At 36.0% G+C, this 52,500-nt stretch overlaps 1 protein-coding gene across 1 annotated transcript; it reads right to left on the bottom strand.

Annotated features, from left to right (window-relative positions):
* Positions 1-9,595: 9,595 nt before the first annotated feature.
* On the bottom strand, positions 9,596-44,641 carry LOC137622908 (uncharacterized). The gene is made up of 9 exons (XM_068353457.1): positions 44,564-44,641; positions 41,658-41,818; positions 28,639-28,696; positions 17,330-17,526; positions 15,003-15,098; positions 14,773-14,848; positions 12,948-13,147; positions 11,832-11,960; positions 9,596-10,200 (listed from the first exon to the last, which is right to left on the bottom strand). The coding sequence occupies exons 2-9, from the start codon at positions 41,808-41,810 to the stop codon at positions 10,195-10,197; spliced, it is 915 nt and encodes a 304-aa protein (XP_068209558.1). The 5' UTR covers positions 41,811-41,818; positions 44,564-44,641; the 3' UTR covers positions 9,596-10,194.
* Between the last annotated feature and the right edge of the window lie 7,859 nt (positions 44,642-52,500).

Here is a 52,500-nt window from a genome sequence, read left to right on the forward strand (position 1 = left end):
AAACACCGAAGGAGGGTTGGGGGAACCTCTGCGTCACAGTTACGTGATTAAGTAACACTTCTTCGAAACGCTCTGAAGGAAGGGAAGAAGTTCCTCTTTTTTTCTAAGAGTAAACTGGTTAATTAAGCACATCTGTCAATTCATTGTACCACCAAAAATTACGCCAATGTTTGAAACATTCATTGCTGTAGTTTCATGGAAATTCATAAGCCAGTTTGTTAGATATTTGGGAAAAACACTATCACATGGCCACTGGAAACGATTATAGTTCCTTTCCATAGTCACTTAACCAATAACCAATTAACTCTTCTAAACTCCAAAAAATTCATTCCTGAAATTCTCGAACAAACTAGCAATTAAATTAGGGTTAGTTTAGATGTAGAATCGTTGTTTATAAACGTTCCCCTTCAATTTCAATAGTCGATATTCATTTTGTTTTTAATACCAAGTCATTCAAACAGGTTGATGGTAAGGCAGTAGGGTCGCGTGTGGGTCCTATATCGCCTATATAATCATGTACCACTTGGAAGAAATATACCTCAGACAATGTCCTGAAGCATTTCGTCCCCATTTTTATAGGAAAAACGTTAACGACAAATTTTTTATATTTAGGAAAAATCACATGCTGACAAATTTTTAGAATATGTGAATAAAATTCACTCAAATATGGAGATAGAAAATAATATCACCAGTTACTGTTTCTTGCTATAAATATTTCACGCTTAAATAAGAGATTTCTTACAGGTATTTGGAAAAAAAAAAGAGACACATAAGTTTGGACTTTGGGCCATAATTGTTTTAGCAGTTGTTCGAAATCATTTTAGATTAACTTCTTTCAAACACTTTCAATTAGAGCAGACTCATTTTGTACCAACTGACATAAGTTCCATGAAGAAAAAAACATTTTAAACACAATTGTTATCCTTTATACCTTTCTGACCAAATTTTTAATATTTTTTCAGCCTAAATTTAAATGTCCTGAGAATCATTCCGTGTGTAAAAAAGGCTACTTTCAGACACTAGCTCACCACAGCCCTCAGGCTCAGCACTTTGTGCTTTTTTTTAAAGATGTTTAGTTTATATTAAAAATTGCATTAAATATTGACAAACGTTTCAGGTTCAAAGACCCTCCCGGAACTGATGCCTGCCATCGTGGTTTACAAATTTACTTGCCCAAAATATAATTTTGGAAACTACATCGGGTCTACCCGACGATTACTGAAGGTCTGCATCGATTCCCATAAGGGTGTCAGTCATTGCACTGTCTCCATATAAAATCCAAAGAACTGTCATTCATATGAAATCATTTAATCTCATGTAAAACTCTTATCCAGTGAAACCATTTCGAGAGTCTCTCCCAAACATCCCACTGTCTTCTGCTCCTTCTCATAGAGTATCTTTACACCGAGACACTGTCACCTTCCTTGAACAATGAAACCACCTCCACACCATTACGTATTGCCTCGCTGCTTAATACCAATACCTATCACTCCCTTGTTGGTATATTTATATTTCCATCCATAGGACGGAAATAAATTGCTTTCCCTGATGTTTCTTCTTCTTTTTCCCTCCTGTCAAATCTTCAAATCAATTCATCTTAATCATTTTTTAACCAAATGATCTGAAATTTGGCACAAAGGTCGAGTGAGAAATTGCCCAGCTGAGTTTTAAAGATTTTTTTCTTTAGTATAATTCTATCGCTTTTTTGGGTCCATTTTCTGACAAAAAGGTATATTTTTGTCTCCTGTGCCCCGGTATTATAACCGAATGACCCGAAATTTGGTAAGGAGGTGTCTCAGAGAAATACCACTAGGAAGTCATCAACATTTTCGGCATAAGTTTGTTCAAAATTGTTAATTTTGCCTTTTTTTTTAGACAAAACATGTACATTTCCGGATCCTTTGACCTCATATTTACTCCAAATGGCCCTAAATTTCATATGAAGTTACCTCGAGTATATGTCCACAGTATGCAAGAAACGTTTTTCGTATACATCACTTCATAATAATTAATTTTAGTGATTTTCGTCTATTTTTTTGTTTAACAAAAATCAATCATTTTCAGCTTCTGTGCCCTGGTATTTAAAACATATAACCTGAATTTTGGTATGGAAGTTATTCAAATTTTTGCATACACCACTTCAGAATTATTTCTTGTAAATCTATTGGGGATCCATTTCTGAAAACGATTAATAATGGGCCAGTCCATGGTCGCATGGGGAGGGATAATATGCTCTATTTGCTTGGCAAATGTTGCCTTTCTAGTCTATTTTGTTCATTCTAGAGCTTATAGCATTTACTTCGATTTTTTTCAAATATTTTTACAGTTTTCAGAAACATATTTTGACACTTAGTTTGACTACTCATAACTATGTTTATATATATATATATATATATATATATATATATATATATATATATATATATGCGTGTGTGTCTGCATAATTTTTTTTTTACTATTCTACTTTAATCAAAAGTGTTTTTAATGTCACAATTATAAAGGACCTCAGTTAGTCACATGTTTCTAAATATCGACTGAGTTTATTCTATTAAGCGATTTTATTTTCTTCTTTGCCATAAGCATTTTAAGTAAAAACTGTAATATCATTAATTTTTTATGTGAACTTAATATCGTGTTTTATGTAGCCCTGATGATGGGAATGGATTCTCGAAATGTTGGTTCATAGAATAAAGATGAGACTTGATCCGGAGTTTTTTTTTGTTGCTGTGATGATCATCTATTAATACTAAGGTGTCATGAGTAGGATTATTTCATTAATTAAGAGAGTTATATAGATAAATTATAGTTATTTCATGCGTGAACAAGTACAAAAACACGCTAACAGAGAGTCAAATCGGATTGACTAGGAAGTTGAGTCTATATGGTTTCGTGAATTATGCATCACAAGCACTTTGGCCGGGAACAACTGGAGATCGTTAAAGCAGTTATGTGACACAACTGTCATAAATATCAAATTCCTTTGGAATGGAAGTGCAGCCGGAAGTCCAAGCACGAGATCAGTGTCGCCGGAAGTTTATACGTCACGGGCAGCCATATTGGTCGTCACACCTTGAAATCTACCATATAAAGGTAGGAAGGTCTCCACAAGAGGCAGTCCTGTCCAGCCATACTCATCCTTGGGATCGAACGCTAGCCCCTTCTAATGAAAGGCCAGGTGGGTCGGGGAAAATCGGATAAAACTCGCTGGTAAGAGACTGATGTCTCGCCAGGTAAATCCTCGGACAGCTAGTTAGCGTCAGGTTCCGATTTCCTATTATGACCTCTCATGGAATGGTTGGTTTCGACCTGGCCTTTCATTAGAAGGGGCTAGCGTTCGATCCCAAGTATGAGGTAGAAATTTATTTCTATTTTAACACGATGTTGTGTTGATATATATATATATATATATATATATATATATATATATATATATATATATATATATATATATATATATATTTAAATCTCACGTTTGAAAAAGGAAATGTTATAAAAATACAATAAACTGAAGGACTGACTATTTTCACACCAAAGATGCACTAGTCTGAATTAATGCTTCATAACCTATTCCTATTTTTTACTTCCTGAAAAAGGTAGTTATTACTTTTCCCCAAAAGTCTTTCTAACTTTGAACTAATTCCTTTTGTGAGTTCATTCCAAGTTCTGTAATCAAAGGAAAATTTTTCAATACTAACCCATCTTCTCTCAAAGGACTTTGATCATTCAAAGGACGGGTATAATAAAAAAAGCTAATATATCACAATCAAGTAACTATTAATTAATAGTAGTAGTCTTTATATTTGAATTAAAATTATCAACCAATTTTGAGGTTTCAATCCTTATTGAATACCCTTCATTTCACAACTCGTTGATTATCCTAGGTTACGAAAGTAATATGTATATATATATATTTATGTGTATATATATATATATATATATATATATATATATATATATATATATATATATATATATATATGTTTGTCTACGTGTATATATATATATATATATAATTATATATATATAGTTATATATACATATATATATATATATATATATATATATATATATATATATATATATATATATATATATATATATAATACATGTATTTTTGCTACTGCTACCATTATAACATTATCATCATTGTCCTTATTTATTTTTCCTATAATTCCTATTACTGATTATGGCTATTAATATCGATAATATTATTTCAACCATCAGTGTGTTTAATCAATATTATTATATAACTATTAGTATGTTCGTACCTATTCATAAATACGGTTATCGTTTTTAATGACATGACCTACTTCTTGGTCTCTCTCTCTCTCTCTCTCCTCTTTGGTGACTCTTACTCCTTTACTTGGAAATGAGATCCTCTGCTGTTGAGTCTCAAATCTGACAGATAATTAATTCGCTCAGACTCTGTTTGACTTTAAATCAAGAAGGGAGAGTGAATTCTTAAGCTACAAATGAATTAATGATGAAGGAAGATATTTGAGATTTCCGAATCTTTTAATATCTTTTTTTTTTTTTTTTGTAATGGAAGAAATATTGAGATATCGGGGATTTTTGTAAATATTAGAAACCATATATATTAAAGTGTTCATGTTATCTAAATTTCAAATATAGTATTGCAGCAGCAACTGATTGGATTGATTGTGAATCTACCCATGCAAGTGTTCAATAATAATAACAACAACAACAACAACAACAACAACAACAACAACAACAACAATAATGATAATAATAATAATAATAATAATAATAATAATAATAGTTAGAATAAAGTTATGTTGCAAACACTAATTTCTTAAGCGATATCGAAAATGCAAAATAGAAAGTCCAAGAACTGGTTGTAGTAAACGAGACTCATTTGGAATTAGTTCAAAAGTTGGTCTCTCGAAAATAAGAAAACAAACAAAAGAACTTTCATTTGGACTCGAAGTAGAATTACAATCGAGGGTTTCTCGAAGCTAAAGCCTATTTGTTTCTCTTCCTTCTCATGTAAATACGAAATACACATCATGTAAGCATAGGAAAAGAGATTCTATGAAATTACCAAGAATTCATTTCGGCTTTTTGTTAGAAGTTTTGTATACTGGTAATTTTGAAAATGAATTTGTCGATAATAAGGCTAAAGATATTGGCATGGAATGATTATTTGCTTTCATTTCGTCTTGAGACCAAATCTATGTTGAAGCAGAGACCTGGTTTTCATAATGGTCATTCAAGAACTCACCCGAATATCCCTTTCTGAGAAAACGTGTATTGTTTTTGTTTTTCTCTTTCAAGAAAAAGCAGCACAACAATGAATAGGCCAAGTATACACAATTTATCTCTCTATTCAGATGAAAGACATTATTCATTCAGTGGTAGGGGTGTCCTCCCTGTATGTTCTCCCTATTAGCGGTAGACCTATTCTCTCTGTGGCATGGGGTTTAAGATTACTACCACCTTTTAGTCGTAGAAAGCGACTGAAAGGACAGGTGCTGCCTTATAAACATCCTTTTAGCAAAAGACTAGGCCTACTACAAATAACTGTTGTGGTGGTCTGTTGGTAACGTCCTTGCTTGGTTATTTCCAGATTGGGGTTCAAGTCTCGCTCCAACTTGTTAGTTCCTTCAATCGCTGAAACCTCACTATCCTTGTGAACTAAGGATGAGGGTTTTGGGGGAGCCTAAAGGTCTATCTCCTGAGTCATCAGCAGCCATTGCCTGGCCCTCTCTGGTCCCAGCTTGGATGTAGAGGGGCTTAGCCGCTGATCATATGTGTATATGGTCAGTCTCTGGGGCAGTGTCCTGCTTGATAGGATAATGTCAGTTTCCCTTGGCTCTGCCATTCATGAGGGGCCTTTAAACCTTTCAACTGCTGACAGAAAGGAAGATCACAGCAGGTACGTGGAATATCGGTACTCTAACGGGAAGATTGAGGGAGATAGTGAATGTGATGGAGAGGAGAGAGATAGAATAAAAGGAAGGGAAATTGAACTAGAGAAATAGGGAAACGGGGTATAATCTGTATTGAAGCCGGTCACGAGAACAAAGAAATGGAGTTGGGGTTATAATAGGTAATAACTTGAAAGAAAAGGTGGTAGAAGTAAAGAGAATGAAGGATAGACGTTTGAAGATGCCAATGATGATAGGTAATTGAATAGTAAATACTGTATGATTTTAGCATATGCCGCTCAGATGGGTTGTCAAAAAAAAAAAAAAAAAATCTAGACAAGAGTTTGAGGCAGATATTAGACAAAACAGTAAAAGAGGAGGAGAAGATAATCATACTCGTAAGGGCCTGCAGGACTAGAAGATAAAGAATGAATATGAGGGGGCTCATGCAGGACATGGGTTTGGCCTTAGTAATGACGATAAAGACTATAGATTACATACATGATAATTCAAAACTGTGAACCATCGTTCACAGTTGTGAATTATCATGTATGAGCACCAGTTTTCAGAAGTTGGATTAGCACCTGATAACCTGTGAAAGTGGAGGAGTGGAAATCCCAATAGATTACATCATGGTTAGAGGAGTTGATGAAAACAGTGTGAAGAACTCTAAAGGGATTTTAGGGGAAGTGGTGGATTTTACAATGAGAGGTAGAAAACCCAAGAAGAGAAAGAGATCTATAAATAATATTTTGGACTTTAAAGGAGTAAAGGGTGAGCAGTGTAGGGAGATTGCGGGAGAGGGAGACAACTGGAAAGTTTTAACTTCAGATTGGACAGAGTAACAGAGTGGAAACTATCTGGGTGAGTATGAAACAAATATGTAGAGAAAACAAAGGAATTAGTGGGAAGAACCAGCTAATATGGTGTGTTGAAAGGAGGAATATGGTGGTGGGACAGAGATTGGCAAGAGTCAGTTTAAAGCAAATGAAAAGCATTCACGGACTGGAAAGTAAGGCATACAAAGGGAGCAGAGGAACGGTAAAGAGAAAAAGAAAAAGACGCTATGAAGCAAGTAGTTATAGTTATTGTATGAGTGGATGAGCAATTGAATGAAAGACTTGTAACAGGGAAAGTAGAAAATGATATCTATAAGATTTCAAACTTGAAGAAAAGGCAAAGACAAGATTTGGAATAAATGTCAGTTTAAATATTTAAAGGTCGCTCATGAATGGCAGAGGCAAGGGACAGTGACATTGCCATAGCAAGCAGGACAATGCCCTAGAGACTGACCATATAGTATATGATCAGTGCCCAAGCCTCCTCTCCACCCAAGCTAGAACCAGGGAGGGCCAGGCAGTGGCTGCTGATGACTCAGCAGATAGACCTATAGGCTCCCCCAAACCCCCCAACCTTAGCTCACAAGGATGGTAAGGTTGCAGACACCAATGGCACTAACGAGTTTGAGCGGGACTCGAATTCCCGATTGATGGAAATATGTTCCATAGTGATGAAGACATCAAGGGGTTTATGGCGAAAATATTTTAAACTACAATTGAACACTGAAACTGAGAGAGGAGCTTGGAGAAGCATAAATGGTGGAGGGCCAGTAATTGAGATATGGAATACAAAAGCGAAGTGGCCATTTAGTGAAAGGAAAAAAGGTAAAGCAGCAGGTCCATCAGAATTTCAGATATTAGCTGCAGGGGGTTGGGTGAAGAGTCTGGATTTATTAAGTGCGATATGGGAAGATGAAATAATGCCTAAAGACTGGGAAGAGTCTAATGGTATCTATATATAAGCAGAAATGTAAATCATGAACTGTTGTAACTACATTGGAATTATACTAACAGAGCATGGATTGACAGTTTTTGAGAGGGCACTAGATAAGAGATTGAGAGAGATTGTAAAGATTGAGAAACAGCAGTAGGGATTCATGAAGGGGAGAGGGACTGTGGATGACATGTTTATAGTAAGTCAGCTAAAAGCAAAATGGCTAACGGGATGCCTGAAGCTCATATTATGTGCTCTTGTAGATCTAGAGAAGGCTTATGATAGAATACCAAGAGAAGTGTTTTTGCTGTCATGCATCATAACAATCGAAGATGATTTTTCTAACTTTAGTTTTATTTGACAAATAAGTTTGGCGTTACACTATGTGCTAGTATCTATCTGTCAACCAAAAGCAGATTGCAAATTTCATGAAATATGATAATTTAAGTTATCGTGAAATCTCACAGTCAAGGTATCGATGGCTGATAAATCGTCGCTAAAAGGCGACCTTCTGGTCAAGCCAAAAGGAAGAAGAGTTAAGTATTGCTTCTATGTAGTAGGTTGGACACGGCACCAGCCACCCGTTGAGATACTACCACTAGAGAGTTACTGGGTTTTTTGACTGGGCACACAATACTGCATTGGATCCTTCTGTCTGATTACGGTTCATTTTCCATTTTCCTACACATACTGCGAATAGTCTGGCTGACAACTCTGAGATTACTAAACAATCTTCTTTGCTCATGGGGTTAACTACTGCACTGTAATTGGTCAGTGGCTACTTTGCTCTTAGCAAGGGTAGAAGAGACTCTTTAGCTATGATAAGCCGCTCTTCTAGGAGAATGACACTCGAAAATCAAACCATTGTTCTCTAGTCTTGGGTAGTGCCATTGCCTCTGTACCATGGCCTTCCAATGTCTTGGGTTAGAGTTCTCTTACTTAAGGGTACACTCGGGCAAACTATTCTATTATATCATATCTTTCGTCTTCTTGTTTTGTTAAAGTTTTTATATTGTATATAGGAAATATTTAATTCAATGTTACTGTATGTAAAATATTTCATTTTTCCTTGTTTCCTTTCCTCACTGGCTATTTTCCTTGTTGGAGCCCTTGGGCTTATAGCATCCTCCTTTCTAACTAGGGTTGTAGCTTAGCAATAATAATAATAATAATAATAATAATAATAATAATAATAATAATAATAATAATAATAATGATTAGCCATCGTGGAAATTATTGGTAGCGCTTTTCGGTTGACGTTCCCCTAATATTGGTTAAGTGTACAGCGGTGTTTCCTTTCCAGGTGCTATTTCCCTCTTAGTTAATGCTGCTATATAATATATATATATATATATATATATATATATATATATATATATATATATATATATATACATATATATATATGTATAAATATATATTTATATATATATTTATATATATATATTTACATATATATATATATATATATATATATATATATATATATATATATATATATATATATATTTACATATATATATACATATATAGATATATAAATATATATATATATATATATATATATATATATACATATATATATTTACATATATATATATATATATATATATATATGTATGTATATATATATACATATATATATATATATTTATATATATATATATATATATATATATATATGTCTGTGTGAGTGATTACTATGTTAATTTTTCATAGAGTGCAACTCGATCACGCACTATTTAGGGGTACTATCAGTCAAGAGAAACACGTTGGCTCATGTTTGGTAAGTTGTGCAACAGTAGGCTACTGGTTTACCTCAGACTGATTCTCCTATAACCAAGTGAATAGAGGAAAAAGACTCAATAAGGGAAAACTCAGGAAAGGCTGCAATAAGGTTTATTGTCTTCTTAATCGAGTTTTCAATAAAATTGATTTTGCATCTATCTACCAAATATTAGTGAGACAGTTTGTTTACGAATATCTTATGCGGGACTCACTATAGCGGAAAATGTGTCGACACATAATGGAGTCTATAAAAACATTACTATAAAGGTCATCTATTCTCTGGTGTGATGAATTTGTACCGCTCGTACATTGACTTTTTATCTTATCATCCGTTCTTCCCTGCACATTAATAGACCAACATGTGTTATGCTAGTTCATGCCTTATCATGTTTGAATTTTTGTGACGTTCTTCCTCGCAAGTCGCAGTATATAAACTCGATGATTGTTTAATAAAATTCAGTTGCATTCAGATAGCCTCTCAATTACAAGCTAACTGCTTGCTCGCTTTGGTGCTAGAGGTGCGAAAAGGTTCGCATTTGTTGCTGAGGTCAGAAGCACTTGAGACAGACTGTCAATGCAGAAGATTCTTTCAGGAGTTGATTATCACTGCTTCAGGAGTTGACTGTCACTCATCCAGTAATAAATTAAAAGTTCTGTTGTAGAGAATTCAATGAATCTTGAAACGTCTTATGGAGGTCCGGTCATCTTCAGAGAGAGAAGGCTAGAGAACATTCTTCATAGATTTTTATTCCTGAAATAGAAAGAAAAGGGATTAATATACTTACAGAAGGTCCTCAACTTACAAACGTTCGACTTAAAAACATTTGGAGTAACAAAACGAATCCAAAGTTCATGATGAAATATTATAATAAACAATATATAATTCAAAGGAATAAGTAAGATGACATTTGCAATTTGAAACGGGACTATTTGGTGACTATCACAGCTGAAAAGCGTAGGCCTGTGAGTTATGTGAAGCCTATCCTAGGCCTATATTTAACAAAATTTGACTTCCAAACAGCTTCTTGGAACCTGATAAGTTTGTAGCTTACGAACTTTCTGTATCATCATATCTACTATCAATAATACTATCACTGTTATTACTGTTATCAAGTCAAAATTTTATAATTCTTTAAACTGATTCCAACAGGTTTTTTTAAATAGTTTTTTTTTTTTTTATCTCCAGGTGTTCTTTATGGCAGGTCTCGTTTAACCCATTAACACTATTGCCATAAGTGAGACATTATATGTCTTAGCGTTTGATTTGTATTTCAAACTAAAGAAAATTTTCAGGTAAGAGAATCAAAGTAACTAATAATAGAAAAAAAGCTAAATCTGATGCCATATATATTATATTTGAGAAGACTTGTGACCTTTAAAGACATAAAAATATCTTATATCACGATGTCTCCTCTACTTTGCCTTGTTAGAAACTATCATATTTTCACAGTTATTATTATTATTATTATTATTATTATTATTATTATTATTATTATTATTATTATTACAAGCTAAGCTAGTTGGAAAAGGAGGATGCTATAAGCCCAAGGAAAAATAACCCAGTGAGGAAATGAAATAAAGAAATAAAAATCTATAGGAGAAGTAATGAACAAATAAAGTAAGATATCTTAATAATATTAACAACATTACAATAGATCTTGCATATACAAACTATAAAAAAATTCAAAATTAAACAAGAGGAAGAGAAATAATGTAATGAAATATAGGTAACTGTTGAAAGCGATTCTCTAAAACGAAGAGATGGTAGTGTTATCGTATTGAATATTCGACTTGACCCAAAGTAGGAAAAGTTAGTGTTCTTACCTGTATGTAGACAGCAGTATTTGAGAAGAAAAGTTAGTGTTCTTACCTGTACGTAAACAGCAGTGTTTGAGAAGGAAAGTTAGCGTTCTTATCTGTACATAAACAGCAGTATTTAAGAAGAAAAAAAGCGTTCTTTACCCCTACGTAAACAGCAGTATTTGAGAAGAAAAGATAGTGTTCTTTACCTCTACGTAAACAGCAGTGTTTGAGAAGAAAAGATAGTGTTCTTTACCTCTACGTGAACAGCAGTGTTTGAAAAGAAAGGATTGTGTTCTTACCTGTACGTAAACAGCAGTGTTTGAGAAGGAAAGTTAGCGTTCTTATCTGTACATAAACAGCAGTATTCAAGAAGAAAAGATAGTGTTCTTTACCCCTACGTAAACAGCAGTGTTTGAGAAGAAAAGATAGTGTTCTTTACCTCTACGTAAACAGCAGTATTTGAGAAGAAAAGATAGTGTTCTTTACCTCTACGTAAACAGCAGTATTTGAGAAGAAAAGATAGTGTTCTTTACCTCTACGTATACAGCAGTGTTTTAGAAGAAAAGATTGTGTTCTTACCTGTACGTAAACAGCAGTGTTTACACGATCATGCAGATTTGCATAAGCTGTACTCCATACCAAGCAAGTGTAATGGGTAGTTTCTGACGCACTTGTCTGGCGAATCATTAGGTCACCACCTGGCATTGTCTGCAAAATAACACAATCATTAAAACAACCATCAAAAAAGTCATAGGCAATACTTAACTAAATTATTTTCTCTTCATTCCAGTGGAGAAACGGTTTTTATGTTCTCGTTATTCTAAACTTTGGAAAAGGAGTTATTATTATTATTATTATTATTATTATTATTGTTGTTGTTGTTGTTGTTGTTGTTGTTGTTGTTGTTGTTGTTGTTAGCTAAGCTACAACTCTAGTTCGAAGAGTAAGATGCTATAATCCCATGGGCTCCAACAGGGAAAAATATCCGTGTGAAGAGGAAATACGGTAATAAACAAATGATATGAGAAATATTGAACAATTAAATAAAATGTTTTAAAAAGAGTAACAGCATCAAAACAGATATTTCTTATACACCATAAGGAAAAAGACTTATAGTATGTCAGCCTGTTGAACATAAAAACATTTGCTGCAAGTCTGAACTTTTGAAGTTTTACCGATTCAACTACCCGATTAGGAAGATCATTCCACAATGAACATTACAGGAGAGATTTAACAACAACAAGTTCAAAAAAAGATCATTCAATAAGCTATGGTAAGCAACTCTTTTAGGAGAAGGACACTCCAAAATTAAACCATTGTTCTCTGGTCTTGGATATTGCTATAGCTTCTGTACCATGGTCTTCCACTGCCTTGGATTAGAGTTCTCTTATTTCTCTTCTTCTTTTGTTTTTTTGTAAAGTTTTAATGGTTTATATGTGAAGCATCTAAGGTTGTTACTGTTCTTGAAATATTTTATCATGATTGCTTATTCCTCTCCTATAGTTTATTTATTCCTCGTTTCCTTTCCTCACTGGGCTATTTTTCGTTGTTGGAGCCTTTGGGCTTATATCATCTTGCTTTTCCAACTAGGTTTATAGCTTAGCTTTTAATAATAATAATAATAATAATAATAATAATAATAATAATAATAATAATAATAATAATAATACCTTTTGCAATAACCTTTATACATACCTCGTGTTGTTGGTCAGAGGAGATCCGTGTGTTGTTAACATACCAAGCCATGTCTGCTAGGAGCCCTTTGAAGCCACAGGGCAAGACAATGCTTTCCCCCACGGAGACATAGGCCCGCTTAGCATATTGGTAAATACGAGGAATGTGGGCCATCTCATTGGCTGAGAATCTGCAGGATACTCCGGGAATACCGCTCCTACCTACAAGAGATTTTCGTGTCCTTATAATTTGATAGTCATTTCATCCATATTATTCCCTATTCTTTCTCTTCCTTCATCCCCGTTTTTAATCCTGTTCTTTCTCTTCCTCCATTCTCCTTTAAAACCTCTTCTTTTTTTTCCTTCATTCTCCTTTTAAACCACTTCTTTTTCTTCCTTCATTCTCCTTGAATTCATTTAACAGTTACTCACTCATCATTCATAGTTACGAGGTTTGTATTAAAACGAGAACTTCGGAAAAAAAGGAATTCAAGTCTAAATTACAATCAGAAATTACAGAAATAAAAATACAGGAAAATATAGATAACGACACCTGTTGTAAAGTTAATTATAAAAATTAAATAATGAAACTAAATCAATCATATATAAAAAACTGAAGATATATATATATATATATATAAATATATCTATACATATATATATATATATATATATATATATATATATATATATATATATATATAAATATATATATATATATATATATATAATATATATATATATATATATATATATATATATATATATATATATATATATATATATATATATAAATATATATATATATATATATATATATATATATATATATATATATATATATATATATATAAATAAGCCATCAAAGCAACTTTTTGATAAATTTGGCTTTTAATAAAAGCCTATATATATATATATATATATATATATATATATATATATATATATATATATATATATTATATATATATATATATATATATATATATATATATATATCTATATAATATATATATATAAATATATATATATATATATATATATATTTATATATCTAAATAAATAAATATATATATATATATATATATATATATATATATATATGTGTGTGTGTGTATTTATATATATACATATATGTATTTATTTATATATATATATATATATATATATATATATATATATATATATATATATTTCATTATATTTTTTGTCCCTTATTATTATTATTATTATTATTATTATTATTATTATTATTATTAGCATTATTATTATTATTATTATTATTATTATTATTATTATTATTACTTGCTAAGCTACAACCCTTGTTGTAAAAGCAGGAGGCTATAAGCCCAAGTAGCTCCAACAGGGAATATAGTTCAGTGAGGAAAAGAAACAAGGAAAATTAGATATTTTAAGAACAGAAATAATATCAAAATAAATATTTCCTATATAAACTATAAAAACTTGAACGAAACAAGAGGAAGAGAAATGAAATAGAATAGTGTGCCCGAGTGTACTTTCAAGCAAGAGAACTCTAACCCAAGACAGTGGTAGACCTTGGTACAGAAGCTATGGCACTAGAGTGTAGGCAAAAGGGAGAAAATAAATAGATGCTGTAGCGGCAAATGGAATTATGTAAAGAAGCCTATTTCGTTATGCATTACATTGTTAGATCTGAAAACATTTCTTTGCATGTGTATTGCTGGGAGGAAACTCGACTTACCTCTCTATCTCATTCTTCAGTTTCATTATTAAATAATGTCTTCAAACGATAGACACTATTAACTATTAATCTCCTCCAAATAGGAATGAATTTTCATTATCAAGAGAGTTATCAAATCACTTACCAACAATAATGACGGTGTAGTTACGATGCCAGTTATAACTCCTATTAGGTATATCCAACTGCAGTGTGTAATTTCCCTAATGAAAAATGAATAAAGTGTACATGTGAAATTTATTAACATTATATCAGTGATAGTAAAATATATGTGAATTTGTATATTTTCACTCTGAATAATATGATGAAAGCTTACATTTCTATTTTGCTTGATATCAAAGAGTTTAGATAACTTACTCCATCACTGATTTTAGCACAGTCGATATAGACCTTGGTTGATACCACAAGACGAGATGAGTTGAGCGACGACCTGGCCAAGTTGTTATTAACATTCTGAAAAGCAGCAAAGGTAACAAATTACTTCAAGATTACTTCAAAAGGTAACAAAATAATTCAAGATAACTTCAAAAGGTAACAAATTTATTCAAGATTACTTCAAAAGGTAACAAATTAATTCAAGATTACTTCAAAAGGTAACAAATTTGGGGTTAATAATAATTACCATTCTGTATCTGCAGAAAAGAAGTTCTTATCTACTACAGTCAAATTAACGGTACAATCTTGTCCAGTGATTCCCTCCCTCTCTTGGACCAAGCTAAGACAGATACTCGCCACCCAGGAAGATCCTATCCAGGTCTCAACCCCACCCCCCACCCCCACCCCCTTCGCCACCCCAACGTCGACCAACTTGTTCCCTCCACGTTACAAATGAGCTCATTATCCTTGTGAGCTAAGGATAGGGGTTTGGGGGAGCCTATACATCTACCTGCTGAGTCATCGGCAGCCATTGCCTTGTCATCCTTAGTCCTAGCTTGGAAGGATATTGGCTACAGCGTTGGTCATATATATATATATATATATATATATATATATATATATATATATATATATATATATATATATATATATTATATATATATATGTGTGTGTGTGTGTGTGTGTGGCCAGTCTCTAGGGCCATTGTTCTCCTGATAGGGGAATATCATTATCCCTTGTTTCTGCCATTCACGAGCGACCTTTAAACCTTAAACCAAATGACAAGGTACTAGGTGTTTTTAATTTGTAACTAACATGAAACTGGAGGTGGTTTTTAACTGGTAACTGACCTGAACCTAAAGGTGGTTTTTAACTTGTAACTGACCTGAAACTAGAGATGTTTTTAACTAGTAACTGACCGGAAACTAGAGATGTTTTTTTTTACTAGTAACTGACCTGAAACTAGAGGTGGTTTTAACTTTTAGCTGACCTGAAACTAAAGTTTTTTTTTTTTTTTTTTTTTTTTTTTTTTTAACTAGTAACTGGCCTGAAACTAGAGATGGTTTATAACTTATAACTGGCCTGAAACTAGAGGTGTTTTTACCTAGGAACTGGCCTGAAACTAGAGGTGGATTTTAACTTGCAACTGACCTTAAACTACAGGTGATTTTTTAACTAGCAACTCGCCTGAAACTACAGGTGGATTTTAACTTGTAACTGACCTGAGACTAGAGGTGGTTTTTTAACTAGTAACTGGCCTGAAACTAGAGGTGGATTTTAACTTGTAACTGCCCTGAAACTAGAGGTGGGTTTTAACTAGTAACTGGCCTGGAACTAGAGGTGGATTTTAACTTGTAACTAACGTGAAACTAGAGGGGGTTTTTAACTTGTAACTGACCTGAAACTAGAGTTGGTTTTTAACTTTTAACTGACGTGAAACTGGAGGTAATTTTCAGCTTTTAACTACCCTGAAACTAGAGGTGGTTTCTAACTTGTAACTGACCTTAAACTAAAGGTGGTTATTAACTTGTACCTAACCAGAAACTAGAGGTGGTTTTTAACTTGTAACTCCCTAAAACTAACTAGAGGTGGTTTCTAACTTGAAACTGACCTGAAACTAGAGGTGGTTTTTAACTTGAAACTAACCTGAAACTAGAGGTGGTTTTTAATTTGTAACTGACCTGAAACTAGAGGTTTTTATTCAACTAGTAATTGGCCTGAAACTAGAGATGGTTTTTAACTTGCAACTGACCTGAAACTAGAGATGGTTTTTAACTTGAAACTGACCTGAAACCAGAGGTGGTTTTTAACTCGTAACAGACCTAAACTAGAGGTGTTTTTTTAACTAGTAACAGACCTGAAACTAGAGGTGGTTTTTTAACTAGTAACTGACTTGAGACTAGAGTTTTTTTCTAATTTGTAACTAACCTGAAACTATAGGAGGTTTTTAACTAGTAACTGACCTGAAACTATAGGTGGATTTTTAACTAGTAACTGACCTTAAACTAGAGGTGGTTTTTTAACTAGTAACTGGCCTGAAACTAGAGGTGTTTTTTAACTTGCAACTGACCTGAATCTAGAGGTGGTTTTTAATTGTAAGACCTGAAACTAGAGGTGGTTTTTAACTTTTAAGACCTGAAACTAAAGGTGGTTTTTAACTTGTAACTGACCTGAAACTAGAGGTTATTTTTAACTTTTAAGGCTTGAAACTAGAGGTAGTTTCTTACTTGTAACTAACCTTAAACTAAGAGGTGGTTTTAACTTGTAACTGACCTGAAACTAGAGGTGGTTTTTAACCTGTAACTGACCTGGTGAATGGTAACGTTGTTCTTGTACCAGGTGATTCTGGTCCCTGAAGGGACGTTGATTTCTTCCCCGAGGAGGTAATCTGCATTGATGCCCACAAGCCTTCGCTGTTGGTGGACTGGGTTAACCCAAGGGGCTTCTCCCTCAACATCTAATGCCGCAGCAGGAGCCTGTGATGGCACTAGGGTTGTAGAGGGATCTACGGATTATGAAATGGAAAAAGTTCTACTTTATCTTTATTCTATCTTTTTTTTCTGTAAACTTTGATGTTTTTTTTTTCTTTTTGATATTTTGAAAATTTGAAATTTGGAAATGTTTTATTAAATTTTTTTAAAGCTTTGAAGATTTAAAATTTGATTTTTATTTCAAATCTTTTGAAATTTTTCAAAATCCTAAATGTGATTTTTTTTCAAATTTTTGGACATTTTTTCTAATCTATTGAAATTAGAATATCTTTCCTCGGTTCTTCTCCTTAAGGGAACACTTTGGCACACTCTTCTATCTTATCTCTCTCACTCTTCTTTTTTGTAGTTTTATTGTTTATATATAAAAGATTTATTGGAAAACTTTATTTAATTTTCGTTTAAAATGTTGCTATGAAATTATGTTTTCTATTACCACTTTTCTTGCTTGAGGGTACACTCGGGCACACTATTTTATCTTATCTCTCTTCCTCTTGTTTTTTTTTTTTTTTTTTTAAGTTTTATATTTTCTATACGAAAGATTTATTTTAATGTTTTACTCTTCTTAAAATAGTTTGCTTTGATTGTTCATTAATTTTATTTTTCCCTGTTGGAGGCCTTAGGCTTATAGAATATTGCTTTTCAAACTAGGGTCGTAACTTAGCAAATAATAATAATAATAATAATAAAAATAATAATAATAATAATAATAATAATAATAATAATAATAATAATTTGACAGACATTACTTAAAGTAATTTTACATCTTAATTAAGCCTTTTGGACAAATATGCTTTAATTTTGTTTAATCTTATTTGTTATACAGAGTAAACATTTACTTATAAAGAAGTTGTCACACTAAGCCCAAAATTGCCTTTTGAAAACAAGAGGTCAAAGAGTTTAAATAATACAAATATTGAAAAGAGCATACTTAATAATATATATATATATATATATATATATATATATATATATATATATATATATATATATATATTTATATATATGTATATATATATATATATATATATATATATATATATATATATATATATATATATATATATGTATATATATATATATATATATATATATATATATATATATATATATATACATATATACACACATATATATATGCATATATATATATATATATATATATATATATATATATATATATATACACACACATATATATATATATATATATATATATATATATATATATATATATATATATTTATGTATGTATATATATATGTATATATATATGTATATATATATATATATATATATATATATATATATATATATATATATATATATATATATATATATATATATATATATATGTAAACATGTACTGTATATGCTTATTAGTTAGATAATTTTCATAAAGTCCGTGACCACTGAGAGCGGAAGTACTTTTCTCATTGGATTTGACTTTTTGGAAGGATAAAAAAGAAATTTGGCCCCATGGCCCTGTCAAAAGTGTGGGCATCACTTTTGAGACCCCTGAACTCAAAAGGGCCGCCATCGCCAGTTCAAAAAATTAACTTTTCCGGGTTTGTCTTAGAGTGATGTATAAAATGTGTTTCATAGGGTATTATGGATTGCGGAATTAATTTTTTTGTGTTATTTTATTTGGTTGACATGTTTTTCATATTCAAATTCACCCCGCTAAGAGAGTTTTCTTTGGTTTCAGGTCAATGTGTGTGGTTCTGCTTCCTTACTTCCATACTATTAAACGAGGATCAAGATTGAATTAGTGTAATACTCAAGACATTTCAAATAGATATTATTAGCAAGATGTCATATGAATGTGCACTGAAATGTGGAAAGACTTGTAAGTCCCCAGATACCATCAGCCAAGGAAAGTGGGAGTCTTTAGAGTCAAAGTATAAAAGATGATCAGGACTTGATAGGTATGGTGATATTTACAGCACCACTTCATGGCAAGATAAGCCTGCGAATTATTACATACACCATATCAATCTCATCTTCAGACAAGGTTGAAAAGTCTCGACGACACAAACGGAACGAAAGTGACATTGTTCCAGGCACAAGTCAAACATCAAGCTCTGAAAGGCCAGCTTTGCGTGATGATGAGACAGTGGAACTATCCCACGTAGTAGGTTGGCCAGGGCACCAGCCACCCGTTGAGATACTACCACTAGAGAGGTATTGAATCCTTTGACTGGCCAGACAGTAATGCATTGGATCCCTCTCTCTGGACACGGCTTATTTTTTCTTTGCCTACACTTACACAGAATAGTCTGGCCTATTCTTCACATATTCTCGTCTTTCTTCATACACCTGACAACAATGAGATACTTAACACTTCGTCACCCAAGGGGTTAATTACTGTACTGCAATTTGTTCAGTCTACTTTCCTCTTGGTAAGAGTAGAAGAGACTCTTTAGCTATGGTAAGCAGCTCTTCTAGGAGAAGGACACGGCACCAGCCACCCGTTGAGATACTACCACTAGAAAGTTATGGGGTCTTTTGACTGGGCACACAATACTGCATTGGATCCTTCTCTCTGATTACGGTTCATTTTCCATTTTCCTACACATACAACGAATAGTCTGGCTGACATCTCTGAGATTACTAAACAATCTTCTTTGCTCATGGGCTTAACTACTGCACTGTAACTGGCCAGTGGCTACTTTCCTCTTAGCAAGCGTAGAGGAGACTCTTTAGCTATGGTAAGCAGCTCTTCTAGGAGAATGATACTCGAAAATCAAACCATTGTTCTCTAGTCTTGGGTAGTGCCATAGCCTCTGTACCATGGTCTTCCACTGTCTTGGGTTAGAGTTCTCTTGCTTGAGGGTACACTCAGGCACACTATTCTATCTTATTATTATTATTATTTTTTTTCTTCCTCTTGTTTTTTTGAAATGGTGTGTTGGGCAGGCTTAATAGAAGGGCCATGGATGCCTGGTGGTTTATCAAGAGGTTGACGTTTCCTTTTTCTGGCTCTTTTTCTTCTCAAAACCATCCTTACTGTCCTCCCTTCAGTTGAAGTGGCTATCCTGGAGGGTATTTAGCCTTGCATGGTGTATCGGCTCCTCCATGTTGACCAGTTTTTCCGACTTTTTACTATAGTCTATGGGTATCATCATTCACTTTATTTATAATTCTGTATATATTGTTTTTGTTATAATTCTTGTTAATCTAGTTTTTAAGTATGATGTCTCTTTTTTATTTCTATTAATTCTTATGCTGTGTGGAGACATTGAGTGAAATCTGGGACCAGTACGTCCTAGATTTCGTCAATGTCGTCTTCTGCATTGCAATATTCGTGATCTTCATGCAAATATCCAAGACCTTACAGTTGCGTCCAGACAGTATGATATTCTTTTGTGCTCAGAAACTTTGGTTTCTAATATGAGGCACTCACCTGAGCTCCTTATAACTGGTTTTAAGAAGCCAATAATGTTGAAACGTGATGCCATCCCTAGGGCCAGGGGAATGGCGGTGTATATTAGGACCGAGTACCCTGCTTCTCATAAGTCCTGCTATCAATGTGGATGTCATGAGATTCAGCTAATAAAAGTTCGTGGCAGGCATAACAAATTTTATTTGTGTTCGATCTACCGGAATCCAGACATGGATGATTCTATCTTCGATTGTCTTCTTACCATTATGGCTAAGATACAAGAAGATGATAGAAAGGCTTCTTTTGTCTTTGATAGTGATTTTAATGCTCACCATAGGGAGTGGTTAAGTTCTATCTCTCCTACCGATCGCCATGGCTTAAGAGCTTTAGACTTTGCCTCTGAATCAGGCTGTGAGCAAATCATAAATGAAGCTACTCACAGGTCTGGTAATTGCTTGGACCTCGTATACACTGACTCTCCTGGCGTTATATCTAGTAAGGTTGGTTCTCCAGTCGGGACATCTGATCATTCCTTGATTTCATTATTAGTGAAGACTGAGCAGCCTGTCCATGATATATCATATTCTTGTAAAATTTATATGAAATCCCAAGCAGACTGGAATGGGATTTTGCATGATCTTTTGTGCTTGAATTGGTCACAATTATATAATAGTGTAGATCCTGTTGTCCCTTTGAATGAAAATCTAGTCAACATAATTGATAGGCGTATCCCTTCTCGTGTGCTAAGATACCGAGTGAAGGACAATGATGATTGTAGACGTGCTTATTTGGAGAAGCAGGAGGCCTATCACCTTTGGAAGGGTAACAGATCAGATTTGACCTGGAACAATTATACTCAGCTTTGAGCTTTTGCTCAGATAGTTTATGCCTCAACTAAAAAGGAGTACAATTTAACCATAAAAGAAACCCTTTCTGGTACAACTCAGGAACATAAATGGTGGTCTACCCTTAAATCTGCACTCTTTGGTGTAGATGCAACAGTTCCTCCTTTACTTAAACCAGATGGCTTAGTCACTCACTGTCCAAAGGAAAAGGCAACCCTTTTGGCTGATGTTTTTGACAGTAAACAGAGTAATGAAAAACTTGAACTTCCACATTCCTGTTTTCCTGAGGCTAAACTAACTAGTTGATGGACCTTGATGCTTATGGAGGTGTAGACCCAAATGGTATTTTTCCTTTGTTTTTTATAAAGATAGCAGATTCCTTAGCTCCAAAGTTATCTGTTATTTTGCGCAACTTAGCAAGAAGAGGAGCTTTTAGCACTTGTTGGAGAATTGGTAATGTTACTCCTCTATGTAAATGTGTTTGTGGTAGCTCAAGTCCCACTGATTACCGCCCAATTTCCATAACTGCCATATTATCTAAAGTTTTTGAACGTCTTCTGGCAAAACGTCTTAATAGGTTTGCTGAAGGTAATCATCTACTCCCTAGTTTGCAATTTGGTTTTCGTAAAGGCCTTGGAGCATGTGATGCCCTTCTTACAATCTCCAATGCTGTACAGAAATCCCTTGATTGTGGTCAGGAAGTTCGTATGATTGGCCTTGATTTTAGTGCTGCCTTTGACCGTGTTAATCATGAGGCCCTTGTTTTCAAACTGAAACCGTTGGGAGTGGGTGGATCGTTTCTTAGCATTATTATTGATTTTTTAAGTAATAGATCTCAAAGAGTTGTTGTTGATGGGCACCATAGTGATTATAGGAATGTGATATCCGGTGTTCCACAGGGTAGTGTTCTTGGCCCATTACTTTTCATACTATATACACATGACATGTGGTTTGGCCTAGAAAACAAGCTTGTTGCATTTGCAGATGACGCTACTCTCTTTGCATCAATTCCATCCCCTGAATGTAGATTTGGGGTTGGTGAATCCCTTAATAGAGATTTAGCTAGAATTAGTGCATGGTGCAAATTATGGGGTATGAAGTTGAATCCTAACAAAACTCAAAGTATGATTGTAAGTAGGTCAAGGACGGTTGCTCCTCAACATCCGGATCTCAGTATTGATAATGTTTCTTTAAATTTGTATGACTCTTTCAAAATTTTAGGTGTGATTCTCGACAGCAAATTTACTTTTGAGAAACATATACGGTCAGTGTCTTTTTCAATTGCACAAAAAATAGGCTTATTGAGAAAGTCTTTCAAGATTTTCGGTGATCAATCTATTCTGAAGAAGTGTTTTAATTCTTTCATTCTACCTTGTTTTGAGTATTGTTCTCCTGTCTGGTGTTCAGCTGCTGATTCTCATCTTAATTTGTTGAACAGAAACTTACGGTCTATTAAATTTCTTATTCCTGATCTAGATATTAATCTCTGGCACCGTCGTTCAATTAGTTCATTATGCGTGTTGCATAAGATTTTTCATAACTCTGACCATCCTTTACATTCAGATCTCCCAGGACAATTCTATCCTGTTCGTAATACTAGGCAGGCAGTTAATTCTAATAGCCAGGCCTTCTCAATCATGAGGCTTAATAATACACAGTACTCTCGAAGTTTAATTCAAGCTGTTACCAAGTTGTGGAATGATATTCCTAATCGGGTAGTTGAATCAGTAGAACTTCAAAAGTTCAAAGCTGGAGCAAATGCTTTTTTGATGACCAGGTGGACATGAGTCTTTTTATAGTTTATTTATGACATATTTGTTTTTTATGTTGTTAATAGTTTATATGTGATATGTCTGTTTTGACGTTATTACTTTTTTTAGAATGATTTATTGTTAATTTGTTCTCTTCATTTATTTATTTCCTTATTTCCTTTCCTCTCTGGGCTATTTTTCCCTGTTGGAGCACCTGGGCTTATAGCATCTTGCTTTTCCAACTAGGGTTGTAGCTTGGATAGTAATAATAATAATAATAATTCGTTCTTCTGTGGGTGGATCACTCATCAAGAAAACAAAATGTGTATGGTGTCTGAAGGGTGAGGACACGAAGCATCCAAATAGAGCAAAGGGCAAGATGTTCAGAATCAATGCACACTCGGCATAGCTCTCCTTCAAACCCCACACAGTTTTAATAAAAGATGAAGAGTTGCGTGATCGTCTCTCACGATTTGTCGAGTCCACATCAGCCCTTTCAGACCCTTTTGCAACAGACACTATGCATCACCATAACTGCTGGAGAAAGTATGTAAGCCACCTGAAGTTTGAACAAAGCAAAGAAATGCATCTTCAGAATGTGTCTATGTCAGAGGCGAACAATTTGTTCTTTAGACACGTGGATACCGTCATCTTTGCTGAGCGTGAGATCCATTCATAGCAGATGACAAACGTATTGTCAGTGACTATGATTATTCAGTGGGTGAAGTTAAGTTGTCCTACATCAAATGTCTGCTCCTAAATGAGTATCAGGACAAAATTGGTTTCCAAGAAGGAAGTGCAAAGAACAAGAGTCCATGGGTGTATGACACTGTTGTTGACTTTGTTAAAACAACCTACGAGAAAAACTGTTGATTTCAGTCCTGCCAAACTCAGCCTGGCCTCCATAATCACTTACCACGTCACTGGACAGTGCACCTCAACTGCAGTTAACCTTGCCCTCACTGTTCATGGTATGAGAAGGAGCCAAGACCTGGTGGACACACATCACAAGAATGGTGTCTGCATCAGCTACTCAGATGCACTTCTCATCTATGACCACTGGGCACTGAAGGATGTTGAGGTGTCAGCCACCTGGCCCCCAGAGATCATAGATAGCAAGCCGGCCCTTGTCACTGTTGACAACGACAACTTCAAGTTGGATACTATGACAGGCAATGCAGTGCTCACGAGACAAATGTCATGTACGTGCAGCCAGAAAGCTACGAAAGGAAACCAGATGAAGTGCCTTTTGCCAGGCTTGCCAAGAAGCAGATCTCTGAACAGCTGACAAGAAAATGTGGAGAGATCACACATGTTCAACAATACAGATGCCCCCCTGGCAGTACCAGCGAGCCACTAATTCATGCCTTGGTAAACCCACCAGTGAATGGCACAGCTCAGCAATGTGCTCGTTCTGTTATACATGCATTGTCTCGCAAGAACTATGACGGTACAAGACCCCTACCACATGAGCAATGGGTTCCAGCATACAGTGGTGCCCATTCCTGCCACTGTCCTCCACACAACAAGAGCAAGGCCTACTTTCAAACCACCTATAATGAACCCCCAAGCAAATCAGTGTTACATGATATAACAAAGCTAGTGGAAACAATGCGCAAGAAGAAAATCCCATTATTCTTTCTCGTTGGAGATCTGCCCACCTTTAAGATAATTGTTCAACTCAAGACAGAGAATCTAGAATTGTTTAAGAATATCACCCCAATAATTGGTACTTTCCACCAACAGATGTCGTACATGCATGCTATATATAAAAGATTAAAGGGCTCTGGGATGGCAGACACTCTGGTATCAGAAGGAGTGGTGATGGATGGATCTGTGGACCAAGCACTACAAGGCAAACATTACAGGCGTGGTGTGCACTGCATAATGGCTTGGAGAGAGAATCTTATCCACCTTCGGCTAAAAGACATTCTTGAGCATGAGGAACTGTCAGAAAATGTGAAAGAGAAGCTGGACATTCTGCGTAACGCACTCACCGAAACACAAGAGTCACTTCACGAAGCTCACTCTGACGTTGAAAATGACATGATGACTTTGATCAACAGAATTTTTGAGAAACCTGGTACCAACATAGGGGACTTTTGGCTTTCGTTCATAAAGATGTCCAGATTCTGATGCGTGCCATGCCAGAAATGGACAGAAGTACATATCCTCAACATACAACATGTTGCCTGGACTGATGGCATACAACAACCATGATTATGGAAGGTGGTAGCCAGATTACCGGCAATGTTGTTTTCTTTGTCAAATGAGTAAAAGGAAATCTTTAATAATCACTTTGCCAAGTCTATGACAGGTCTACCGTACTCCTGTCAACCACTTGACCTCTGGATTGAAACAACCATGAATCTGAACTCTAAGTTGAAACAAGGATGGCTTTGCCTTTTGCAAAACGAGAAGCAACTGTTCTCTACAATAAGGAATGTAAACAATGTGGCCAGAGTGAAGGCTGCCGTGAAGCAGAATGTCAAATGTGAGCGTGACAACAGGAAACACATTGAGTGTCAACCAGCGAGGATGAAGAAGGATGAGCAAGCAGTTCACGATCTACAGCACTGCATGAAAGAATTTAGCACTGAACCATTTGATAACTCTTCACCTTCACTGCGGTCACTGCAGTCTGGTCTGGTTGCTTCTCCACAGCTAGTAAAAGACTTCAACACCGATTTTCAAGATGGTCAGGATCAGGTTGAAACTCTCCTGAACGAGCAAGTATTCACGAAGACACAGCCTCTCACTGCAACCATCCACAAGAATAAAAGGCAAAGCTTTGCCTGTGACCAGATTTGTGCACCAGCAGGTACGTCTATGGAAGTGGCTCAGATGGAGAGGTCGGGTCTGGCAGCCCTGGTGGACCTTGCAGAAGGATCGAGCATTCTCCCACTTGAGTCAGCCCTTGAGGGGAGAGTGACTGAGGAGTGCTTGTCTCTGTACAATGCAGATGGGTCAATGCGCAAAACAATGAAGAGCTAGATCTTGGATCAGTTTAACCTTGACCAAGCTGTTCAAGAACCAGAAAACTACATCAGCATTGACAACATGGGTATAATCTGGCAGCTAGCCACTCCCACACCCGAGGACAGTTCGGCAAAGACGCTAGATGGCTCAAAGTATTGCTCTAAGGACTATCTAGAAAAGATCTGCAAGATCATTTTCTCATGTCATGCCAATGCAAGCCCTTACATCATTTTTATTAATGACAAGTATGACCTTCCTTTCAGCATCAAGGATGATGAGCACGATCGAAGGGCAGCAAAACATGCACATATTCCAAACGTTTTTCCAAAGCCCACAGACATATTCCCAGGAGCTGCTGAATTTAACCAACTGTTGGTCAGATCAGGGAACAAGATCAGACTGCAAAAGCTCCTCATGGAACAGCTGAAAGCACAAGCTTCTATGATGTGTTGTGGAATAATCTACTGTGAGGGAGAAAGAGCAACCAATGTGAGCACTGGTGTGGCAAACAGAATTTATTTTCAGACTACCAGAGGCTGACACAATGATGTTCTCTGCCTATGCCCACCTCAGGACGGGGAACTTTAATGGGGCAGTTGTACTTGACAGTGAAGATATAGATGTGTACGTTCAAGTAGCATATCTCTCACAGCAACTCCCTGGTGATCTACTTATCAAACACAAGCATGTCTTTATCAACTGCCGTAACATGATACCAGAAGAAGTCTCATAGATCATCATCCCTTTCCATGTGATCACTGGCAGTGATCATACGTTAGGGTTCTGTGGCCATGGAAAGAAGAAGAAGGTGATGGAGACGCTGATCTCTGATCCTATGGCGAGAAAGCTCCTGGGATGAATTAGTGAAAGCATCGACTTGGAGGATAATATCAGAGCTGATATGAAGACCTTTGTACTGTCCTGTATCTATGGTAAAAGTGCAGATGCTACTTGCAGGCAAGCAAGGGCTTCCAAGTGGCAAAAAATGAAGAAGAAGAGTATGATCCACCTCTCACCTGATGACGACTCCTTGAATCCTCATGTTGAAAGGACAAACTATATCACATATTGTCAACTACACTACAACTTGTTTGACCATCCATCCCCTATTGGTCATGACTGGGAGCTTGTGAATGGAAAATGAGGACCAGTCCGCTACACATAACCTCCCTTCCCTCAAAAGCTTATGCTTCCTGACTCCTCAGAGAAAAGTGAATCTGACAGTGAGATGAGTGAGTCTAGGGATTCAACAGATTCAGAAGTATAAAAGTCCCATGATTGAAGTAGAACAATTGATTCAGTGGTGTACATTTGCTAATCAATATCAATTTATTGTTTGACATTTCCTTGTGCTTCAATGTGTTTCAACCATTAACCTTGCTTTTGTTGTAAAGTGATTTTTGTGTCTTTACTCTTACTTCTATCAATAATAGAATAATTCATCACAAAATTTTTTTTTCACTACAACCTTCTATAAAAGTTCTGTAATGACCTAGCAAAATTGAACGTTTGGTGCTCAAAATCGGCGGTCACAGTTAACTTGAATATAAAAAAAACAGGTAAAATCAATAAAACAGCATCAGAAATGTATTGTACAGCACTCTAAGACAAACCAGGAAAAAAGTTAATTTTTTGAAATGGCAACGGCGGCCATTTTTGAATTCAGGTCTCTCGAAAGTTATGCCCACACTTTTGACAGGGGCTAAATTTCTTTTCTATCCCTCCAAAAAGTCAAATCCAATGAGAAAAGTACCTCCGCTCTCAGTGGTCACTGAACTTATGAAAATGATCCATTTCTAAGTGGCAATTAGGACATATCTGAGACTAGAAAAGAATAAATGTGTTATTGTTGATGATATAAGTATATATATATAAATATATATATATATATATATATATATATATATATATATATATATATATATATATATGCATATTTATATATATATATATATATATATATATATATATATATATATATATATATATATATATATATATAGATTATAATATAAAATACCAATTAATATGGACATATGTAAATTATACATTCATAAATAAACGAGCACGAATATTCAGATAAAAATAGACACAAGTAATACGAGAGAGAGAGAGAGAGAGAGAGAGAGAGAGAGAGAGAGAGAGAGAGTGGTGGGAATAAGAGCTTACCTTCCAAAACGTTCTGTTCATTCCTCTTTCCTTTGTCGTTCCTCCAAAGATCAGGGAACTATTCCAAAAAGGCGAAATAGAATGAGAATAATATATTTGAGGAGGGAATAAGTTTTAACATTCATTAACATGTCAGGCTATGGAAGGGCTTAGAAGCTCCATAGATTAACGTAGTTCCATACAACTTGAGTGGTTTTAACTTAGAAAGTAATAATAATAATAATAATAATAATAATAGTAATAATGATAATAATAATAATAATGATATAAATAAGTTGGAGGAAGTTTAGAAGTTAAGCGGTCTTATTTTGTTTAAAAGTTCCATGTAGAATTAATAAAATTTGGAATGAATGTATATATATATATATATATATATATATTTATGTATATATACATATATATATGTATATATATGTGTATATATATATATATATATATATATATATATATATATATATATATATATATATATATATATATATATATATGTACTGTATGTATAAACATAAATATTGTACCAACCGCGTGTCACACGATCGTACACAGTAATGACATTTCATGTTTTGTATGTATTATGCTTGTATCTTCACTCTTCCCTCGCACTGATAAGAACCTGAAATAACATGTCTGTTTTTCTCACCGTTAACTGTTAACCGGTCAGCTTTTCGGTTGAATATGAAATTGCCTCTTATGTTTTGTATGACCTCTTTGCCTGGGGTTTATGTATATATAATCGAGCATTCTGTAATAAAGTTTATTCAGTTGCTTTCAGCCTGCATTTGAGTCACAACCTTCTCTCGGCCCATCACATTGGTGACCCTGGAAGTTGACTCGCTCCTCCCGCCTTCCACCCCCCCTTGCCCCTCCGTCATTGGTACCATGGCGGACTCCACGGAAGTTGGCACTACCCCATTGAAACTTTCCTCGTTCGTCAGCGGAGAGGCGTTTGCTTGGTTTCAGCACCCATAAGTCCAGTTTCGCATCAAGGGCTTGACTCGCTCAACCACCAAAGCAGATTATGTTCTCGCGGCGATACCCGAGGACACCTTTCTGGAAATATCCGACTGGCTTTGTGAACAACGAGACACCCCAATAGAGTATGACGCCCTCAAAACATACCTTCTGCAGCAGTACTCACCGTCGCCAGCCGTCTGTATAGCAAAGTATTTTCAGCTCTCTCAGCAACCGTTGGAGGACCAAAGGGCTTCACTCGCCCTCAGGGAAATGACCAGTATCGCTCGCCTGCAACCTGCTGCAGACGGCTATCCTCGTGAGGTGAACCTACTTCCTGCCCTTTGGATACGCCGTTTACCCGAACCTGTGAATGCTGCCATACCCAATGTCAATAGTTTACCCATAAAGGACTTGATGACCAAAGCCGATACCCTTATGGACAGCCACTTGACGACCTTCAAGACCTCCATTAACGCCTCCACTCCTGACAAAGAGGACGCCTATTCAACGTCAACCGAAGCTGACGTGAATGACATAGGACATACATGCCTACCCCGTGACGTGCCGAAGCGGCGACAAAGCCACCCACCACCCACCACTCGCTCGCACCCCAACCAACGACTTCTACAGCCACTTACTGCCTCCCATCGGCCCCAGTTTTGCTACTACCCCAACAGATTCGGGGCAGTCGCGAAGAAATGTACCAAGGATTGTCAGTGGCCAAAAACCTGTAAGTAGGCCATCGCTCGTGTTTCTAATCTTTTCTTTTTACATGATGCAGGAACGGGCGTGCGATTTTTGGTAGACACGGGTGCTTGGAGTTCTCTTTTGCCAAGGGAACTCTTCAGGACATGATGTAGTCTGTCTACATCTGCCAACGTCCGCCTGGTAGCTGCCAACGGATCTGCGATACCCACCTACGGTTACGAGAACCTCACAATATCGTTTGGAAGCGGTAAATTTAAGTGGAAGTTTCTCGTTGCTGACGTCACATTGCCAATTCTCAGTGCGGATTTCCTCTCTCATTTCCACCTTCTGGTCGATGTCGCACCCACGGATGCCTACACCTACATCCTCACGTCGTACCCGGAAGTTTTCCATCCATAACTTCGCCAAATGCCCACAGCTCCTGCCAAGCACGGTATTTATCACCATATCAAGACAACGGGACCAACAGTCGTCGCAAAATTCAGACGTCAGGCACCGGAACAATTGGCAGCCGCCAAACAGACGTTCGCCGAAAAGGAAGAAATGGGCCTTTGCCAAAAGGCCTCCAGCCCATGGTTGTCACCCTTACACATCGTTCTGAAGAAAGATGGCTCCCTCCATCAGTGCGGGGATTACAGGTGCCTGAAGATGCAAACAGAACCGGATCACTACCCTCTCCCAAACATCGCCGACGTGACCTCCTACCTGCACAAAGCGAAGGTTTTTTCCACGCTCGACCTCCTGAAGGGGTATTATCAGGTGCTTATGAACCCAGAAGACATCCCCGAGACCGCCATCACCACTCCGTTTGGTACATACACCTTCAATTGCTCCTGTTTTGGCCTTCGTAATGCTGGGGCCACTTTTTAACGTCTCATGGCTGGCATCTTAGGGGACCTCCCATTCTGTGTATGTTATGTGGACGACATACTTGTGTTCTCTTCCTCAAAAGAGGAACACTTACGTCACCTGCCCATTGTGCTCGACCGCCTGCAACAAAATGGCCTTGTAGTTCGGTATGACAAGTATACCTTTGCCGCCAACGAAGTGTAGTTCTTAGTGCACCGCATCACTCCTGAAGGAGTCCATCCCCTCCCTGAGAAGGTAGCAGCCGTTCAAAACTTCCCCATGCCCTCGACCGTTAAAGCTCTGCAGGAATTCTTGAGCATGATCAACTATTATCACCGTTTTCTGTCAGCCATTGCCGCCACTCTTGCTCCCCTCTACGCCTCCCTCAAGGGCAAGCCAAAGTACCTGAAGTGGGGTCCCCATTCAAGAAGCGGCCCTCTGCAATGCAAAGAAGGCCCTATCAACCACTGCAGCTCTTACTTTTCCTATCCCACATGCCCCTCTCCTTCTCTCCACCAATGCCAGCGACGTCGCTATTGGTGTAGTACTCGAGCAGGTGGTCAACGGCTCGCCCCGCCCATTGGCCTTCTTCAGCAGGAAACTGTCCAAGTCAGAATCGGGTTATTCTACCTTTGATCCCGAATTGCTGGCGGTGCACTTTGCTGTCCGTTACTTTCGCCATTTCTTAGAAGGTACACCCTTCATCATTCGCACAGACCACATGCCTCTGGTGCACACCTTCACTCGACACTCTGATGCCTGGTCTGCCCGTCAACGCAGACATCTCTCCGCTGTGGCTAAATACAATTGCACTCTTCAATACGTCCCTGGGAAAATGATATCCCGTTGCCGATGTCCTGTCAAGAAACACGTTGGCTGCCGTTCAACTGGGATTGGATTACAACGCCTTGGCTGAAGCCTAACAACAAGATCCAGAGTATCAAGTATGTAGGACATCCTGCACATCCCTCCGTTGGGAAGACATCCCCCTCGACGACTCCAACACCACCCTCCTCTGTGATGTCAGTACTGGTAGACCGCGACCTCGGATTCCTGCTCCCATGCGCCGACAGGTGTTTGATTTCATCCATGGCCTTTCACATCCCTCGTGCTGTTCTACTGCACAGCTGCTGAAGGCAAAGTTCATTTGGCACGGCATTTCTAAGGATGCTAAGGATTGGGTCCGCTCCTGTACTTCTTGCCAAACTTCCAAAGTACATCGACACACGGTTTCAGGAGTGGGCACCTTTCCTCAACCTCAGCGTCGTTTCACCCACATTCATGTCGACGTTGTAGGCCCCCTACCCACATCACAAGCACATCATTACCTGTTTACCATCATCGACCGCTCCACTCGTTGGCCTGAAGCCATTCCCATGGAAACTGCAACGTCCGCCTCATGTACATCTGCCTTACTCTCAGGATGGATTAAAAGATTTGGTATTCCTGAGCATATTACTTCTGACAGGGGTACCACTTTCACCTCTCAATTATGAACATCATTAGCAAATCTCCTGGTCATCAGCCTACATCAGACAATTGCCTAAAACCCCGCTGCCAATGGAATGGTTGAACGTTTTCATAGCACCATCAAAGCAGCTTTGATGTCCCGCTGCAAGGATTCCAACTGCTTTACTCAGCTTCCCTTGGTCCTCCTGGGATTAAGGACCACTCCTAAAGACACCCTCAACGTCTCTGCAACTTAGATGGTGTATGACGACCCGTTGGTTGTCACTGCCGAATTTTTTCCTTCTGCAACCTTCTCCGACGATCTCCAGCGCATACGTCACATTGTGGGAAAATTTACTCCATGCCGCCAGACATACAAGCCCCCAGCGAAGCATTGCATACTGACAGACTTGCACTCTGCAACGCACGTCTTCCTAAGCAACGACACTAGCAAGCCACCGATAATGCCTCCGTACACAGGCCCTTTCCTTGTGATCCGACGCTGTCCGAAAGCATTCCTACGAAACATTCGTGGCAGAGAAGACTGGGTCTCCATTGATTGTCTAAAACCTTCTTATCTCCTGAGAGATGACCCGCCTACAGTTCGCCTTTCTAGATCAGGGCGCCCTATTTAACATGTACAGTATGTCATTTTTAGGGGGGGGGGGGGAGCCATGTACCAACCGTGTGTCACACGATCGTACATGTAACGATATTTAATTTTTTTTATGTATTATGCTTGTATCTTCGCTCTCCCCTCGCACCGATAAGAACCTGAAATAATATGTCTGTTTTTCTTACCGTTAACTGTTAACCGGTGAGCTTTTCGTTTGAACTTGAAATAGCCTGGTATGTTTTGTATGACCATTTTGCCTGAGGTTTATGTATATATAAATGAGCGTTCTGTAATAAGGTTTACTCAGTTGTTTTCAGCCTGCCTTTGATTCACAACCTTCTCTCGGCCCATCACAATATAGATATATATAGACATGTATATATAGTACATATATACGCACACACATATATTTTATATATATATATATATAGTACATATATACGCACACACATATATTTATATATATATATATATATATATATATATATATATATATATATATATATATATATATATATATACATATATATATATATATATATATATATATATATATATATATATATATATATATATATATATATATATATATATATATATATATATATATATATATATATTGGCGTGCTACTGTTATAAGCACACATTGAGTATGAGTTGTTTCAGATGTATGTAAATGGATAACTGAATACATCTAATAGTTTTAAGTATTTATTCTATAAAAACAACAGAGTTAAACATCTCCATCACTGGAGGAAGCTGGGTTGGTCCAGATGACCAATTCTGGTGAAGTATAGATATGAACTGACTAAATTATCGATATCACAGATATCGTATGCTTAGTTTATTTTAGACACGTCACAAACTCGGAAGACACCTGCATCCGGTGACGTCACAAACTTTCACACGCTTGAGACAATGTGTTGACGTTAAGAAGAATGTCATATTGCTGAGGTTTGCATTGTATGTCCGGTTTACGATTTGAATGACTACAGCAAATCCCAGGGTTAGCTCCTTCAACCAACATGACATATTACGTCATTTGTTTTAAACATGTAATATTAACTATTCTAATCATTACATTAGCTCGGCCAGCTATCTCAAATTTTTTACAAAAATTTAACAACAAGCCGAAACATGGTTATTAGGTGTGACTGGACATACGTATTATTCTTTGTTTAACTTTAGCCATAATCAACCGAGGACGAATGTCCAAATAGGCACATTAAAAAATAATAACAATAATGCATACAAAAAAGATATTACCAAAGCAAAAAGAAAAATGCATGATAAAACCAAGATCATATATATGGTACATTGCTAGCAAATGATTATATGGTACCAAAAAAAAAACTTCTGACTTACATATGATTCGGTAACTTGATAAAGAATAATTGTTACCTTTGTCAGAAACAAAATACTCAATTTTTAGTGCACAAACACAAATTCCTGGTACGTACACGTACCACGGTTTCGTACATACATATATATATATATTTGTATATAGGGCTGATATATTTTATTAGATGCCCATAGATTCCGTTATATATTTTATTTTTTTTTTCTCTTTTCTTTTTTAACATTCCGGCTTATATATTTTTATTAGATGCCGAGAGAAAAAATGATTTATAACTTTTTTTTTTTTTTTTTTTTTTTAATGTTGTTTTAAATGTATTTTTAACAATGCAAATGTAGAAAATTTCTTTTATTACATATTACTAGCGTACTAATCAGCTTTTCATACAAACTCTCCCCGACAAATTACTCCTTTAGCGAATGAGGTGGCCACTCAAACAGCTTTGAACTGAATCAAATAGGGCGTATTGTCGGGGCTAGGCAAATCGTTCCTTTTTAGCTGCTTGCTGTGCCGTAACCTACGCCAAACAAGGATGTTCACGGCGATAAATATCACCACCGTGATACACAAACCAGCTAGTAGTTTGGGGTGAAGAATTTCCTTATAAGTCGGTGACAGGTGGTCCATTTCGGTTATTTTCATCAACCGCTTGGCAGCTTGTCCGTTGTACGGGAGAGGAAGTGCTGGCATTGTAGAGGTCCACGTGAAGTTCGCGAAGTAGGCTCGTTCTCTGATGATTGTCCGTAGACCAGTCACTATGGAATTCGGGGAAGTCCCGACACAACCATCTGCTGCGACGAAGATATGGGTGAAGGACGTGGATCCGTCAGGGCATGATACATTGAAGCCGTCCTTGTCGTATCGTATCCACGAGCCATTATTCAGTCTGCAATTGAACTCATTATTGTCAAAGGGATAAAGCTTATCCAGACAATTTTCACTTGTATGGGAGAGAGCACCGTCTAGCACTATACCTAACTCGCATGAATCCATTAAGTTTTTATGGAATTCAAATGAGTCAGCTGTACATATTTTTCCATCCATTGCGTCTGAACAGTGAGTTAATTGATTTAAGTCTTTAATGACCGTATATGTTTCCTTGTCTGGGGAAATCAATACGTGTCCTGTCAAACTGGATATTACTGGATTTGAGTGATTCGTCATGAAAGTCGGAAATGGTGATATCCTGTAAGATTGCCAGGCATCAGAAGAATCAAAGGGAATTGTAATCCTAATCTTATTATTATCTACGTTTACTGTAATTAGGCTGTAATAAAATTCTAACCTATGTTCGTCTAACAAAGGAACATAGCCTAGTTTATCCTTTCCGTTCTTCAGAATTAATTTTAAGTAACTTATAGGCAACAAATGGGGCGACAATACACCTTTAGTTGCTAACGTGATAGCTTCTACATAATCCTTGGATTTCTCAATAAAATGTGTAATTCTGTTATGTATGTGATCTATCTTTGAATCATAATACGTTAATGTTGCCAACAAATCCTGTACTTCCATAATTTGAACGATATTATCTGAATGTTCATTTAATAAATCCATAATTTTATTGATTGAAGCTAACTGATTCCTTAGTTCTGACATAATCAATTCATCTTTATGAGTCAAGAACTCAATTTTCTTATTTTGATTACTAATTTTAAGACGATTGGAAATTCCTAAACCTAAACTTGCAACAGACCCAAAGATGCTTAATGCAGCATAAATAAACGGATTCCGTATTTCTTTATGTTCGTGTCCTACAGTCCACATCAAAAGGTCATAAGCCAAAGATCCTGTCTCGCCAGTCTTATTTTTCAAGTCATCAGATAGCATCTCTGCAACTTTTAATGTTGATCCAAGCAAACTCTTAGTAGTCAAATGAAAATGTCTTCTATGCAACTCATCCAATGATGCAGAAAACCTTGAAATGGCGGTTCTTAAGCTAGTGACATCATTCTCTTGAAGAAAAATTGCTTGCATATTCACTTCTACAATTACGTTGGTTGATGTAATAAAAATGTCTTCTTGTCTTTCAACTATATTGCCATATTTAAAATATATATTTTTAGTCTTAGAGCTCATCCCATACGAGAAAAATGTCTGAGCGAACAATATCACTCCCAACAACAAAAAATTCATCTTGGAAACCTGTAACGAGAAAAAATATATGTAATTACTCCTGTATTAAAAAGAAAACTTTTAATCACATAAAATAGAATAAAATTTTCCTTCACTTCTTTTCCTCTCTTTTCTTTTTAATTTCTTATGTGAGCCAATGGTACTATTCTCTCATCCGTGGGTTGGGATACGTTTTGAACTCTAAACCTATTGGCCGTTAATGTTTCCAAAATGTTAAATGGGCCTTCAAACTTAGGTGTTAGTTTATAATTGAGCCCTTTTCTGACATTGATTTGAATATAGATGTTATCACCCACGGTATATGTTTTAGTTGGTTTCGCTATTTTATCATGATTCCTTTTCATTATGATTTGTGATTCTTCTAAATTCTTTCGAAGGATATCATATCGACTTATACTTGCATTTATACATTCTTTTAAAGGATTTGATAGATTAGTTGTAGGCGTTAATACATGGAAAGGTGTTCTAACTGGGGTACCATACAATGCTTCATGCGGTGACATTTTAATTGATATATGATATGAATGATTCAGAGTACTCAGTGCCGCAGGTATTGCAATATCCCAGTTGGGGTCTGATCCCCCTAGTGTTACCCTCAATATATTTAATATCTTCCTATTTGCTCTTTCCACTAGCCCATTCGACTCTGGGTGATATATCATGGTATTAATTTTCTTTATGTTGAGGAATTCACACAATGAGGTAAGAAAGTGATTATTAAATTCACCACCCGAGTCTGAGATTATCATGTGTGGAATTCCATGTTTACAAATGTAACACTCGTAAAACTTCCTAGCGCATTCAATCGCAGTTTTAGTTTTAAGCGCTATTAGTTCTGTATATCGAGTTAAAGCATCTATAATTACTAAGAGTTGCTTATTTCCTCTGTCTGACTCGTAAAATCCTGTTAACAAATCTAAATGTATTCTTTCAAAGGGTTGATTGGGCACAGGATAAGCTCCTAGGCTGACAGGTGTTTTCGTATGCCCTTTGTTTTCCTGACATGTGCGACAATTAGCTATGTGTCTTTTTATATCTGTAAGCATTGTATGCCAATAAAACAATGATTTGGCTTTCTGTGACATTAATGAGAACCCAGGGTGTCCATGTAACGGATTTGAATGCAACCAATTCAGGACAGTGGAAATAAGTGAGATTGGTACTACTACCTGGTCGTTAGTTACATGTGGTGTATTGCGGGTTTTCCTTGTCACAGTCCTACACAGAATATTATCTTTGATTATATAATTCTGCTGCTTATACTTTATATATTCCTTTTCTTTATGATTGCCTTTCAAAGTATTTATAATTGTTTCTATTTTCTGTTCTTTTCTTTGCTCAGTCTGTAACAATTCAGCACTCCAGCCTAAATCTTCTTGTTCAGATATTGTTTTTACAATAGGCTTGGATGTTGATATATCTATTAATTCAGCTAAAGGCTCCGTACAAGATGACACGGGGTTGCGTGATAATGCATCCGCAATGATATTTGCTTTCCCAGGTAAATACCCGATTCTTGCGCCAAAATCTTGAATGATCAAATGTCACCGAGTTCGTTTAGGGCTGTGGTTGAAGCCTTTAAAGAACTCTGTTAGTGGTTTATGGTCAGTAAGAACCTTAACGGGATAACCGTAAATTATGAACTTAAAATGCACTAGCGAATTAACAAGAGCTAGTCCTTCCTTGTCTATTACTACATACTTACTTTCGGAAGTTCTCAATTTTCGAGAATAGAAAGCTATCGGGAAAAACTGTTTATCATATTGCTGAAGCAATACCCCTCCCACTCCTAAGATTGAGGCGTCTGTTGCAATGAAGAATTCCTTACCGAAGTCAGGAAATTTTAAGATAGGAAAACTACACAGTTCATCTTTCAAAGTATTAAACGCCTGTTGATGTTGCTCAGACCATATGAAATCTACGCCCTTCTTCGTAAGATCAGTTAAAGGAGCGGCTATTATTGAATAGTTGCGTATAAAACGCCTGTAATATCCACTACAACCCAGAAATTGCTGTATTCCCTTGACATTAGTAGGTATGGGAAAATTACGTATAGCCGACACCTTATCATGGACTACTTTAAGACCTTGGCTTGACACCATGAAACCCAAATATATTAATTCTGTTTTGAAAAATTCACACTTACTAATCTTTACCCTTAAGTTATGTTGTCTTAATCTCTGTAGTACTAGTTCTAACTTACGTAGATGTTCTTCTGAGGTGTTGGAAAAGATTACAAGATCATCCATATAGGCATGCAATATATCCCCTAACAAGTCTCCAAACACTATGTTAATCATTCTTGTAAATGTTATAGGAGCACAACGTAAACCAAAAGGCATCCGTAAAAATTCATAATGTCCCCTGGCTGTGCTGAAGGCTGTGTATGGGATACTATCTTCTTCTAATGATATCTGGTGAAAGCCTTTAAGTAAGTCCAACCTGGTAAAATATTTATTCTGACCTAACAAAGACAAAATATCGTCAGTACATGGCACTGGGAATCGATCAGGGATCGTTTCCTCGTTTAGACGACGAAAGTCGACGCAGATACGCCATGTTCGATCTTTTTTCGGTACAACTATTAAAGGAAAATTATAAGGGCTGTTTGATTTTCTAATGACTCCTTTCTCTAACATTTTACCTACTTCATCATTTATTTCATTCTGGAATTTCATAGGGAGTCTGTACGAGGGTACATATATAATTTTCTGCTTGTCCTTTAACCTTATTTGATGCTCGATCACATCTGTTTTTCCTAAGGATCCATCCGTAGTGGAAAAGACATCTTGATATTTAGTTAAAAGTTCAAAAATTTTCTGCTGAATTTCTTCGTCTTGAATGTCCTTACTGATTTTATTTTTAATAGATCGCAAAAGGGATTCATCCGGAACTGATTGCGAGTGATTGATTTCAGCAACGGTAAGAATACGATGTTTATAAACTTCTACATCCAAGATATGTTGATTTTTGTGAATTACTAAAGTGTTATTTAAATGATTACAGACTTCGATATTACATTGCTGATGTGAGCCTACTGTATAAATAGCTTGTGTGACAGACAATCCGTTAGTTTTCAAAGTATCGGAAAGGATTAATATTTCAGATCCCGGTAGTGTTTTCTTTATTTGCACTATTAAATTCGAAGGTATGTTTGGTTCGATAGATTGCGTGCAAGATGATATTACGGGTGAACGAGAATTCTGCTGGGTCGCGTATATTATTTCTTTATTAGTGAGACAAGTTATTGGTTCTTCAACGTACGTTTCGGTTACATTTGTCGTCTCCTTTTTATCCAAAACTGATTTTAAGGTATTAGAAGACTTATAGAATTTCCCTTTGATATACACGCCGTGCTTGGCAGGAGCTAAGATAATGTTTTGATTTCCCATAGATGGGTATCCTATAATTACAGCTGGATACATATTAATGTTTTTTACAACAACAAATGTATCGGCAAACGTGCGATTACCGACTCTGAACTGAATATGAGTTATGCCTATGACGTTTAATTCATTATTTCCTATACCTGAAAGTCTAATTCCTGATTTTTCAATCGGAAAGTTCGAAAACAACAAATGATGTGTCTTCAAATCCATAATATTACGTGGACTACCAGAGTCAAAAAATAACGTAAAGGATTTGTGTTCTAAATTTACAGCATATAAGGTTGGCCGTAACTCATTTTGGCTTATTATTGTATGAATTCGTTGCAAATCTACGGGAGCATGCACTGTTTTACTTAATTCGGCCGTGTGTTTCATAGGAAAATCTATTGTCTCACAATTATCTGATAAAACATTAAATTGATTATTCAATACTATTGATGTTGACATGAATGACCTTGACCCAACATCACTCTCTTCCCCTCTAGAGTTAACTATGTGGTATTTGCTTTGCTCTGCACATTCTGAAAATTAGTCTGACCTTGCGAGGTCTGGTTTGACGGCCCAGGCTCAGCGATATTTGAAGAAGTGTTTGTTTGTTTCGGACTCTGAACTGCATTGACATTTGGCTGTTTCTTCTTATTGTTAAAATGAGGATTTTTCTTTTTATTTCCATATGGAACTGACTGTGGAATTGACTGTGTATTTCTGGGATATTGTTGTGTCTTACGCGAGTAACATTGACTATAAGAATGCGTTGCAGTGTTGTGAATTGAGCAAAATTTCGTTCTGCAGTCTGCGCTTATGTGACCTTGACGTTTGCAGTTGTAACACGTCACTCCCGCTACTGGACTGTTAACTACGTTCACTGTTTGTGGTTTTGTTTCATTCTTTGCAAAAACTTGAGTTAACACGGGATCGAGATCTGGACACTTGGACATGTGTTTCTTTATCTGTTTATAGACATCCAATTCCGTACTTGCAGGCGTTAACTTCTTATCAAAACACCGCACTAAAGCTTCAGGCAACATAAGTGTCATGCAAGTTAAATACATTAATCGCAAAAAATCTTTCACGGAGATGTTATCGTTAGTAACCCAAGTGGAATGACCTAAAATGTCCTGATATTCGTTAAGCCTATCAGCTATGAGAGCTGCTCTCTCAATAACATTATATATATATATATATATATATATATATATATATAAATATACAGTATATATATATATATATATATATATATATATATATATATATATATATATATATATATATATATATATATACACACACAGTATGCGTGTGCTTGCTTGTATATCTGTGTAAAACTGCCATTGCATACTGACGAACATGTGCCTTATATCAAACATGAACTATGGTCTGTACAACTCATGTATATGCCCACATCTATCTATCTATCTATGTATCTATCTATCTATCATTCTATCTATTTATCTATCTATTTATCTATCTATCTATCTATCTATCTATGTATCTATCTATCTATCTATCCATCAAGGTGCAATGTCCTCGACGTGGGCTGACTTCCTCGGAGCTAAATTACCTTTTGCACTGGATGGTGAAATTTATAGCAGGCAGGTGGCGCTGGTTGAGTGAACTTGGGCGGTGTAAACCCGTCGTTGATTCCAGAAAAATATGGATTCCAGCTGAAGGCGGCAATTGGCAAGAAAATTGCCATGCATGCTGACAGAAACATGGCTGTACCTGTAAGTATTACATGAAAGATATCAACCAGGAATGTAAAAAATACAAAGGTTTTGTTGATCATTTCAAAGAATGATTTACAATTATACAACATTATTATTATTATTATTATTATTATTATTATTATTATTATTATTATTATTATTATTATCATTATTATTATTATTATAATTCCATATGAAAATAAACCTTGCCATCACCGTTGCAAACCACAAACTCTCAAATTTCATTAGAAGTTAAAGGAAAAAAAAATTATAGAGGAAAAAAAATCTATTTGACAGTTTTTCTTCTTTTATGCTTACTATACACCCGTTATCCTTACTTTTTTGTTTTTGTCCACCGATCATTGACTTTCTTTCACTTTAATCTCCATTCACACCATTATCGTATCATTTTCCTTATTATTCTTCCTTTCCTCTTTTTAACTTAGACTGAATGCCTCTTAAACGCCGCTCTTGAATGGCAGAGGCAAGGGACAGTGACATTACCCTAGCAAACATGATAATGCCCTAGAGACTGACCATATATTATATGATCAGTGCACAAGCCCCCTTTCCACCTAAGCTAGGACCATGGAGGGCCAGGCAATGGCTGCTGATGACTCAGCAGGTAGACCTATATGCTCCCCTATACCCCCCAACCTAAGCTCATAAGGATAGTGAGATTACAGAGACTAAAGGAACTAACGAGTCTGAGCTGGAGGACCAGGGAGGGCCAGGCAATGGCTAGGTAGACCTGTATGCTCCCCCAAACACCCTAACCCAAGCTCACAAGGATGGTGAGACTGCAGAGACTAAAAGAACTAACGAGTTTGAGCGGGATTCGACCCTCGGTCTGGCAATCACCTAGCAGGGATGTTACCAATAGGCCACCGCAGATCATATACAATCTGCCGTAATGTGTTTATTTCTGCCACATTAAATACTTGTCTTCTGTTGCCCACAATAAAAAAGTGCAATACTGTGTCTTTTTATTATGATCTATATTACTTTTAGTTAACAATTCATCATGTTTATGTTGACTTTGCGAAATAAATCTGAAAATAGTGACTTAATATATCTTCTGAAATAAAAGGAAGAATGAGATCATCTTAGGGAATTATTGAATGAAGGATTGTCAGTTAAAAGAAAAATTAAAATAAAAACTTTCTTAAGAGATAAAAGGGACCAAACAATATATCAATTATCATAATCACAATAACGATATTAAAAAATGTTCTTTTTTCACACTAATTACTACATGAATATTCTACACTTAAAAATTTGCTGTATAAAACAATAAAAATACTGGCATAAATGTTGCCAGACATTTGCTGTTTCAAAAGCAGATATATTGACGAAAATTAGTGATATTATGGTCACCAACCCGTAAGAAAATAATAACAATGGAGGGTTTAAATTACGGTCGCCTGTAGTTTACTGAAGCATGGATGAGAATAATATAAGACTACTTAGAATTTCCGATTAACATTACGGGGTAATTTTAACAGTGTACATCTTAAAAAAGGATAAGTACTTCCAAGTAGTCTGAACACTGAATAGGACACTGAAAGGCTTGACGGGCAACCATCCGATAGAGATTGCATTCGATTTACCAATAAAATTATTTCGGTTTATCAAGAGAAGACCAACAGTGACTCGTCAATGAGGCTTTCGAAAACAAGGGACAACTTTTCCTGAAGCTGGGATGCGTACATTGCAAACTGGTATGAATGTTGGGACATCACTGTATATATATGTATGTATATATGAGGCTTCAGCTAAAATTATGATTGACTTATCCAACAATGACATCTTAAAGGTTATAAGAAAAAGATAAACAAAATGCATCTTTTCATTTTCCTTTGATCTTCAAAATATCATTAAATCTATAAACTCTATTTTTAGCTGAACTTTCATATTGGAAAGTTAAATCGAATGATATTATCTAATTAAATGAAATAATTTCCAATTTTTCACTTTCGATAAAAGTTACCATAGAAATATAAATGAGAAATTCCTTAGGTGGAAAACCTTTTACGTGTATTCACATAAATCAATTAATTGTTTTCTTATGTGTACCTGCATAAATAAACTAGATAAGTGATTTATTATTATTATTATTATTATTATTATTATTATTATTATTATTTGCTAAGCTGCAACTCTAGTTAGAAAAGCAAGATGCTATAAGCCCAAGGGATCCAACAGGAAAAATAGCCCAGTGAGGAAAGGAAATGAGGAAAAACGATAAGAGAAATTTAAGAACAAAAATAACATTAAGATAAATCTTTCATATGTGAACTATAAAAGCTTGATAATAAGAAGAGGAAGAGAAATGAGATAGAATAGTGTCCCCTTAAAGGTTTAAATGTTTAAAGGCCGCTCATGATTGGCAGAGGCAAGAGACAATGGCATTGCCTAGCAAGCAGGACAATGCCCTAGAGACTGACCATGTATCATATGATCAGCGCCCAAGCCCCCTCTCCATCCAAGCTAGGACGAGGGAGGGCCAGGCGATGGCTGCTGATGACTCGGCAGATAGACCTATAGGCTCCCCCAAAACCCCCACCCTTAGCTTATAAGGATAGTAAAGTTGCAGACACTGTAGGAACTAACGAATCTGAGCGGGATCGAACCCCCGCCTGGCGATCACTAAAATAATATGCTGATCCCTCGCTATTGGGAAAAAGTCATCAGGACGAGTGTTTTCTGATCACTGCAAATTGACAAAGCCCTTCTAAATGAAGAAGTGAATCCTACTTACCCAAGTCACAGGTTTTGGAGAAAATCGAGAGATGGACTGGACTACCTCTTGTAAGGAGATGACCACGAGTGAAGAGGAGGTAAGAGACATACTCTTTTTATCCTCATGTAAATGATTTTTCGATCAAACTTTATGACTTGGGTGAAAAGTTTTCCCTTCGTAAACATCTATTGGAATTGAGACTTGAATATGAAAAATGGCGGTAATGACCAATTATCCACCGATTCTGGAGTGGGACAGAAACCAATTGACCCAGGGTTCCAAATTAGGTGATTCAAAAGTTTCGATTTTGTGAATACGAACTGATTAGCACCAATGAGCCGATGAGGATTTCTTGGAGAGAGGGAACTTTTTGAGAGATTAAAATAACCTTGTAACCAACGAAGGAGATTCCGGTTAGATGGAAAATTGGTCGAGAAAACATAAGGATTCTACAGCCACTACGTAGATGTTCCAAGACCGTAATTATTTGAGAAATTTAAGTATTCTAATGATTAATATGTTTTCTTAACATGTTTAATTTGTCTTGTTTAACTTGATAATTCTTAGAACTTTTGTAAGAGATTAGTGTTCGAATGACACCAGAACGAAATAGGAAAGATGAAAGAAAACTGACATAAATATAGATTCTCATTTGATATATAATGACATTTTCGCCATTCAGTCATTGCAGAAATGTTTCAAGTCCGAGCAGACTGCAGTCAGTTCTCAGACAAAAGTCAGGTGCCCAACAAGTGCCTCAGGCGCCCATCCAGTGGCCCAGGCGCCCATCCAGTGCCTCAGGCGCCCATCCAGTGCCTCAGGCGCCCACCCAGTGCCTCAACAAAGGGCATGGCCGCTTCCATGGTTTGCCTATTGATAACTCGTCTTTGACGTCGTCTACACTCGTATTTGCCACTCATATGAAATGCTCCTCTTGTGGAAGAGACTTGAGATAGGTTAGATTATTTCTAGGTCTTAGTATTTTTAGTATTTTGATACAATAACCTCTTTTAAACTTTAAGCTCCTGTACTTGATTGACTAATGGAAGCCTGGGAAATAGTCGAGAGTATAACGAGTTGATAATCATGCAAGCAATTAGAAAGTTTCGCTATACTGAAATTTTAAATAAAACTAATATATTCTTTAATTAAAAGCTCAAGATAAAGACAACTGGCGAAATCTAACCGAGGCCCTTTGCGTCAATAGGCGTAGGTGGAGGATGTGATGATAATATTGAGACTGAAGAATTTAGCATTTTTCTAGAGAAAAGTTGAAAATAAACAAAGACTCAAGCAAGAAAAAATACGTATTTCAATAAATATTTGTGATAAGTTTGTAAATAATTATGTGGAGGTAACATTTGATAATCATTGATGTTAGGTGCTCGTATAATAGCAAAATAAAATTGTTTTTTATATAAAAAAAAACTTAATCACTCTACAGTAAACTTACAGTAGACCTAATAAAAGTATTAAGCTTGACTATTTTATGAATAACGAAAGCATGTGACCATTTGCCCTTGTGATTAGGGGCACAACAATATCCTTTTAATCTCTCGCCTCCTGAAGAAGTCACGGGTTTATTCCAATGCCTACGCTGTTGATTGTTGGACTAGCCTTGCCACCATTTTGTTACCTAGATTGAATTTCCAGTTAACTCAAAGTTAACATAAAGTTTTCTTAGTAGTTCATTACCTAAAGAACTCCTGCATGATCGTTCAGTTGACATAGTACGTCAGGTTAACAGGCCCTTTGGTATCAATCCGGTGACAAGGGTTTTTGTTGCCACATGAAATTCCAGTTATTCAGGATTCCATTTATGTCTGGAAGCAGTGTGAAATCAGCAGCTTTCATGTTCAAAATGCTTATAGAATAAATCTTCTGTCAAATTTTCCAAACTTGGTAAATCAGAAAAGAACTAACTTTATCAAAAGTATTCACTATATCAATTTGAATACAATCACCTTTCACTGTATATCTGAGACACTAAATAATACCTTGGTATCTCTAAATTACTAAACAAGTTATTACGTAAATAAAAACTTGATTAAGAATACGCAAAACATATTACTTTATTTTGTTTGAGTGAGCAAGCTCATTATCATCGTCACAATCTTTATCATTGCTGACTTGATCATTGCCATCATCATCAACATTGCAATCATAGAGATCATCATCATCATTGAAATTATCATCACATTATATATTTACATCAAAATCGACATATACATTAGCTTAAGATATATAACAAGACCCACAAACAAATCAACATAATCATAACAGCCATTATCCTTTTCATCATCACCATCATTATCAGAAGTAACAATTGCCGAGTAATATGAAAAAAAAAATATTGTAGTTGATATCTTGTTGACATTGAACTGTTGTAACCGACTGATATAATAGGTTTAAGTTCAACTCATTACCGTCATTCACATCTTGATTTATGACTTGTGGCTCTCCATCATCATGAAGTGACTAATTGTAGCAGGTTTCAAATCTGAATAATTAGGAACATTTAAAATTGTTGGCAAAGCATGTACACCGTGGAAGTTGACATGACCTCAGGCGCTTATATGAGAGAAGCTCTAGAATTACTTTTGGTACTTGTGGTCCATCTGACCTTTTCCTGACTCAAGTTTCCATCCATGGTTATGTGGTAAGGGAATGTTTGAGCAAAATTCAAGTCTTCTGCATATTGCAGGCTGGTAGTTGTCTCTCAAAGTGTACTTCCGAAGGCCACTCGAACTGGGTGGAAAATGGTGTGGATAGATCTGAGTCTTTTTCACACCAAAGAGATGATAGCAAAGATCATTCACACTCTCTATGTTTGTTTTTGCAGAATACATGTGGTAGGCAAATGCTACTATTTTACCTTGTAGTTCCTTAGATATGGTCCATTTTCTTCCTATTTGTTTAAAAATGCCTTGTGTGTTAACTTTCCTTTTATTGAACGTGCCTTATACTGTCACAATCAGTGAATGTATGAATTGCTATTAATGCATTACAGATGGAAAGTCTAAGGGAAAAAGACATTTTCTAAACATCAGTATATTGCATCCTAACTCGGGTACCACCTTTGATGTACATTGCTGCATATATGTTGCTACTGTAGGCAAGAGAGAGCAAAAGTACACCAGTTTCATCTGCCACAAGAACAAGGGCTTTCTATCCTTGTGTTGCATTTTGAGCTACATGCAGGATAAGACGTCTGTCTACTTCCTCTTATATAGAGCAGAGTTCTGGGACAAGATTTTATCTCTCAACTTGCGACAACCTGAAAGTCTTCTTCACAAGTCAAAAAACAGATATTTGCTCAAAGAAATTGTGTGTACTTTTCTCCTCTCCACTCAGGTTCAAGGATCTGTATGATTTTCTTTTTTAACTTTCTGTGAGAAATTTGTTCTATTGTACTACTGTCTATTTGAACTCAATATATTTCAACTGAATAGCTCCAGCTGTGCCGTGCCTCCAGTCTTATTTAACTTTGGTGGAAATTTTTTCGGAATGTATCAAAGACAACGTCCATGTTTGTTGACCAAGAAGATTCGTTCATAATTTATGAGAATGTGAAAAATACAATATCCCCAAATGTTTTATGTTCACCCCTTTTTATTGTGTACAAGGGCTGTACCATCTATTAGACAGGTATAGTTCGGTGGTATCACTTCTGCAGGTTATTGTTTATTTTTCAACTCTTTGGAGAGCACCTATTGGTTGATTGTTCTTGGTATGCCATCAACAGCGGCCAAAGTTGAGGGAACTTTCGTATTCTGCTGAGATAGTATCGTGTCACAGCACCATTGCTTAAACTAGATCAACAAGTCTCTCCTGGAGTTTAGAAGTCTTTGTTGACCACTTCTTTGATTGCTTGATCCACAGGTATCCGACAGAAGGCATTCTGTGAACCTATCTAAACAGAAAATTAGTCCTTTTCAAACTCTTGATGAAAGTGGGGATAATATTCTGGTAGCTGAGACAATTTAGCATAGTAAGCTGGAAGATAACCTGTGTACTTAGTTTTATCAAACACGAGACACCGAGGAATGCATTCCCTGGAAATCCAGATAGGACACAGATGCCCAACTACCATATCGAGATAGCTCATCCAGTATTCATATGATTACCCGTTGTCATATCTAAGCCTATCCAGAAATGATGAGAAGTGAAGGAGCAAAATCAGGACTTGCTCATTCTGTACAGTTTCTTTATAGGTATGTTGAGATATGTCATCATGGAGATCAAGTATAGCTTCTAGTCCAATTTCCACAGATATTTTCATTTCTGGAGGGTTCTCTTTCATCCAATGCAAGAAACTCTTTCAATCACAACACACATATTTTAGGCATGCATATCAAAACATTTGTTTTATATACACAGCAAAGGAAACTGCCAAATCACAGTTATAATGAGCTTTCACGTGATATCAATAAACCATAATTCTGAGTATGGACTCAGCTTTATCTGGTTTGATTTTTTTTTTTTTTTTTTTTTTGCAGACAGCATATTGTAAAAATTTAGATATTTTCCTCATTAATGGTTGAAACATAATAAAGGATATACCAAATAAAATTAGAAAAGACAGTTTTCGAAAGGTGATATAACTATTATGCATTGAATAATTACAATCATGACTATTTCTAATGTTTTCATTATTCTTGTTAGACAAAAAAAAATCTCACGGTACCTCTGGTGCAACAACCATATATTTTCTTATATTCCATGGTTTTAGACAAGGCAAGAAATTTCATAATCAAGAGAAAATAAGCTTTTCATTTCATGTGTCCCATATTGTTGTAAATGCCTAGATACGAATTTAAGTGTGTAAAGAACTTCGTTATCTTATGAATGCACAAGCTCAAAAAAAAACTTAAAAATAGCAAGACATTCATATCGTAACAATGACTCTTGACCAACCCGGTTGATAGCAAATCTCAAAATTTTGAGGTCTACTCGATTGAATAAAATTTGTCTAAATCCTTGACATGTGTCACTTTTAGATGAACCCAGTTCACTTCAAAATCTGACACTAATTGTTAAGCTTCCATATAGCTATATCCTACACTGACATGCAAATTAAACTTGAACCTTTATCAAAATTTAAGACACATCTGGCAGAAGTCTAAACTCCGCCCCTTTTATGCTAAACTCCCACTGAATCTCTGCATGTCAGATTAGTAAAGATTTACAACTCAACCAGTAAAGATTAAAACATAGCTGGAAAACACTCTTCCAAAGCATATCAACCTATGCCCTTGCCTTCTCTCTCTCTTAATCGAACTAACCGCTTAACTTTTACCCCTAAACTACTACCCTCTTGGTAGATTCAACCCTGTGTGCACTCTATTTCCAGGATCGGTCATTCTTTGGACCTTCTTGGCCAATGACAAACCTTCAAGGCGGATCTCACAGCTTCACATGAACAATCTCCTGACAGATGGACTATGCATCCTCCCAATGTTCGTCCTACATGACCCGCAAAGGGAGATGGCCTACTTCAATGCCATTGTAAGTCCGGAAGTCTGGAAGCCTCATTTAGGCCACAATGAACATCCCAAAGCTACTCTCGTCACGACAGGCCTGAATCTGCCGACTCCATCAGAACTTGACTCTAAACTCCGGCCCAAATTCCCTTTGTGTTCACTATTTTTAATTGCCAATTTACCATCAACTAATGGCTCTTCAGACCAATTCTGACTTTAGTGGGATGTTCTACTTGTGTTGTCTTACTGTGTTATAATATTTCCTGTTAGATTGTAAGTTACGAAGTACCTACCTATTGTCGAGAGTACATATCAAATTTTGTGAAATAGAATACAAGTTGAAACGAAGATATGTGTTGTTGTTACTCAATATATAGTAGTGATTAAAAAAAAATAAAACTGTACAGAACTATTACTTCCTATAAATTTTAAGAGAAAGGTTTGTTGTCGTAATATAGCTAAGAAAGTATAACAATATTAACATAACCCCCTTTTTCCTAAGTTAGAAAAATCATCCTCCTATTTTAAATCTCCCCCGCAGTCCTGCACTGAGCCAGCAATGTCACGCAGACTAGGGGCATGTAAAGTGTAGACAGACCACTTAGGTTATGTGTGGAGACCTGTGTGCGGTCAAACGCCCTTGATCAGAGAAAGATTGCATCATCTCGGTCTATGAGGTTACAACACAGTCTTAGGATTATGACAGCCCATTACATAAGAAATTCCTTGCTGTCACACGTACAATCGAACACCAAAATCTCCACTAGTTATCGAAGCAACGGGTTGTAGTTAGGAAAGGGAGAAGAGGTGGGAAGGGTTGAATATGTGTGTGCGTGTGTGTGTGCATATATATCTAAATATTTAGCAATCCTTCTTGAAGGGTCACGTACACATACACTAGAAAATATATACTGTGAATATACAAATTATATATATATATATATATATATATATATATATATATATATATATATATGTATGTATGTATGTATATAATCTATATATATGCAGTATACATCCATACATATACATATACATATATATATATATATATATATATATATATATATATATATATATATATATATATATACATTTATATATACATATATACAAGTGGGTGTATATGTATGATCTGAAAATTATAATAGATCATCATATGGTTATCCATTGGAATGTCATCATTTCTTGTTCCTATCAGGAGGTAGTTAGGACATATGATAGTGTCTGGTGCAAAGTACTCTGAATCAGTGTCTTGCTATAAACAAGGCAATGCTAAACAAACAACGGTTTGGTCGTCTATTGATAGGTTTAATGTTTTCTTTTTACGAGATACTGATGAGCGAAAGGTTTTATATCTCGACGTTCAGGAAAAAATCTCCAAATCTTCGAAACGGTTATTTTATATTCATTAAATAGCAATCTTCATCCTGAGAGTATTCAAAAGGTGACGCTATACATACATGCGTATATAAATTTGCCTACTTATACTTGGTAATTCATCTCATTGGCATTGATAATGAGATTAAAAGCGCTTATTCTAATGGAAATATTCACTTTTCCTTTTGTGGCTCGGTACAAATACATACATGTGTATATGCGTGCGTAATGTTATAAAAGTATGTATTTATCGCTGAATCAAATTATTCTGCCCTCAGGGGATACATACAAATTATGGCTTCGGTGGACAATGTTATTACTTTCCGAACCAGCGTCATTAAATGACCGTAACATTTTATTCTACTGTTTTATTCAGTATTGTCAGTCAGGTTTAAAGGTTCAGAGGCCACTCATGAATGGCAGAGGTAAGGGACAGTGACCTTATCCTAGCAAGAAGGACAATGCCCTACAGGCTAACAATATACTGTATATATATGATCAGCGCCTATGACAGTGAGGGCCAGGTAATGGTAGGTAGACCAATAGGCTCCCCCAAACACCCTATCCTTAGCTCACAAGGTGAAGTTGTAGACACTTCAAGAAACTATTGAGTTTGAGCCGGACTCGAACCTCCGCCTGAAATCTTTATTGTAACTAATTCTCTTGACCATTGCAAGCTGTTCTTGGATTTTTCAGTTTTGTCGTTATAATCTCATTTCCTCCATCAATATTCATTCATTCATTCCGTGTTTATTTTTCAATATTCTTACTTTCTTTGAAGGCTGACATGACTTACACGACTAAATTCTCTGGTAAAGTGAAGATAAAACGATGATGGAATTATTGTTTAAAAAAAGGAATGAGCTTCGTCACGTTGGCTGCTGATAGGTTTTGTAAAAAATAAGGAACAGAAGCAGCCGTAACAAATATTGCCAAATTCCTTTTCAATCTGACAATTATGATATAGATATATTTCGTTTTGAAAAATTATATTTACCTAGAATATTGTGCAGGCATGAGAATTGCCAGATTTACCCACTTGTGGGAGGAGATGAAAAAGCTGACTTCTGAGAGATAAAGGAGGTATACTGT

The sequence above is a fragment of the Palaemon carinicauda genome, chromosome 30, assembly GCF_036898095.1.
Source record: "Palaemon carinicauda isolate YSFRI2023 chromosome 30, ASM3689809v2, whole genome shotgun sequence".
Classification (NCBI taxonomy): domain Eukaryota; kingdom Metazoa; phylum Arthropoda; class Malacostraca; order Decapoda; family Palaemonidae; genus Palaemon; species Palaemon carinicauda.

What these genes read in the sequence shown, in the direction of transcription:
- LOC137622908 (XM_068353457.1), bottom strand. Translation starts at nt 41,810, where the DNA reads ATGTTTCTGTCAGCATGCATGGCAATTTTCTTGCCAATTGCCGCCTTC. An exon ending in TGAACAGAACGTTTTGGAAG is followed by an intron (nt 17,527 to 28,638) that starts GTAAGCTCTTAT and finishes CATAATCCGTAG; the next exon opens with ATCCCTCTACAACCCTAGTG. An exon ending in CTACACCGTCATTATTGTTG is followed by an intron (nt 13,148 to 14,772) that starts GTAAGTGATTTG and finishes AATCTCTTGTAG; the next exon opens with GTAGGAGCGGTATTCCCGGA.